Here is a 72089-nt window from a genome sequence, read left to right on the forward strand (position 1 = left end):
TATCGAAGTCACGTAGCATTCTAGACTTTAGTTGTGGAATAAGAATTTCAGTTCTGGTAGCTGAATCTGTCTGTGAAATGTCTCAACCTCTCAGTATTGAACTCTGTTCATGCACACTATCAGACCATGACAAAGGGATAATTTCCAAGATCTTTCCCTTCAAACATATCACCCCTAGAATCTCCTCTCAGGATTTTAAATATGAAGGAGATTACATCAAAGCAAGAGAAATATTAACTTGTACAATGGTTCATGTTTCAACATGTATTTTATTAGCAAAAATTTAAAACTACAAGTCCAGTGACGTAAACATAAAGGTATCATTTAGAACAATTCAAATCTGTAATACTTTGTATCAAACTGAAACACATATGTAAAAATTATATCATAATTGTTGAATGGTTACTAACAGCCACAGTAAGGAATAATAATTAGCAATTTGTTAAAACATATTTAAATGTGAGCATAAATTTTACTAATACTTGAAGACACTTGTTCAAGTTGAGTCCCTAAAATTATATGCCAGTAGAAAATGAATTCATACAAACAATACATTTTTATGTATCAATGAACACTACTCTACCAATTCTTATAAAATTCACAGACTAACCAAAACATATAAGATCTCCAAAAATCATAGGTTAACTTTTATCTTATTGGTAATTTTAATATGAGAATCTATTTTATTTTAGATTTTTCTATAAATTAAAAATTAACATAAGACCTTCCCATCAGGTTTCCATTCAGTTGGACTAAGACATATTAATTCTGCTGAGAACTTTTGAGGACAAATAGAAATGGTTCAATAATAAATAGATGTTATTTAAATAATGAAATAGATGCACCCCTTTCAATCATCTTGCAGATGGGAATCCACCTTCTCTGGATATAATTATCCCTTAGCCACAAGAGGCCTTTTTGTTCAGAATGAAAATATGACCATTAATCATATTTATTCAAGTGTGACAATCTACATTTTGCAATATTTTCATAAATCTCTTGCTCAAATACAGATTTGTGTTGGAAGAATATGTGATGTAGGACGTAAGAATACACATAGTTGACTTTTCATATGTAACTATGTTTATCCATCCAATTGAAATGTGCCTGCATTAACTGATGTTGAAGTTCCTATTAAGAACCAAGAAGGAAAAGTACTGCATTCTTCCATTCACATTTCCACCTTTTAGAGGAGAATGAGTCATAGCTGCCCTTGTGTGTTAGCTATGGTCAATTCGTTATTTCAAATAAATGAAATGATTGAAACTTAACTCCTCATAAAAAGAAAAGCTCTACTATAGGTTGGACTAACTTTGGATAGGCTGTAAATTAAATAATAGCACCAGAGAGTTTGAGATCATCCTCACTCTTGTAAGTATTTGTGATGTTTCACAACCCAGAGACAACCATTTTATCTCTGTATCTAGACAGCAGATTCCAGGTTACACAAGTTTCCTTAAAAATTGCTTCTCTTTGGAACTTTTCCTTTGTAGCACCCCTTGTGCAAATTGCATTCATTTGGCAATGTCATGCTGCACATGTGTACTGATAGTAAATAATCCTCTTATTGCTTGGCTAAGCTCCAAGTCTTGAATTTGTTTTGTTGAAGCATCCTTCATGAATCTGAGCAGATTTTTCTGTGGTCTCTTCATTTTATCTTGTTCATTTCTGAAACTCCTCAAGCTGTCGGCCAATGAAATGAAAAATAATTCCCGATATACATACAAAGGGAGTTCCAAAAGCAGCAAATATGAAAGACCATCCATATTTGACATCAATGAGGACATTTTCTGGGACACACTTATTGCTCCTTTCTATAGATATATATTTTGGAAAATCAACAGCATATTCCTTCCATAGTACAAACAGACTGAGAATCAGGCTAAACAGGGCCCCTGTAGAAAGAAAAGCAAATAAATAAATTTGTGGAGGAAAATGGCAGAATCTTAAACTCATTTCCCATACAATAAAGAAATTTGACAAATATTAACACATACATTTTTATTTTACGTTCAAGAAACATATATCCCATTATGATATCTATAATTTGAAATTTAAAAAACAGAGACTAAGGAAGTGTGCTTTTTAAACTCTGGACACCAGTGTTGTAGTACTCCATGACTGTTTCAAATTGAACTGTTTTCCATACCACTAAAATAGGCAACATATTTCTTATGTACTCTGATTGTCTTGCCAAGCTGCCAAATGCATGTAATGTATTCAGCGTATACTTTCTTCAGTTTTACTCTTTTGATTTTTTGAAATTAAAATATAATGACATTTGTCCCATTCTCCTTCAACCCTTTCTATGTCCCTCTCTTTCAAATTTATGACCTCTTTTTCTTTAATTATCATGTTACACATACATACATATGTACACATACATATATAAATACAACCTGCCTTTTCCATTTAGTGTTACTTGGTTCTGTATGATTTCAGGGTTGACCACATAGTACTGACTAACTAATTAGGGGGCTCATTCTTAGAAAATATTTTATCCTACTCTCAGCATTCCTTCATTACCTGTAGTTCTTTAAGTTTTAAATATTTTTATTATTTGAGATTATAATAAAATTACATCATTTTCTCCTACCCTTTTCTCTCTTCAAGTTATCTCATATACACTTTGATCATGTTTTAAAAATTCATGGCTCCTTTGTTCATTATTTGCTAACACACACACACACACACACATATATATATATATATATATATATATATATATATATATATATATAAAATCCTAAGTACATAAATAGAAACTGATAAGCCTATATAATGTTACTTGTGTGCATGTTTTCAGAATTGAACATTTAGTATGAAATAACCAATTGGTATGATATTCCCTGAGTTATATACAACATCTATTGTATTAATCTTCTAAGACAGAAGAGTAGAATCTTTTTAAAGAGTGAATCATGAAGAACTCCCTTTCCACATGCCATGCTGCTAGATGCTCTTTCTGTTAGGTAGCCCAGCCTTGAAAAACAGTTTCCCATGGCTGAGGAGATGATTTAGTGGATAAAGCATGTGCATATGGTGCAGTGTGAGGATTTGAGTTTAAATGCCCAGAAACCACATAGAACTAGAAACAGTAGCACGCACCTGTAATCCTATTGATCCTATAGCAAAATGGGAAGAGAAAAGCAGAAATTGACTTAAGTGAAACGTGTGGGGCAAATATCCGTGCATACACAGTAGCACAAGGAGACTATCACAAACAATGTGGAAGGTGCGGACCAGCCCTCAGGCTGTTCACTGACCTCTACACATATACTGCATTAAGTGTCCACCTGCACTCACAAACACACAAATACACACACACACACACACACACACACACACACACACATCATATACTCAAAGTAGAAAATTTCACCTCCCTTTCATTTCCCTTTTTTTATTTCTTGAGATTCTGTTATATCTACCTGATCAGGTTGACCAAGCTGCCATCCATCATTACTTGTTAGAATCTATTTCAAAACTTTCAAGGGTAACTTGTAGGTGTTTATTCCCAAAATCATACTTATTATAAATCATTGGGTTTGTTAGCATATTAGTGCTATTAATAATAGAATAAAAAATACTATCTAAACTCATGAGAGTTTAGAAAGCATTTTCAAAATTATATAAAATATAAAGAGATACTGTATGTTTAACTGCCTGGGATACCGTGTATACTAATCATTTCAGCAATGACACTTAATTTTGTCACAATTAAATATACACATTGCACAAAAAATGCAAGTACACATTTAATGAAATCAAGTGTACAATATAATATTACATCCTGTACTTCAGAAATGGTTTTGATACATACCTAAGAAACATTTGAAAAATGTACTACAATTCTACAATCTGATCAAATCCCTTGCCTTTTTAAAGATTGCATTACATATATATGATTGTTTTGCCTCATCACAGTTCTTTGGTAATATTTCCTTGATGATCTCACAGTAAAATTATAAAAGAAAATAATAAATTTAATTTCCTTTTAATATCAACTCATGTGCCCAATTTAGAATGAAGTTGATATTTTCCGGTTTATCCAAAATCTAAATCCATAAAAAGCAAGGGTCATTCTTCTCATTCAGTAACTAAAAATATTAGAAATAGCAGAGAGAGTTCAGTGGTTAAAAGCACATCCTGCTTCTGTAGAGGACTCACATTTAGTTCCCAACACCCACATTGGACAGCAGACAACTACATATTAACTCCAGTTTTAGAGGATCTGAAGCTCTGGAGATTTTTAGAAAACAAGAAAGAGTTTGGGGGGGATTAGATAGGGAAGGCTAAGTACCCGTGTTGCTAGAATGAGTATGATGAAAATATATTGTACGCATGAATGCAAAAAAGTATTATATACTAGGAATAATGTAACATATAATAACAATTTTACATAATTCTATCATATTAAATTTTACACTGCATCCTTAAAACTTAGAATAGATAGGGCAGAAATCATGATCTTGGTTATGCAATAAATGAAAATATTGTGAGTTATTATTAAATGAATTAAATATGTAAAAGTTTTATGACAGACCATTAGAAGTTCCTTGTTTCCTGAAACTTCTTACTCATCCCCAACATAAGAATTAAGAACCTCATATTTACCCCAAATCCTCTAATAAAAAAACTTCTGTTTTATTTTTTAGTTTATAGTCAGAAGAAAATATCTGCATATAAAACTGCAGAAACTAAAGTGTTAAATGCTATCTTCCTTAGAATACATATGTTAATTTTAGCATTGGCTGTTAGTTTAAATTAAATGCAACAAAAACAATTTACATTTATATATAGTTTTGTGCTTAAAGTACCAATTAATCGGCCATAAACAAATTGCTGCAGCCATAAATTAATAGTCACATATTCTTCAGAAAATACAATACAACCATAAGAATGTAATTAAACCTTTATTGCTCTTGTAACTTTAAATTAAATTAATTGGATGGCAGTGAACCTCATTAAACATCCTTCTGGCAATTAATTCATGTTTTATTAACATATAATACTAACCTGAATATACCTAAATGAAAGACTAGCCCTTTGGGGGACATGACAAATACATGGTATTAAAATGGTTTGGGAACTTAAGAAGAAACTCTGTATTTCTCCAGTTTTTAGACAGTATTTTAAGAAGAAATTCAATTATTGCATTATATATTCATTTATATGTTATGGAAATTGACAGCTCTTGGATGAATCTCAATGGTGTGGGAAGAAATCAAATGGTTTCCTCCATTGTTGGTGAGATCACAATTACTTATCAAATATGAGAAGAAAGGATGAATACATTTACTAACATGAGAGGTTTCTTCTCAACAATATCATTTTGTCATGTAATATTTTCTTCAAATGGTTATACATATATATACATATATACATATATATACATATATATATATATAGCAGAGAACATGTAGATCGAAAAAAGGTCAGGTGATTACTAAAGGAATATGATTACTAAAGGAATATGAGATTAATTTGCCCTTTTAAAAGGTCAAGAAAAAGTTCCCCAAACAAGCACACCAAAGAACAGTAAACAAAACTCCATATCACTCCCAGTTAACAACACAGTTTGTAGAATGATGTTCCTTCAACTCCATGAAGAAATACATACATTCTTACACCTTTAACAATACCCAGCTAAAATAGGTTGATTCTTAACACATTTAAATGTAATGCACTTTAATATGTTATGTATATCTTAATAGTTATATTTATGCTAATAAACTATGTGACATTTAAAACTATAAAATTAGCACACTATATATGCATATATAAAAACTATATGTGTTATGTGTTTTCTATTATACATTTATATAGTTTTATATATAGTGTGTTAATATATAATATATACTATATATAAAAAATATAGTATATAGTTAGGCATATCATGTGCAAATATTTTTTCCAATCTATTTGCTGCTTTTTCACTTAATTAACTGTTCTGCTTGTTATAAAGAACATAAATTAATAAGTTTTTAGATGGACAAAATGTCTGAAATTTTTCAGGTTTTCAGAAAAATATGCTTATTATAAAGCACACATATCAATAGGGTCAGCATCACTGATAATCAGGTTTGAATCACCAGCTGTGTAAATAAGAATACAAGATGTATACTTAGCTATAAAAAAACACACTTAAGTTGACAAAACAGATGGAAAAAGTAAGCATTTGTATACTGTTGGTTAGAATGAATATAAATGAAAACAACATAAATATAAGTAAACATATATTGTGAATATAAATGGATATTTGAAATGATATTTGCTGTGTAGTTTCTCAAAGTGCGTTCTACAAAATTAATTTCAAAATGTTAATATGAATTTGTGCAATAACAAATATTCACTTGAGAAATCCTTAGTAAAGAAAAATTGACTTGATGTGTTTAATTATGGGTTCTAAGGGTTTAATATACTGTGTTTGAGTTAACAAAGCATGCATTCTAAATGTATTTAACTCAATAACTTCTTTCAATTTTTTTCTGAAAAGTATGTCACTAGTCTAAAATCTTGCCTTACTGAAGCACTATTAATAAAAACTTAAAGACAGAAATTGGGGTTCATTTATATTCTGAAATAAATACAATCAACTTTTGTCCACGAGATAATTTTAAAGGATAATTATGTTACTAAATCATACATTTTACCTACATCTTCCATCACCATTTGTTACACAATATAAGCCAAGTTTTTGAGATGCATTTAATAATACTTTATGTGATATGTAATACAAAGCAATATTTAACCTAAACAATACACTACTCACCTTCATTTTAAAAGGATATCATAATTGCTTTTGGACATCTTATTATAAGTGAATTGTTTTGTAATAATGAGACTCTTTTCTCTCTCTCTGTTTTCATTCACTGGTATGATGGTAAGGAAAATTGTATTTTTAAATGTCTATAGATTTGATAGCTTGGACAATATATCTATCTATACAGAAAATATTTATTTAACATTTACCATATGCCACATACTTGTCTGAGTCCTCAGATTATATTACTAATATAGTAAGTATTCTTTCCTTTGCTGAAGCCTGCTCAAGCAACAGGAAGCAAATGATAAACAAGAACTGGGTCAGTAATAGAGTATTTTAGAAGTTTAAAGTGTCTGTGTTAAATTAAAAGAAAAGTACAACAAAGTATTGTGACCACTGGTGATGATGGAATATGCAGATTTTTCAATATTTTTACTGTCCATAATAGAATATGGAAAAAAAGATGAAATAATTGGTGACACAAACTATGAGGGTAAACATTCATGCAGAGACTGTAGCCAATGCAAAGAATCTGATATTTTATAAACAGCTATGACACCAAGATAGATAAATTTGAACAAAGGATACTTGTAGGAAGCAAGGTTAAAACTGTAAGAGTGGCAGCAGATCATACAGGGCATTGTAGCTTATGGTAAGGGCATTAGAGTTTCCTCTTTGTAAATTTGAAAAGCATGAAAGAGTATGCATACTCTTCCACCAATGGTTGTGTAGTGTTGTATGCTGGTAGTTTAATATCTAAGGGTATGTGTATGATCTTACCTCACTATATAATATTGAGAATCTTTAGTATATGGATTATTTGTAAATATATACAAAGGGTGAGATGATAAAGGGAGTAAAACTTGAAAAGAGATATAAGGATGACTGTTGACATATGCCAATAGAGGAAGTTTAGAAGACAAGGAGGAACTGTGAAATGGAAGGGATATTCATCTTTCCTGTTACATTTTAAGTGTAATAGTGCAGGGAAATCAGATTACAAAACATGTGCTTAGTCAGTTCTTCCATCAAATAATAAAAATATTACCCATGTGTAATTTGTGATACTGACTGTGTCACATTTCCTAAACTTTATTAAGTCTTAGTTTATCTTTTACGTAAAATGTGACTTCCCTGTTCAGATATTATTTTTAATGAAATGCAAAGCTATATAAATGAAATTCCATAAGGTAGGAATCAGTCCATGAAGCCTCCTTAAGTGATTAGTGATCCCCATGTATTTATAAAGCTCAATATCTGTGATGACATATTATTTGAAAGTAGAGTAAAATAATGACTTATACTCTATTTATAATGAAATCCACACATCAAAGTAGCACAAACAATGGGCTATGGTGTAGCTCATTGCAGTGCAGTCTCCTGGCATACTCAAAAAATTATATTATATCTCCAGAAAAGAAAATAGCATGTAAGTAGTTGATTTATGGAGACTCATTCTGGGCTTGACAACAGAAATAAAAAGCAACCTTCAAAAAAGTCTAGGCTAAACCAAACTCTCAATATAAAAATGGTTCAAACACTGACCTTAATCATGACAGTGTCATGAAATAAGTTGCTAACAAAAATATCAAATTCAACAAGGTAGATGCAGAACAAGGACTAAATACAGTAGAAAGGATCAAAAGAGAGAGGGGGAAAGAAAGGGTGGAGAGAGAGAAAGAACGGAAGGAAGGAAGGAAGGAAGGAAGGAAGGAAGGAAGGAAGGAAGGAAGGAAGGAAGGAAGGAAGGAAGGACAATTGTGAACTAAGACAAAAATTGATGTAAGCCTTGCTATCTAATAGACAATATATAAAAATGGATTTCATTAAACAAACTTAATGCTATATTAAAGCATCTCTACATTCCATTCCAGAACAAAAATTACCTAAGTCCATATATTCTGATAAATAATTGGCTTTCTAATTACTTGTTTATCTATTCATTAAGTCAGTTTTCCTCTTTGCCAATGTTATAAAGTTCCAATGAACTATTGTGTAAAATTATTTCTTTTTAAAACAGACTGTCATTCAGCCATCTGTCTTCACAAAATTGGTTTAAACTAATGAGATTTTAGTATAAATTCTACATAGCCTCTTTTCATATAATGTAGTTCCTCACCTTCTGAGGAAAGAAAATGTTGTAAGGAGCCACTTGCTGATTCCTGGCTGCTCAGCCCCGAAATAATCACATAGAAACTATATTATTTAAAACACTGCTTGGCCCATTAGCTCTAGCTTCTTATTGGCTAACTCTCACATCTTAATTTAAACCATTTCTAGTAATCTGTGTATCGCCACATCCTGTGGCTTTCCAAATAAGGTTCCCAGCATCTGTCTCTGTTGGGGCTACATAGCTTCTCTCTGACTCTGCCTCCTTTCTTCCAGCATTCAGTTTAGTTTTTCCCTGCCTACCTAAGTTCTGCCCTATCAACAGGCCAAGGCAGCTTCTTTATTCATCAATGGTATTCACAGCGTACAGAGGGGAATCCCACATCAAGAAAAGAACATAATTGTAAAATAGAATTGAAACTCTCTTTGGAAACTAAATTCATCTCACAGAATTTGCTAGTGATATGAATAACTATCATTGGCTATTAGATCGTCATCCTCCTTTGAAACATGTTTTCTAAGACAACACTAATGGAAGGCATCCTCTTACATATGACTCCTATGGCTCCTATGGCCAATTTTCTGCAAAGAAAGAACTTTTTTTCTAAAGATACTATAATTAAACAATGATAACTTCATACTGCATATAGAAGAGAAAGTTCAAAGTCAGTAAATGTGATTACCTCGCTTAGACTCATGGCCCTTTATTCTTCTGTACAATTTATTTTAAGAGAGACATAACCACCCACCAGTTATTATTTTATGAAATTGTTAGTAAAACATCATTGGAACTGTTCAGATAAGCCTGGGTTTCATTTACAGGTTAAGAACTGCAGAGTCATTAAACTACTCCTGTATTTATCTATAAATCTTTATCTGTCTGTCAATCTTTGTGACTTTAGTAACATGTTCAACTTATCAGTCAAACTGAAGGCATGAATATATCTAACTTATCTGAAGTATCAGTTACCTGATTTATCTGTTAGAAATTTTACTTCAAAGAAACTCAAAATGAGCTGGTGTCCTATAGTTATAAAGAATCTATAAGAAGAAGAATGGGACCTAATTACTTAAGACAGCATATTTCTTTAAATCAAAAGACCTAAATTCAAAATGGTAACATATTCCAGATACTTATCTGGCTACAATTTTGAACCAAATCAGCTAATTTTTAGAAAGGTTATTCACATGTCTCCAACTTAAATGAATAATGTTATATTAACTTAATGCCATTATTTTTCCCCCTTAAATAGTTGTTTATTGGCAGTGGGTTGGAAGGGATGACAGAATTAGCATTCGCAGACAACACCACACCAGTTATGAGGGCAGCAAGAGTGATGGGAAAGCCTGAAGGCCCCCTCTTCAAAAGCAAGTGGGTAGGCGGGGGCCTGGAGTGTTGATGGGGCAGTCTTAGATCACCTCAGCTTAGTAGGCATGGTTAGAGATGAAGAGAGATTCGCTGGCTGCGGCTCCAGACTGACCACTTGGGGTGTACTTCCCTTGACAAGCAAGGCTGTTGGCCAGGGCTCGCTTGATGTATTCCTCCTGAGCAGCCTTCAGGTTCTCCTTCTTCCCGCCCCAGGCCTTCAGAGCAGAGGCCTGCAGGGCTCGGCCATAAGAGAAAGTCAAGGCCCATGGCTTCAGCAGTGGGCACTTGTTGATGGCATTGAGGTTGATGGACGCCTCTTCCTCGCTCTGCCCTCCAGACAGGAAAATGACCCCAGTGACGGCAGGGGGCACTGTGCGACGCAGAGCTGTGACAGTTGCCATGGCAATCTCCTCATTGGAATATTTCTGGGTACAAGCATGGCCTGGGGTGACCATGTTGGGCTTCAGCAGTGTGCCTTCCAGATAGACATGGTGGTCACTCAGAGCCTTGTACACAGCAGCCAGTACCTTCTCAGTTACATACTGGCAGCGCTTTAAGTCATGGTCCCCATCAGGGAGGATTTCAGGCTCCACAATGGGTACAATGCCATTCTGCTGGCAGATGCTGGCATAACGGGCCAAAACATTGGCATTTTCCATGATGGCAAGGGCTGAAGGAGTATGCTCCCCAATCTTGAGCACACAGCGCCATTTGGCAAAGTCAGCTCCATCCTTCTTATACTGGGCACAGCGTTCTGACAGCCCATCCAGTCCTTGGGTGGTGGTCTCACCATTGGTTCCTGCCAGGGGTACCACACCTTTATCTACCTTAATGCCCACAACACCGCCCTTGGACTTGATAACTTGGGGGAAGGGACGACCATCATCCGCCTTCTGGTAGAGTGTTTCGTGGAAGAGGATCACCCCCCCAATGCAGGAGTTCACACGGTCATCAGCAGTTAGCAGCAGCTGGCGGTAGAAGCGCCTGTTCTCTTCAGTGTTCTCAGTGCCAATGGACTGCAGCCGCTTAGCAATGCTTCCAGTGGACTCATCTGCAGCCAGGATGCCCTTGCCCAGAGCCACAATTCGGTGAGCGATGTCAGACAGCTCCTTCTTCTGCTCCGGGGTTAGTGCTGGGTATGGGTAGGGCATGGTGCCAGTGGCAGCACGTTCCTGGCACAGGAGGGGGTGGATCTGCCGGGTACGGCGGTGGGAGAGCAAAAGACCGGAGGAGCGAACGCGGACAGAATCACCAGAACCCCGAACTGTGCGTTCCAAAAGAATGCAGCCTATTGAGCTGAGGGGGAAGGGGGTCAACTTAATGCCATTATTATACAATGATATCACACTGGGAATTTCAGTCGATAAAGAGTGACTTCTTCGACATGTATAGCTATTGTCCTTTTGGGAGTGGTGGGACAGAAATGAAAATAAGAAATAATGCTTACTCAAGAAAACAGCTTCTCTGTTGACTTAAAATGCACAAATATGTGTGGAAAAGTTAGAAGTAGAGAAAAAGAAACCTAAATTTCAACAGTACCATAAGGTAAGCATAGAACTAGATCTTGAGAACACTTTCACATGATTAACCAAGTATCTAAACAGTTATAGCACGAAGCTTGAGAATATATTGAATAGAATGAAGACAGTGCTTGCATAGAATCAATTGTTGCTGCAGCTGGACCTTAAGGTGTCCTGTTTACTGTCAACAGCAAATTACCTAAGTCATGATAACAACAGAAGATTAAACAATTACATATTAACATGAGAGTCGACATTTGAGATTCATAAGTCATGTGCCTGCCACTATAACTAAAATTGTACTTTTTCTACGTGTTGAAACTTTGACTCTGCTTGAAATTAAGATTCTGCTTTTGGAGTAGAGGAAAACAGACATGCCTAAAGAGAAAATCACATTTATTTAAAAATCAGGTTTCTTAAGCAAGCAAAATCTTGGTGCTCTGAGTTCTAAAATAGGCATTTCAACAAGATCAAATTAGGTTAAATTTTCACACCCAGTGGGTTCAGCTCAATCTATCTGTAGGAGAAAAGAAACTCCAGTTTCTCCATGCTTCCTGTAGTCATGCTTACCTTAGAGCCAGTCCCTGCCAAGGACTCTCTGCACCTGAGCTATTTCTACTTATACACTTCTTAGTTTGGATTTTGAGCTTTACAGCTGTCTATATCCTAGATTTTAAACTATTAAATTTCTCTCTCAAACTCCACCCAAATTCACTTCATTAGGTATGTGCTGGGTTCTTACTAATGCTTAACTAAATTTTTAGATATTTAACAGATAATACTTTCATTTATTTATTATTTTTAAAGTGATCATAATTTATTCCTCATTGAATACAAATACATATAACTATACTACAAACTAGACTGTAATGAGTACATTATTTTCAACCTCTTCTTACTTTTTATTTTGAATTTCCTTTTTAAAAATTTATTCCTTTAAAACGTCATAGATCTACACAATGCATCTTAATCATATTGCCCCCTCCTACCCTCCAACTCCCCCTGACTCCCCTCCCTAATATATCTCCTTTCCAGTTTCAAGTCCTTCTTTTGTGTAGTTGTTTTGTTTGAAAATCAACTGAGGCCAGGCCGTGGTGGTGCACGCCTTTAATCCCAGCACTTGGGAGGCAGAGGCAGAACCCTGCAAGTTCGAGGCCAGCCTGTTGTACAAGAGCTAGTTCCAGGACAACTAGGACTATTACACAGAGAAACCCTGTCTTGAAAACGAAAAGGAAAAAGAAAAAGAAAAAGAAAACCAATTGAGTTTAGTCAGTGCTGTTCCTATGTTCATGGCTGCAAGCTTCTCTAGGAGGGTGCTGGATTTCCTGTCCTAGCTTCCATCAGTGGCCAATAGTTCCTCAACTAATCATCTCCCAAAATGTTTCTACAAGCAGATTGACTCATTTCTTTGCTGTTTTCTGGTTTTGTAAACTTAAAAACCATGTTTCTATGAAATTCTCAAAGATTTCCACTGTTCTTCTAAAGTGACATATAAAATTACATATATTTATCATGTGTTAAATTGATTTGCAAAACAATGAAAAATAATGAGAAGGTATGTATTAAGTGGCTCAAATACAAAATGATAACCATGGATAAAAATAATGAATATATTACTTGACTAGATTTAGGTATTCCATAATAAATATATGAAAGTACATATTATATGAATATATACATATAGATTATACACCCACACGCATTACCTTAGCTTTTTTCATAACTTGTCTGCACTATTCACTGTCTGATCTGAGATAAATTGCATATTCGTTCTTTGGGTTGATTTTTTCATCTATACAATGGAAATGCTTTCATGTTGTAATCTTTCTATGTAGCCCAAGAACTATGTCATTTTCTTTAGGATACTATAATGGAATCCCTCAATAAAATACTATGGTTTTTGGTGAGGTTGGGAAAAACACAAACTCCTGATCACAAGCCAAGAAACAAACAAGGTTTTCTATGTCTTTGGCTGAAAACATTAACATTATTTTATAATATTCTCCCTACAGGTACCTATACAATTGTCATTCTGGGTACCTTTCAGTTTCTCAAATTTATAATCTAGTTATTACTTTAAAGTATTTCCAAATCTCTACCTTTTCTTCTATCTATCATATATTTAGAGAAGAAAAATCAACAATCAACATATTTGAAAATTCACATAAATTGTTAAATGTTATCTTTCTATAATACAACTAAGAACAAATTTTCCATTTATACAATAAGTAAACAAATGCTTATGAAAAGTTTATATTAGAGGAATATACTTAATTAACCATCACTAATTTACTCAAATTTCTTATCTGTTCAGGTTCTCTTCAAGCAAAAATTTATAGAAAAAATAAACTTATATACATGACTTTGTAGTTATAGTTTTTGTCCAAAAGTTAATGCAACAACTTACCTGAAATCATCAGAAAGCCACCTCCAACTTTATAACAGCCAGCACTGGCAAACGGAACCCCATACACCAGCAGAAATCCCCCTGACAGACTAGAAGCAGCACCTAATATAATGAAGATTGTCCAAAAGCCTCTGTACACTGGAAAGTGGGGAAAAATAATGGGTCAGAGTATAGTTTTAATTTCAGGTTTAGTAGTTATTCTCCATTTTCATCTAGCATTTCCTATTTATCTTTCCAAAGAAATATCAGATGACCTTTCTCACTAGTCATCTTTCCTTACTAATATAGTTTAGGTTAGAATCCCCTCTGATGAATCATCACTTTATTGTCTTTCAAAAATTCTATCATATTTGCCTTTCTTTACACATCAGCAATCCAAGATTATATTTTAATATTTTCAACTGTCAACAGAGTTTCCTGGCCCATACTACACCCCAAGAGAAATTTGCTGCATTAAATCATATGCATCCACTAAGTTTTAGTTCTAGAAGGATAAGCACAGGATTTTCCTATTTATAGCGTGTTCCTAGATCAGAACTCTCTGGGTACAACCATTCAAGACTCATAATATAAAGCAAAACTTTGGACTGAATAATTAAAATCCATCATTTCTGACTCATCATTTAAACATATCTTGTACCTCCTTTCCTTCCCCCACAAAATGAACTCAAATTTTTCAGTGTCTTGTTAGTAACACTGTGATGTTCTAACAAGTCACTCCTTTGTTGAAATTTGATTGTTCTGTCTCTTCTTCTAGACTTTCTGACTGGTTGAGTTCTTATGCAAGAGGGATGTATGAACACATGAAATTATTCCACAAGTATTTGTGGTGATATTTATGGTGATAAAATACAGTGATATTTTGTTTGTACATTAACAAATAAGGCCTTCTTGAAGACCAGAGTGTGGAGCTAGCCACACGAGTTAGCCATAGAGGCCAGACAGTGCCTGTATGTAATCCCAGCACTCAGGAGACAGAGGCAGACAGGTCTATGTGAGTTCAATTCACACTGGACTACACGAGATTGACTCAGGCCAGACTGGTTTACAAGAGCTAGTTCAAGGACAAGCTCCAAGGTTACAGAGAAACCCTGTCTCATATAACCAAAAGAGAGAGACACACACACATACATACACAGAGAGAGAGAGAGAGAGAGAGAGAGAGAGAGAGACAGAGACAGAGACAGAGACAGAGACAGAGACAGAGAGAAACAGAGCCAAGTGGTGGTGGCTCACACCTTTAATCCCAGTACTAGGGAGGTGGAGACAGGAAGTGATATGGCTGGACAGAGAGAAAAATATACTGCAGGAAGAGAAAGTAGCTCAGGATTCAGTCTAAAGTTTCATACAGACAGGATTTCCCATTTGGTCTGAGGATTCAGTAGAGGTAAGAACTAGTGGCTGGCTGCTCTGCTTCTCTGACCTTTCAGCATTTACCCCTATTTCTGACTCATGGTTTTTATAATTAAAACCAATTATAATTTGCACTACACATGTAAGTGGATTATAAAAATAAAAATAAACGTATATGATGCATCTTTGTTTAGGACCATGTTTTATAATCACACATTCTCTGCTGCTCCATATAAGCCTGCATGTACGATGGGCAAGAACTTCTTTAGGCATTTCTAAAACTCAATTATAAAGATGTGTATCACACATTTGATTTCATCAAAGATTAAATATGCTGCATCATTCATCCAGAAGGAACAAATAGAAAATGAAGTATGAAAGATCTGTCTTTTAATTTTCTGATATCACAAAACAAAGAACTGTGGAACTCAGAATTTCGTCTATCTTACTTTTTTGTGGGTTCCTCTATACACTCAAAGAGAAAAAAAAATCTTATTATGCAAAGTAAAGTAGACCTTTGAAGATGAGTATCTAAATTGTAAATTTAATTAAGCAGTTTGTTTCAATGGGTCTGTATCTTTCAGGAAATAAGAGACACGTGAAGCTTAATATCTCTAGATTATCATTCAGTGACTTAGCTAATTTTAGCTGCAATTTGAAATGGATATTTTTATTTTAGAAGTTTTTAAAAGATATAACGTTCTTATTAATTCTTTGAAAATGTCATATAATGTGTTTTGATCATATTAATCCTTCATTCTTTCTCCCAATTCTTAATTATATGCCTTAATTATCTGTTTGGGGTAGGTAGTATGTAAAAATTAGTGCATATGACAACAGATGCCAAGGCCATAGACAGAAGTGACAGGAGGTTGTGAGTTACCCTATGTGGGTACTGGGAACTAAACTCAGGTACTCTGCCAAGGAAGTATGTACTTTTAACCAGTGTCACCCCCTTGGCCCTTTTCTCTAGAACCCAAACAGTTTTCAGACACTATCATTGCTTCTTACAAGTACTGGTAATTGACAGGTGTGTGTGTGTGTGTGTATATATATAAACATATATATAAATGGAAAGAGTAAGACAGACAGAAACATAAAGACAGAGACCAAGACAGACAGACAGAGAACATATGTGAAGCACTGCCAGAGTAAGAGTACAGGAGGGAAGACGAAAAGTATGTGGTGACTTCAAATAATAATCACTCTATCTTAATGGACTGTGGACCGAAAATGATACTAGAAGATTTCTCCATATAATCCAGTTAAAAGGATCAGCACATGAAACAATCATGGCCTGTAAAATTGCTCAACAGGTGGAAGCATCTATTACCAAACCTAATGATGTGAATTCAAGCCCTGAAATCTACATCAAGGAAGGAGAACAGACTCCAAGCGGTTGACCTCTGACCTCCAGACATGTGCTGTGGCACATGTCCCCGCAAATAAATAAATGTAAATCTTTTAAAAGAATAGACTATTCAAAAGAAAGAAAGAAGACTCCCCTCACCCCAAAAATCACAAATACAGTGAAAGAACACCTGAAAAGTGTACATAAAGATGGGCATTACAAAAAAAAAAAAAGGAGTAAGCCAGTTCCAACATAGCTCCAGCCACAGAACTCCTTAGTGTGCGAGAAAGGCAAAACAAGTCTCATTCAAAATGTAAAGCCAGGCCACCCAGATGAAGAGAGATTGTCAGTCCTACACTCAGGACAAGCCATCATTCTCACATGGTCCGAAAGCAAATATTGAGGATTTGGAGGAAAGACAATTTCTCCTCAGGTAGACAGGTCAACAGGGGATGGGAATTTCAGTTTGTTAGTCTGTGTAAGTCAGAGAGCAGTAGACAGGTCAGGTAGACAGGTCAACAGGGGATGGGCCTTTCAGTTTGTTATTTGTGAAAGTCAGATTACAGTATCCTGGTCGGGACTCTGAGACAACACCGATTATTTAAAGTTGAGCTTTAAACACCTGGTGCTTAAGAATGGAAGAAACACAAGTCATGGAGCCTGACTTTAACTTGTGAAAGCTCTAGGGTTACAGATATCCCTAGGAAGCAGTTGTGTTGGGTGGGAGGGCCAGACACTGACAAGTTGGAATGTGTAGCTTGAGCAAGACTCGGGTCAGGGAATGGGGTACACAAGGAAAGTTCATAGAACAACCTCAGCATCCAGGGGTAGATCTCCGCAACAGAGAAATCACTGGAGTCCATAAGCCCTGAAGTAAGTGGGCCAACCCCTGCAGTTTCTCACCTATGTATATGCTTGCCATTCACAATAGAAACAAAGAACTCTAAAGTACATCCCTCCAGCAAGGTGATTAATATTTCAGAGATCTTAAAAATAGTAAGAACTGGCCTCCATCTCAACAGATCTCAGTGCTGTGACTGTTTCCCACATTCCCAGTGCAAAGACCTTCCCCTCAGAACATTAATCACCCCATGGGGTACCATCAACAGACTATGGGAGAGAGAGAATCTGAGCTGTGAAGCTGACTGTGGCCAGCAGAGGCCTCTGTCACGCAAAGAGAACCTAGTAAAGTGAAGTCACTTTTCCTACACAGACTCAACAGACCATAGAGAACAAACCAGAAAAAAACCAGGAGTCCATGACCTCAACTGAATTCTTTCTGCTATGTAAAACCTCAATGTTTTAAGCATCAAGAAAAAAAATTGTTCCACTATTTCATATTTTTCCTTGTTTTTTTTTTCTGCTGTGCGTCCCAGATTTTTCTGCTTTACTACATCTTTAGCAGCATGTTGCTTTACTGTAATTAATATTTTTAATTTATTAAACTTTACACATTCATAAAATTTTATTTATACATGTTTTTCTTTATTGGACAATTCTTTTTATTCTTTTCTCTTTATTTGTATCCCCACATATCCATGTTGTTTTTCTCTCTACTATATTTTTGGTCCTACTTTCAGTTTTTTTTAATTTTATGTTTTGGATTTACTAGTCCTTATAGTCACCTAATTTATATACCAAATTTTCTAATAATTGAGACTTTTACATTTTTCTTTCTTTTTTATTTTCCTAATTTCCTTCTCTATTCTATAAATTCTATAAATTCTGCTTCACTCCTCTTCTTGTTCCTTGCATTTATTTAATGTTGCTCTCATATTTTTCCTTCCTCTTGGTTTTCTTTTTTCCTAAGAATGTACAAATATCTCACTGACACTAAGCACTTTTAAAATTTCTATCGCATTCAGCATTTATTTGGCAATTTTTTATTTAATGGTCATTGGTAATATATTAATGGGATTATTAAATTTTTAGTATATTTATAAATCCTATCCAACTAGATATTGATTGCTATAACAACATTTTGTTTTCTCCTCTCTGAATGATATTGGAGGTTTGGGCCTTAATGGTCAGTTTTTCAGTAAAGATATCTCCAAATAAAGCCTGGAGAGAAATTTAAACTAAGAGACGAAAATTAACAGCACAAAAAATATAAGAACAAGAAAAATCAAGAAAAAGTGACTCTTCCAAAAACTTGATCAAATTATAAAACATGATTGCATGGAATGGGATCGCAGAGGAAATGCAAAGGGAAAAGCAAATGGGTCTATTTCCAGGTAGGAACCTCAGACAAACCCACAACACTATGCCCTACCTGACACCATGGACACAATTCCTTCAAAATGTAAGCAAAAACAAAACATCCCCCTTTACGCTTGCTCTCTTGGGTGCTTTGTCATAGTAATGGAAAAAGAAACTAACATACTCCTGAAATAGTGAATTCAAAGATACTGAAATGGATAAACCACTAGTTGAGGATAGCCAACCATTGCTTGTAAGGAAAAATGGTGATGCCATCGAGGATACAAATAAGTAAATAAATTCAAATTAGAATATAGAATATCAAAAACATAAAGAAAAGGTTAATCAAAATGAGTCTAAAATGTTTCAGCTGGGAAGAGAAAAAAAATAGTAACATGAGAAAGAAACCATATAAACATTTTTTTTAAAAAATAGAAACTTTGAAAATGAAAATAATTGATTAAAAACAGACAAAATAGCCAAAAGACTTAAGTAAGTAGAAAAAAGAATATAAGGAATGAAGGGTAAGTCAAAGAAATATTAAATTCAGATATCAATAAAGAATAAAAACATGCTTGATGACAACATCCAAGAATTCTGAAGTACAGTGAAGAGATAAGCCAAAGAATCTACAAGGTGTAGTACCAATAATAAAAGGGGTAAGGATCTATTCAATGAAAATATAGTGGAAAAATTCTCTAATCTAGAGAAAGAAATAAATATCCATAAACAAAAGGCACTCAGGACCTCAACAGAAAAAGTCACAGAATAAACTCTCTTATGCACAAAGTAACCAGTTTCTTTCATGGCTAGAAGCCATAAAAAGAAGTCCTGGGCATCTTAACAATACCATCCTTGTCAAAGGTTCATAAATAATTTCAAAATTACTTATTCAGAATGGGGCATATTGTAGTAACGGTAAAAGAACAAACGAAATCCATTCTTGTCATGAGAATAAGTTCTCTAGCCTGAGTAGAAACCTAAAGTTCCATTTAGACAGGATCAATCACCTAACCAAGGGATCAGCCCTAGGAAGGTGAATTCATCCAACGCCACACTAAAGATATAAGTAGAACAGCTAGTCCTTGAATGCAATACTGTACTTTACCTTCCCAGAACTCCCATTCTTAGTTCCTACAACCTAAATTGTCATGAGGTTCTGCTGACTCTTCCCACTTTAGCTCAAAAAAGCAGATTTTCCCTTTATATTTCTCTTGGATGCTGGCTAAAACCTAAGGGTTTTTTTCTAGTATTTTGAACTTTTTAATCTTTCCCTGAAGGCCCCCTCCCTGTCATTAAATAGCTTGCCTTTTATTGTCTTTCTCTCCTCAGCTCTTCGGTGGGAAGCTGTTGAGATTTGTAGCTTGCCTTTCCTGAGTTTGTTTTGTTTTGTTGTTTCTATATCTCATAAAAATTGTTCTTGAGTCAAAAAAAGAATGAAAATAAAATTCCCATGTCATATTATAGACAATATATAAAACAAAGAAATGAAACAATATTAGAAGCTGTGGGAAAGAATTGTCAACTCAGCTACAAATCAGAGTACAATTAGACTTTCATCAAAAAATCTTAAAATCCAAGAAAGCAAAGAAAATATATAACAAAACCAAAAAGTAAATAATTGCCAATCAAGGTGAAAATTTTTAGAAGAACCAGTTTTTCAATTTTGATGGAGTAATAAGGACATTTCAGGACAAGCTTAAACCACAAAGCCAGAACTAAAGAATGCCAAAAAATACTTAAAGGTCACTTTAAAGAAATCGGTACAAATCTGTCTTTTGGAATCCTAGTCTATTTGGAGGCATACATTCCTAAGCCTGGATGGAGGGGGAGGGCCTTGGACTTCCCACAGGGCAGGGTACCCTGCCCTCTCTTAGGACTGGAGAGGGAGGAGAGAGGGTGAGTGGGGAAGCAGGAGAGAAGTGGGAGGAGGGGAGGAAGTGGAAATTTTGATTCCTAGTATTGACTTTCTTCAGTGATGAACAACAATGCTGAAATCTGAGCCAAATAAGCCCTTTCCTCCCCAACATAATTTTTGGTCATGGTGTTTTATTGCAGCAATGGAAAACCTAACTAAGATAAGGTTTTTACTAAGAGAATGTTTGTTTATTCCTATATTTTCCATTTTTTAATGGTTTTGTTAGAATCTAGGTAATTTTTTGTATCTTATCAATTCATTGTGGAGTCAATATTAATAGAAACTACAAACATGCATGGAAACTGAATAAAAACACTTTCAAGTGATTAACAAACATAGAAGACATCTGGGAGGAAAATTCTAGAATCAAGACAAATAAAATACATAACTAACCAGAACCTTGGATATACATCTAAGGCAGCAGCACAAAGAAAGTCTGTAAGAGTGCTTCTATTAAAACAAAAATCAGATATTTATGATAAATAGCCTAATGTTGTGTCTCAATCCTTAGTTTAGTACTTCAAGGTTTAGCAAGAGCAGTAAGAAAAGGGGAAAGAGATATACAAATAAGAAATGAAAAAGTCAGTGTAACCTAATTTTTATACAAAATACTCACATACTTAAAATCCCGAAAACTTCCACCAGAAAAAGTTCAGATTTGATTTTTAGGGAAATTCAGTAAAGTGGCAGAATGCAAAAATGAGCACACAAAAATCAGTTTTCTATATATTAATACAAATTTTCTAATAAAAAACAATTAGAAAATGTCATTGATAATAGCTTCAAAGATAAAATCGCTAGAAATAAATGTAAATAGAGCCATTAAAGATCTCTATTATATAAAAATTAAGACCCTGATGAAAGAAATTAGTGAAAACTAGTCAAAATAAAAAGACATCCATGATCATGGATTGATGCGGGATTCCCCTCTATATGCTATGAATATGTTCTATTGTCATTGGCTAATACAGAAGCTGTTTCAGCTAATGGCTTAGCAGAGTAAAACAAGATGGGAAATCAGAACAGAGATAGAGAGATAGGCAGAGCCATGTAGGAGACGGTTGCCAGAACCTTTCTTGGTAAGCCACAGTTTTGTGGCAATACAGAGAATAATAGTAGTGGGTTATTTTAAGATATAAGAGCTAGCTAGGAATATGCCTGATGCATTGACCAAACAGTTTTGTAATTAATATAGTTTCTGTGTGATTATTCAGATCTAATCAGTTGGGAAATAAATAAGCAGTCTTCAGCTATAAATGACACCCAACATGTGGCAACTACATTCACATAAAACCTGAAAGAGTTTGGAAAGGCATTCTAGACCTAAAAATAACAGAGTTAAGCACAACTTCTTGGCAGCAGCATATTTTCAGATAGTTTGCTGGTGACAAGCAGGTGTGCAGCTCCTTTAAGAGGTTCTTGACTCAGCTTTAGAGGCAAAAACTACATGACTTCTTTAAGGGAAGACTTCCTGATTTATATTGGTAGCTTGAACTATGGTTCTTTTGGGTGATCCTGCACTTAAATGGGGTCTGTAAGCAGTGTGTTACCAATTGCTTAATGTTGACATAGACCCGCTGCATTCCTGGAGTTGGATAGGTGTGCATGGTTCATAGAGAGTAAACATACCTCCACCATGTTGGATGAAGTGGAACAAACAGGCAGGGCTGTGGAGTTGGTCCTAGCCATGCCTGCTTAGCATTTTTAAAAAAGTGCTCCTGATCAAAAAATCGTTATAGATACACAATAAAAACAGATTCAGATGAAAAAGACCTCTAAATGGGTCACAGTGTTGGATAGATGTATGTAGTTACAAAAAGAAATGGGTTTACAAAATAAAACAAAGTCTTTAAAGACACAGTAAAAGTAATATAAAAGAGTTCAGCTTGTCATAGATTAAAGAAGTAAAGAAAAGGGGCTGGAGAAATGGCACAGCGGTTAAGAGCATTGCCTGCTCTTCCAAAGGTCCTGAGTTCAATTCCCAGCAACCACATTGTGGCTTACAGTCATCTGTAATGAGATGTGGTGCCCTCTTCTGGCCTGCAGGCATACACATAGACAGAATATTGTATATATAATAAAATAAATAAATAAATAAATAACTAGATAAATCCTTGTTTAAAAAAAAGAAGTAAAGAAAAATAAGCCATGTAAAGATGGAATATACACAGAGTCTGAATTATGTATATTATATCATTTTGTTTTCTTTGAAGTTTTTGACTGCAGAGAGATACTTGATTCTGGAATCTGTTAAGCTAAACAAACATAAAGGTATCTTGACTTCAAAATTTGAGTCAAAGGAAAAAGAGGTTCTGCTTTTGTTTCCACAGGAAATGAGAGTCTGTGGATTCCTTCCAGGCTAATGTGGTTTGATGGAACAAGAGCCCCCCTGAAAGGTTTCTGTGGTCCCCAGAAAGGTCTCCATGAACCCTAAAAACCCTTTACCCAACATAAAGCAGGTAGCAATTTGGAGGAAACTATGCCCAAATTCCCAAAATGGTTGTTTATAAATGTTTATTTTCATTTTAAAAGGGTTGGTTATAAGTGATTAATGGTTACAATCAATTTATTAAAAAAATAAGGGGATATGAAATAGAAATAAATATATTACATTGATATGTATCTTGGTCTATTGATAGAAATTTAAGATCAATTTTGTTATGCTATGTGTATACGTATTTCTGCTCTTGTTTAAGGTATTGTGCTTGTGTAGCTCATTTAAAAATGTAATGTATATTTAAGAAATGCAGATTAATAGTCATCTATAACAATCAATTTTTCAATTATGTTAGTTAGGTTTTCTAGATATATAAAGATATATTTCAGTTAGATAGATACTCTTCAATACTCCACAGACCTATAAAATATGGCATTTTAAAGATTTTAAGAACTTAGACTTCTTTTAACAATGAGACATGTCTTCTTCTGGCAGCATCAATTACTTCAGAGAGATGTTGATGGGAATTGAAGAAACTTATAATGGAATTTGACATCAATGTGACAAAGTTAGCCATTTGGGCAAGAAACTGCTTTTGCCTGGACTGCTTTATGTATGCTGTATGAACTGGACATGCAGTAGAAAAGTGATAGCTGAGTTTTCCAAAAGAAGGGATGATCCTTCAGGATTCCTGTTTCACAGTAGAAACTGACAGACATTCTGTAGGACACAGAAGAAAGAAACTTACGAACTTAGCCATTACAAGGAAGAATAGGTCTTCAATTTTTCTGCTTCATGGATAAGTCTGCTGAATACTATGGGCCTGTAGGCTGAAGACCGATGCCCCAACACTACAGAAGAACTTTAGGTGACTGTCCAGGCAGCAAGATGTCTCTGCCAGTTCTTGAACTTTGGAAGTTGCTTACAATGTACTTCCAGTTTACTTAGGTAATATTATATCCTTCTGGGGTCTTTGAAGAGTTGAAGTGGATAGTTATAGTTTTCCTTAGTTATAATAAAAGATAAATTAGATATGAAATTTTATAGATACAAATGGACTAAATATTGTAACTATAATTATTGCGTAATAACATTTTTGTATTTGCAATTTTACTATGTTAAAGTTAAAACCTTCCTTTTTATTTAAACAGACAAGGGGAGATGATGTGAAATTTCCTTCTATATGCTGTGAATATGTTTTATTACCATTGGTTAATGAATAAAGTTGTTTCAGCCAATGGATTAGCAGAGAAAATTCAAATAGAGATAAAGAGAGAGAGAGAGAGAGAGAGCTGGCAGAGTCAAGAAGATTCCATTTAGCTGCCAAACAAGAAGAACATTTCGGAACCTTAGGAACCTTATTGATACACAGATTGATATTATGAGTTAATTTAAGATTTAAGAGCTAGCTAGGAGTATGTCTGAGTCATTGGTCAAACAGTTTTGCATTAATATAGTTTCTGTGTGATTATTTGGGTCTGAACAGTCAGAAAATGACCAAGCAGTCTCTGCCTACAGATAAACATTATGAAAATGGTCATATTACCAAAAACAATCTCCACATTCAACAATATTCAATATTCTTAATAGAACTGAAATAAAGAATCCTAAAAAATTTTATGGACATACAAAAAGAAACTTACTAGCCAAAGCAAACCTAAGCAGAAAGTACAAAGTTATTGTGTCATTAAGTCTGTTCTCAAATTATCCTATGAAGTCATAGTAATTGAAAAGGACTGGTAATGGCCCAAGCCACACATACATATCACAGGAATAGAAAAGAGCACAATGAAGTTAATGCTCACAGTGACAGCATACTATAAGAAAAAAAGACAGTATCTTCAACAGATGTTGTATGGATAGCAGGATACTCACAAGTGTAAGAATGAAATTAGATCTATGTGTTACCCTGCATGAAATCAACTCAAATAGATTCAGATATGATAATGTAAGACCTGAAACCTAGAATGTTCTCAGTGAGAACATAAATAAAACAATTCAATATATAGGCACTCCAATAGCACAATAATTAAGTGTAAGAAATAACAAATGATTTCTCCACTCCACTCCTTCAATCCAAGAAGCAGGTGGAAGCCATGCCTAGCATGGCCCAGAACCTTTACTTTGGACTAGTCCTTCCCACCATGCCTCCAGATCCTGACCCAAAAGAAAGCTACACCTCTATTGGTGATTAGACTCAATTACCTCATCTGTCCCTCTCCAGGACCATATCCAACAAGGAGAAATCCTCATGTTTTCTTCCTAAGCCAGTCCTAAAATCTGTACACCATGGTGTTATCACCCTCTACTCTACCCCTCAAGGGCAAGACACATATAGGATTATATTCAGAACTCTAACTATGCCCCTCTACTTTAGGCCCAGCCCAAGGCAGGAACCACATATGCATACTCTCATGACTACTTTGTACCAGGACCCTCACCCCATGATGCCCCTCCACTTCACCCCTCTAGGTTCATACACAAGTAAGCCTGTATCTATGTGTTCTCTCCCCATGTCTTATCTAGAAACCTCACTGCACACCTCCCATCTCATGCTGTTTCTCCAGGCCCCCAGGCAGGAATCCCTTCTGTGAGTTTTTTTGTATGGAATAGAGTAAAGATACACATACCCATGATCTCTTGCTAAGCCTGAGCCACCTTCCTGAACCTGTGCTACCCTCCAGGCATAGTCATAGCCAAAAATCATGTTTCTGTGTTTCTTCAGAGTTCTGGCTGTTTTCATCTAAAAGCTACATAAAGGGTGGGTTTCTTATACTTCACTCAATCCATATCAAAATCTCAAACTACCTTTAAGATCCCAAAATCAATAAGATCCATTTGAGGAGTAGTCTGAAAGCCTAATACAGTAGAAGTTTTGAGAATATAAGAAGGTGATTTGAGTAAAATCACCAAATAATAGGGGAGACAGAGCCCCAACTGGACATATCTTGTCACCATATGAAGCTTTATTGCCTGAAATTGGTTCCATCTAATTGAATTGTTGGTCAAAGGGTCTCTAATGGGAAACTTCAAATATCCAAACCTGTTGCCAAGGTTATAGGTTGCTCCCCACAAATGGATAGCAAGGCCCTATTACTTTGAAGACAACAACTACATAATTTGTTGAACATGGAGAAGTCAAAATGATGACTACATAGAGCCTTCTCCCCTATAGGCTTGCATTTTTGGTACAAAAATGTTGAATGCTACCAAAGGAGAAATTTAAACACCAACCCAACTATAAACCCTCTGATCTACAGTGATGTCCTGTCTGTAAGATATGCTAGTGTACTGATGGCACAAAATTTGTGGTAGGATCCAGGCAACATCTCATTTGACTTAAGGCCTACTCCACTAGATGGAACCTATACCTGACACTATTTGGGTGACCAAGAACTTAAGACTAGATAGCCCAGGGACCTAGGGTGAAACCAAATAATAATGGTCATTAAGGAAAAAAACACAAACAAACAAAGCAATAAAATGACTCCTGATGACCTTCTGCTATACTCATATGTCAATGCCTTGCTCAACCATTATCAGAGATGCTTCCTTCTTCAGCAGATGGGAACAAATACAGAGACCCACAGCCAGATGATATGCAGAGAATGAGAGACCTTGAAGCACTCATCCCTAAAGGGGTGTCTCCATCAAATTCCTTCCCTCAGAGTTCAGGGAGCCCAGGAGAAGAAGAAGCAGAAAGAATGTAAAAGCAAGAATAAATCGAGGGCATCAAGGAAACAAGACTTTCTAAGCATAACAGAACCATTGCCCATAATAACTCACAAATTCTGAGGCAGTATTACAGGACCTGCATAGCACAAGATGGGACTATCAGGATTTGAAAATAAAGTAAAGAAATTGAACAAGTCAATTATAGAAAACAGTAATCCTGGACCTCTGCTGGAGCAGATCCGAGCCAGGGAACTCTGCCAGAGCAGGTATAAGGGAGTGACTTCTGAGGGAGCAGGCCTGATTCAGTGACCTCTACATAACTGAACCCAAGCCAGTGGCCTCCTTTGGAGCAGGCCCAAGAGAGTGACCTATGCAGGAGCAGGCCCGAGCAACATCCTCAGGAGCAGGCCTGAGCCAGGGAAATCTGTGGGAGCAGGTCCGAATCAGGGACCTCTGCCAGAGAAGGTCCAAGCCAGCAACCTCCACTGTAACAGGCCTGAGCCAGCAATCTCTGCCAGAACAAGCTCAAGTCAGTGACCTCTATGGGAGCAGGCCCAAGCCAGTGACCTCCACAGGACCAGGCCCAAGCCAGTCACCTCCACAGGACCAGGCCCAAGCAAGAGACCTTTATGGGAGCAGGTTCAAGCAAGGAACCTCAATGGAAAAAAAGGCCTGAACGACCTCTGTGATTGCAGACCAACCTCTTGGAACACCAAGTGGCATCCAGGATGACTAAAATTGTGGCCTCAATTGCACCAAAAGGAGCAACCAAAAGTTGCACCAAAAGGAGCAACCTTGGATCCACTGGCACCTGGATGAGTGATAACCAGAGACACAGCCCAAACTACACCAATTAGAGGAAAAGATGGGTAGACAAGGTAAAAACACACTCAACACTACAAAGAACAACATGAAAACAACAAAAATCTAGTAACTCTACAAAAGCAAGTCCTGAATACCCCAATACAGATGAAGCAAAAGAAAATGACCTAAAATAACTTAAGGAGAATGTTTGAATGAAAGAAAAATTTCCTCAAAGAAATGGAGGGAAAGACAAACAAAAAATTGGAAGAAATTAACAAATCCCTTAAAGAAAACCAAGAAAAAGCAATCAAACAGGTGAAAGAAATGATTCAAGACTTGAAAACTGAAATAGAGACAATAAAGAAAACACTAAGAGAATTCTGGAAATGGAAAATATGAGAAAATTATCAGGAACCACAAATGCAAGCATAAACAGCAGAATACAAGAAATGGAAGAGGGAAACTAAAGCACTGAAGAAACGATAGAGGAAATAGACTTATTGGTCATAAAAAACATTAAATTTAACAAAAGCTTAACACAAATATCCTAGATTTATGGAACACCATGAAAAAGCCAAACCTAAAAATAATAGGGATAGAAGAAGGAGAAGTCCAACTCAAAAGCACAGAAAATATATTCAACAAAATCATAGAAGAAAACTTTCCCAACCTAAAGAAAGATATGCCTATGAAGATACAAGAAGCTTAAAGAACACCAAAAACAAAAACTGTACCAAAAACAAGAACTTTTATCTCTAAGACAGCCAACTGATATCTAATTGGACCTAAAGCCTGCTCAATTGGTACTATAAAACTAGCCAATAACCTGTGATTGAAGTGGTCATAGGCACTAGAGGACAGACTATTACAGCCATATTGCTGAACTTATACAATTGCCTTTTTTCTAAGGAAGGTTTTAACTTTATGTTATTTATTCATTATGTATGCAGTGTTCTGGCTGCATGTATACCTGCATACCGGAAAAGGTCACCAGATCTTATTATAGATGGTTGTAAGCCACCATGTGGTTGCCTAGAATTGAACTCAGAACCTCTGGAAGAGCAGCCAGTGCTCTTAACCTATGCCTTTCAAGTACATATCTTTTTACCCATAGATAAGTGTAGCTATTATATCTCACCTTCCCCCCCAAAAAACTTCCTTAAGCAGAGGAAGACTATTGGAAACATCTATAACCAGTCAAAATACAAAGAAAAAGTAAATGTCTGTGTATTGCCTGACCCCAAATGAAGCATCTATAATCCAGTCCTTATACATACTATTCAGGGAACATCACAGAAGTGGTCACAAGAAGATTGTGAGGGCTTGAGAACCAGGAAAACTGTTGCATGAACATTCCTTCTAGACAGGAATGGAATGTATCTCCCATGAATCTGAACAATTTGCCTGTCTGAAAATACCTTCAAAGATCACAACTGTTGACATGCCAACATGATGGAGGATAATTTCATAAGGCCCTTCCATGTGAAAGAGGAGGGAAGAGCTGTTGGCACTCAATCAGGCAATAGATGCCAAGGGAAGGAGAACCAGTTTTTTTGTTTGTTTGATTTAATTTCATTTTTGGCATATTGTTTTTGGCTGTTGTTTGTTTGCTTGTTTGTTTGTTTCAGGGATGATCACCTGCTACTAAATGGTTACCCCTAAATATATGCAAATAGATGTTATTTATTATACATTTTATTATTTATTATAGTTTATTATAATTTATTATAATACAATTTATTATAATTACAGTCTGTAAAATCCTGACTAACATAACTCATGTCCAGAAAATCAAATGCCATATATCCTACCTAATATTAGTCCTAGCATGAAGTCTTTTGTTTTTTAGTGTTTAACAGGGAGTACAAGTAGAAGCCATGAAAAACTAGAGGTGGGTAACTGAGGGAGGATATATGAGAAGAATTAGTAGAAAATGGGTGAGATGAAACTAGAAGAGAAAACACTGGGGAAGTGGTAAAAATGTTTATTCAGGGAAAGGTGTTGGAAAAATCAGGGAATTGCAAGGAAGACTAACCCAAAGATAATGTGTATAAAAAAGCCATGCTGAAGCTTATTTTCTTTCAACCCAACTAAATATTTTTTGGAATTATAGTAGAATACAGGCAATACGAAAAGCATGTGAATCAATTCTAGAGATAAAAGGATTAAGTGGAGATGTATGCTAGAGGATGAGTTAGAGGAGAGGGTTGTGGGTAGGCTATCCTAAACTATTGATATATGAAAAAATATACTAGTTAAGGAGCTGATTTAAAAATGTTAATTTAAACAAAAATATTTCAAACAAAGGGACCTTGCATGGGTAGACAATATCACTCCCAGAAAACATAATTTATTACACAAGAAGAGCAGTACAAGGCATGGGAAACTTTCCTGTATTCTATCGGTCAGGGAGGTCACACAAGTTTCCAAAATAACACAAGCTATTGAATTGCCCTTGCTTAAACACCATGATTAGATGGTACAGCCCTGTTTCCAAATATACCATGAACTTTGGCTATAGTTCATTGCTAAAGAAATCAATCTCAAACTGATTGGTAAACCTCTTCCCTGTTAGGTAACCTTCAGAGTGCTGGAAATGGACATGCCTGAAGCTGGAGGAGAAAAGACATCAATAGTCTTAACCATTACTAGAACTTTCATGCTGTTACACTGACCAGCCAGACAGGAGGTGCTCACTCATGTAATTTAGGTATGATAGTTAATGCCAGTAACCAATTATTTCTATTTGTTTTTAAGGCTTGCTCAATAGAAGGCAATTTGTGAGTGGTGCTATAACACTGATCAAAAGCCTATGGTTAGGGAGGTCGGTCAAAGAAGGTCCTTTTTATTTTCCTTCATTGGTCTATAACCAGTGAAGAGTTGCATAACTGTTGAGAGTTTGGAAACTAATAGACCCAGTTTTTATCCATACTGAGACATATTAATCCATTCACCACCAATGATCTGAGACCATCAAGGGAGAGGAGGCAGCGAGAAAGTAAGATCTGAAGGACAGAATGAAATGCTACAAAATGATGCCTCTGAGCATGACATGGTTACCACACTTACGAACTCACACAAACTGTGCTTCTCTATACAAGACTTACATAAGAACAAACCAGCCAAAATTCCAACATAGAAAGGAAAGGTGCTCTACAGGCCCCACCCTGCATTGAGGGGTTGTTGGCAGTTGGTAGCTGCTAGGGATTGGAGAATCATTCTTGTTTGAAGGTGTGAGTACTAGCAAGTTTCTCATGCTTCATTGGATGGCCCCATATTCATGCTCATAATGACTTCATTGAATAGATTTAGTGAGTTATTAAAAGAAATCAAGACTTGATGTTTAGGAGATGGGAGTATTAGATAAAGACAGAGGGAGAATCAGGATTGATATGATCATGTCTCATTGTATGCTTGCAGGAAAAAATCAAAGAGTAAAAGAACTTCAAATGTATTATATTGTAATATACATATTATTCAACCTGTATTTCAAACTAAGAGAATAGAAACATAATTTTGTTTTGAATATTGTAGGCACAAGTTTTCAAAGAAATATTCAGATTTCTTATTCATTCTATTTTCCATTATTATAGAAAATGAATGATAATCTATGTTTTAAAGTTTCTAAATCCTGAATACTATGGGCTCTACTATTTCCAAACTCTAAGCATAAGTTTCATAATCTATAAAATGAGACTAGTAATGTCTAATATGTTTATTTGATTCATTTGAGTAAAAAACTAAAAGATATTATTGGGCCTACCCTTCTTTTACTTTTAACTGAAAACCAATAACGCATACAGTGAGAAATGGCCAAATAAGAACTAATTTGTATCTTCACTGCATAAACAGATAAACCAATTTAACCTATCATCTAGCACATAAAATTTATTCAATTGATATTGAGAAAGCTCTCATTCAGTATACTTATCAATATATATGGCTATGTTTCAAAACTTACCAGAAGTTGCATCAAAGGATGGATGTGGAAAAGGCCCAACAGCAATTTGCATTGGAAAAAGATATCCAGGAATACAGCGCTTTGGGTGAGGCTGGTTCACTGAATATAAAGAAAAAGTAAGACATCTTATTTTTAATTCTAAGATCTTTGAAATTAAAATTTGAAATTCGGTACATCTAACAATCCTTAGGAATGTTTGATGGAATTAAAATAATTAATATGAAATACTTTTATTTGTAGATAATTTCACTAGAATACAGAGATGACTATAATGTGTATATGAAGGGTCATACACAAAAAGTAGAAATTTGGAGTTCAACTTTCTTAATTATTCAGTATCCCTTAGAACACTGTCTCCACAGATTGTTTTATAAATTTTCAATTTAAATCAAAATGGTTACTTGGCATCTGCCATGTATTTAAATAGTGTAAGGTGAAATACTATGGTGGTTATTAGCTTTCAGCTTTAAGAAACTACAATTTAATTGCAGATAGAAACACACAACCAAAAAGCTACAGTTAACTGGAATCTTTTGCAAGGGATGTAAAATGTATTGTGGATATTACTCAACCTAACTAAGATGAAATTTGAATTTCAAATGAGGAATTCTAAAGGCTATAAAATTTTATTTTGACCTGGAAAGAAAGAATAGGTTCATCTTCTCAGTATAGCAGGAAGAAGAATATTCTAGGTAGAGCTAGGGTGCAATAGTGGCAAGTGGTAGGAAAGTCTTAGAAAAGAACATAAAATCTAATAATAGGGAAGCAAAATGATTTCTGTTCTCAAAAAGTACATTGTTCAGGCAATGTACTTTTCCAGGCAAACATAAATGCTGTGAATTCATGAGCACTTTGGACCTTTCTACCTTTCTAAGTTGACTGCATCTCAGGGGTTGGCTCTACATTCATGAGTATATATATATATATGAGGTACAATTTGGACCTAGTGAATTATTAAAGAAACAAAGACTATACAAAGTAGGGAGGAGATGGAAAGGTGGGGAATGGATCTGGAATGAGTTAGGGGAAGAGTGAGGTTAAAAATGATCACAATATCGTGTTTGAAATTTTCAAGAAATTAATAAAATATTATATTTTAAAAGTAAATTATTGGTAAAAACATAATTCTAGTTTCAATAATACTTTATAATGATACCATTCTCATTTTGCTATCCAACTAAGAAATTTGTCAAATTAAAAGGAGTATGAGAATCCCTTAAAAACCATAACACTCAACAAGACACATGTCAAAGCCTGTTGAAATTATTTAACTGCTTGAATGTTCATTATGGTCCACAAACAAAGTGTCAGAATTAAGATGTGAAAAGATCACAAAATTTACTGAATGTAGCACAATGAATTTTAATATGGATTAATGCAAAGGTTTTTGCTTTATTTTAAAAATAGCCAGTTGTAAACAGAAAAAAAAAGCCCAAGAGAAGGAATAAGATTTAGAGACCCATTCTTTCACACACTTAGGAATACCCTAAAAGCACTAAATTGAAAGCCATACTATATATGCATAAGACTTGGTGCAGAACCTGTGTAGGCTCTGTTCATGCTCTGTTGGCCTTTATTTTTTTAAAAAAATTATCTTCAATGTACCAGTCCTTATTGGAATTCCCAAGGTTAAAAAAAAACATTTCACTAAAACAAGCACTTAAGTACTAAAACTGCCAGTTGTGCCACACAGAATCAGAAAAACACATGGATAAACACAATAACTGCATAGTAAAATAATTTATGGAACTGACCATGGACTACATAAATATCTTTGTTAAGTTAACCAAAGAATTAATGTCTTTTTAAGTTGTACAAATAGAAAAACGACACTATCAAACAAGTCAAGAATCATATATGGGATACTTTGGTATTTGATAAGTTTTAAGAATAGATATAAATTACAGTTCATCAAAAAGTCTCAATTAATAGCAAAATAAAATTAAGATATTTAAGAATTGAAATACATGGTAGTGGTCAGAATGAGAAGAGGTGAATCATAACACTGATTAGTTACATGATAATTAACTAACTTGTGTGGAACGGAAAAATAATGAGAGCTCACAGTCTGAAGTATCTGTAAGATTGTTATTTGTTCAGCAAAACTTCGGCAGCTATATTAACTGTCAAATATTATAATGAGATATGTGTGGTGAAAGAATCTAAGCTACCTTCAATGAAAGTATTGAAGAATAGACTTGATGACCACTTATCAACATATTATTGAGGAGAGTCATACATCAATCAAGTAGGAAGTTGCACTAGATAATATCTATCAGCTTCTCAAATAGTAATGCTCTCTAATTCTAGCAGTCCAAGAAAAATCATGGTAGTATAATGGAAGTATCATTATATCAGTGTTAATACTAATGTCTTGTCATGATTAATGACATACTGAAAATGTTAGATATGTTAATGGAGTGACCACTTATCTTAAAGTGTTTTCTAGTTAGCAGTAATACTTTATAATAAGTAGACATTTGTCTCCACTTAAATTACCAAAGAATTCCAATTGAATTGATTATTACTGCTTTGTGAATATCAAATTAATTTGCTACATCAAATGCTTTTAAATTTGCATCAAGGGAAGAATTAAGATTTATCTATGGTTTAAAAATGCATGTTGTTAAGAGCAAGAAGTTTCAGTGCCTGTCCTTTGACATGTCTGTTCCAAACCCATTTAGCATACATTTTCCTCATTAGGCTAAATTTATAGGCATCATATGTCAACTATATAAATCTATCTTACATATTAAAAGTTATAAAGCTCACAACCACTGATAAAATGTAGTCCACCCCACCATGAAAAATAAACATAAAAGAAACGAATTAGTGATTTTCAAATAGCTTTATATACATTTATAAGAATAAGTATGTACACAATATGATAACAAATAAAATATCTAATAAGAAATAGAAACCCCCCAAAAAATGAAACAATATTGGTTGTTAGCTGAAAATGGTAAATTTATGGGTTACTGCAGGTAATAGATAAATATGAAATGATGATGATGATAAATAGAAACATTGTACCTCAAAGACAAAACTATATAAAATTCCATACATTCTGAGAAACCCTCTTTCATGTTGATGGTCAGGGTTGGCCAGCAGAATACCAAACCACAACAGACTACTGTTATTGCCTTTGCTTGTCCTCCCCTGAGGTGGAAGCTAAGTCCATATTACTAAAAACACCATGCACTTTGGACACCAGGCCCAGGGGCCCCAACCCAAGAAAGCCTTCTCCTCCCTGAAGACTAAGCACCAGAACGTGCCTTTTATGACACCAGAAGTATCATGTAAGCTTCCAAAAGTGGGAAGCAGCAAGTAGTCCTACCCATGAACCACATGACAACTATGAACCACAACAATGACCAGAACGGCATATATCTCTTCAGGTGGAGTGGTGTTCATACATTGGTGATAACCAACAGCTCTCTCATTGGATTTAAGACGTGCTCAACTAGAGGGAAATCCTGCATGGTACTGGAAACTCAGCCAGCTTCCTATGGTTGGCTACCGACCTGACCCGTCTTGAAATATGGACCAAGGAGTCTAATACGTGTGAGTCAGGGTGCAATGAAGGTGAAGGAAGGGCCCATTCTGGGGACCCGAGGTGGGATCCCGAGGCCTCTCCAGTCCGCCAAGGGCGCACCATCATCCAGATTCAATGGGTTCTTTTAAATATAGGGTCAAATAATTTGACTTACTCATTTCTTGCTTTTAGCCTTTTCATATATTTCTCTTGTCTTATTTCTATAGTTAAAACTTTAATACTATACTAAGTAAGAGAGGTGAGAACAGTCACCTTTTTCTCGTTCCTGATTTTAAAGAAAATCTGTTTGTCTCCACATAGTAAAATGTTGGATTCTGATTTATCATATATAGCTTATTATTTTGAAATATGCTGCATCTACTTCTATTGTCTCCAGGACTTTAATAATAAAGGCATGTTGCACCTTGTCAAATGATTTTCTGCAGCTATAGAAATGATCATGTGATTTCTGCCCATAAGTTTATTTTTATGGTATACGATATTTATTGATTAGCATATAGTGAACCAACCTTGTATCTCTGAGATAAAGCCACTTGTGTGATGTATTGATGTTTTTTGCATCTGTTTTTACAAGGGAAATTCGTCTGTAGTTTTCTTTTCCTTTTTGTTGTTGTTGTGATTTTCTCAGTTGTAGTGATAGGATAATACTGACTTTGTACACTGCCACACCTTCCCTTTCTATTTTGTGGCACAAACTGAGAAGTATTTGTATAATATCATCCTTGGAGGCTTTATATAATTAAGAAGTAATAAATCCACCTGGTCCTGGACTTTTCTTTCTGTGGAGATTTTTGATTAAAGCATTGTTTGCCTAGCTTGTAATAGATATGTTTAAATTACTTGTGTCTTCTGGTTTTAGTTTTGGTAGATAATGTGCAATTATAAAATCAATTTTTAGAGGTTTTCTACCTTTTTGGAGGATGTTTTCAAACTATTCTCTAATGATGTTCTAAATTTTTTTGGAGTGTGTTAGAATGCCATCCTTTTCATCTCAATTTTGTTAATTTAGGTCTTTCCTCTCCTTTTTTGTAAATCTGATATTTCTACCTTTGTCTGTGAGTTAAGATTTTACTTTTTAATACTTATTTCAGTATTGTTTCTTTACTTTGTATTTTTGACATCTTGATTATTCATCAAAGAGAGTTTCTTGTCTGGTCATATCTATTTGAGATGTTAAATACCTCTTGTGTTTGAATGTATACTTCATTCTTTAGGTTTGAAAAGTTTTCTGCTACACTTTCGGTAAATTGTCTCTATTCCTTTTGATTTTATCTCTGCTCCATCGTTGGCAAAAATTTGCAAGTTTTACCTCTTGAATATATACCAAATTTCTTGGATATATGTTATTGTTCCTTATCATTTTCCACATACATATTTGTATCATTGTCTCCCCTTTGCCACACTGTAATGTTGATTGGCTTAATCTTGTACAAGTCTTGTGCAAGCAGCCACAGCTGCTATGAGTTCATCAGGACAACATCCCTTTCACCTCCAGAGAACGTTACTCCTTGACCTATAGCTCTTACACTCTTTCTGATCCATTTTGTGCAATGCTCTCTAACTCCTGGAAATAGAGAGTGATATAGATATTAGATGTTAGATGTCCTCTTTATCTTTAATCTCTGCAAATTGATTAGTTTTATATCTCATCTGCTGGCTGGATGATATAGAATTTCAATGCCATTTTAATTTGCATTTTATTTCAATGCTATTTTGATTTGCATTTCCATAATGGATAAAGATGTTGGACTTTTGTTCATTTATCATTGGTTTTCATTCTAAGTTAATTTTATTTGCCCACTTATTCACTGGATTATTATTTTCTTAGTGTTGAAGGTTCCTGAGTGTATCATATGCTCCAAATATGTTTCTTTTGTTTAAAATATAGCTATATAGTGGCTCTATAAAATAAACTTAATCCACTCCCACAGGTTACTCTTTGTGAGAGAAAGCTTGCTGGAGGGGAGAGAGATAGGGTGATTGGCAATTATGTTCAAAATTCATACTATGCTTGAAATAAAGCTTATCATGGAATCTATAACTTTGTAAATGAATATACAATACTAAATTTTAATCTGTATTGGCTGTTACAGTAACTTTCATGTATTAACACTCTAACTCAGGAGAAAAAAATATAATAAAGATACTTTTTTATTTTAGTTTTTCGAGACAAGGTTTCTGTGTGTAACAGCACTGGTAGTCTTGGAACTCTCTCTGTATATCAGTCTTGCCTGCAACTCAGAGATCCACCTGCCTCTGCCTCCTGAGTGCTAGGATTAAAGGTATGTGCCACTACCACTGAACTAAAAATATATTTTCACAAACATCGGAAATAATTTTTACTACTTCATTGTCTGGATTTGTGCTCCTAAATCTTTATCTATGAAATGGACTTCATTTGCCTTATTTTCTAAACAATAAAATACACCAAGGAGCAGTCTAATTGAAGTGTAAATCATGTGAAAGTATCTAAAAATACTGCTGAAAGCTCCTACTCTGCAGCTTTCTTTATATTGAATTACATTCTAGGCCATTGAGTAAATGATATCATTTTATATTGCCATTGCCCATATTTAAGTTTCTTCAATATCACAAATAAGGTTTATATCCTTCAGTGTTGTTGACACAAAATCAAGAAATGTCTAAAAACCCTATTTACACCAATTTTGTGCAAACAGAATTCATGGCATCCTGAGAAAATTATATTGAAGAAGATTTTTTATTATAATTACTAATATTCTTGCTTTGTCATGGAACTATAACCATTATCTCACCAAAAGTATTTACCAATACAAACTACAAGAGAAACTCCACAGGGAAGTAGGGGATGCAAGGCATGAATATGAATAGCTCTATCTATATTTGTATCTTTAGGTAGATAAATAGGCTGAAAGACAGACAGATAAATGTATTTGCTCAAAAAATAAAACAAAACTGTCAGACCAGAGCCAGGATACAAAATGAGTCTGCCATTTCTATCAAACAAAGCACTTGACCCAGAGCCTGGTTTTATTCATCAGTTATCTTGGTTGCTCACTGTGACATATCAAGTCTACTATTAAGTCTTGTAGTAATTTTTTTCATTTTAATTACTAAAAATTAACTCAGGAACTTTCATTCTAAAGGCAATTCATACCATTATTGGGATTTCTAATTTGATTTGATTCTTAATTTTTTTAAGAATGATTATGTTTGGAAGTGTTGATTCATTTCATTATCTCATATTTAGATGATTTGAGTATGTTGTATTTGTTTACTATCTGGGCATAGTCAAGTCAGTTTTTTGTTTGTTTTTTGAGACAGGGTTTTTCTTTGTCGCTTTTGAGCTTGTCATGGAGCTTCATTTTTAGAGCAAGATGGCCTTGAACTTGCAGAGGTCCTCTGACTCCTGAGTGCTGGTATTAAAGGTGTGCACCACCACGGCCTGACTCCAGTCAGTTTTTATTGTTTCCTTTTTCATCTGTAAATGGGTTGTAGTTTCTTGCTGCTTTGTATATTGTTATTTTATTGGGAATAAATCATTTTAGATTCTTTTAAAATTATTATTCGACTACTGTATCAGCTCATCATAGGGATTTCTTATTTTTTTATTTGGCTGAACTCATCCCATGAGTATATTCCCACAGCATAGACCATAGGCTGAAGAATCTGTTTTGTTTCTATCTGCTTCTTTTTTTCTTTCACTCAACTTGACTACTTATGGATCTGCCTTGTGCCAGCATAAACTATCTGAGTTCAAAGTTCAGATTAAATTACTTATTGTCCAATTAGATGTCAATATCTAATTTATGCATAAATGTTGCTTAAAGACTGTTACAAGACTTTCAGAAGATAACATATTTCAACTGCACACCCACATAGACACGAGCAGTTTGGTGAATCCTTCTTGGATCACTTCTTATGCAGTGGTCAAAGGAATGGTCACAGTATTTTAGAAACTCTGCTATTATTGCACTTTTTCACACTTCAATTCCTAGGAGTTAACCTTAAGCCAGATAAGATTATTATCATTATTTAGTCAAAGATTGTACTTACCCCCCATTTACCAATGATATTTCATCTCTGTGTTGATGAGTCTGTATGCAATGAGAAATGATTTCAAGTCTGTGCTGCATCTTGCTCCAATTGCTTCTGAGTTGTTAAGTGTAACATATATGTAAAGTTCTCCTGGTCTACAAATTTAACTGTACTTACACGAGAACTCTTCCTCGCATTCTTTCTTAAACTTATTTATTATTTTGCTTATCCTGGGATATTATCAGCCTCTTTCAAATTGGTTTGCAAAAATATCTTTATGGTTTAGAACACTCTTTTCTATGACATTCTCCAATATCTATTTCAAGTATTTCCTTTACACACAGCTCTTTAAATTTACTGTGTGTGTCTCTTACTTAACTCTGTTCTTGGACAGGAAATCTGAGCTGTTGCACAAGATCATGGACCAGAGGATTGAATGCCACCCTCCTTCTACTAATGGGTTTTAATGATAGGTGACAACCCCAGGTCCATACTCTGATCATTCATGGGTACAAGCAGTAGAATCAAGTTATCATATTATGTTCTTATTACAAATTCCACTCCCTAAGAATTGGCCCAGCAGTTCTCTTGTCTTCATATCCCACAACACTGAAGTTATATGTATGTATGACCACATCCAGCTTTTAACATGTGAAGATTTGAAGTCAGGTCTTCAAGTTGGAAAACAAGTTCTCTTATACACTGAGCTATATTTACAGGCACTATTATACATGTTATTTCTCTCCTTCTTTACAGAGATATCCAAAACAATTAATGCCTTCAATGATAGCTGTATAGGACAATATAGGACAATAAAATAGTCTTATACTAGCTCAGAATGGAGTATAATAAAGGGTTCTTTACTTAGGGGTAAACTCACAGATTAATGGTCCTCTGCACGAGTGTGGAACAGGAACCAAATCCAGCAGCCAAGAGAGACCATACAAGCTTTATGTCTACATTTATAGTACAAGAGACCACATCCAAGTGTGCTGGTTTCTTAAGGGCAATTAGTTAAAGGAGTTTCCACAGCACCTCCCCCTTTGGGAAATAGATGGATGCTGCCAGGAGCAGTTGTATCTCACATCAGCAGAACCCTAATGTATTTAAATGTCATATTCTACAGTTCTTTGAAGCAGTTGATGATTACCTATCTATGCAGAATACAATCTCTATGTATCTAAAGAACCTAATTAGTCTAACTATAAGTATGACAAACATGGATGACTATTGACCTATAATTTTTAATACCAATATACCTTAAAGAATAAGGCCTCATATTAGAATATTAAATAATCTTTAAACAACTGTGCAGAAAATGATGACAACGACCTCAAAATGAAAACAATGTATAAGCATCTTGATCAGAGGTAGAAATATATAGTGTAATATGATAAATATATTCTAAAATTATATCAATATACAAAATGTCTTAAGTAGAAATATGCATGCATACAATATGACTAAATAACTTTGTATATGTTTAAAAATATTGTAAATAGAAATAGGAGCATATTTAATGTGACAAATATAATTTGAATTTGTATCAATATATAAGAATCTATACTAATATAAATTGTCTATAAATAATAACTCACAAGTATTCATTATATTACTCACTATTATTATCAGTGTGAGTAAGCTCACACTATTCTACCTATTATCTCATCCAATTACCCCTTTTAAATATATATAAAAATATATATTTATGTAATATATATTTACATATTAGTATATATAATATATATTATATTACATATAATATATATAAAATCACTGTAAAGCATCTCCTTCAATTTCTATGTAAGAGATTATTTCTGAAGCTAAATTGAGGCCATATTTTAATACACATATCATGTAATATTTCATACTCACTAAACCAGTATCTCCAAACTGAAGTTTGTGGATCATCTCCAAAAAACCAGCACCTCCAAAAAAAACCTTCATGATGGTAAATCACTGACATTTCTTCATAGTCTCTCACATCTTCATCATACTATGAAAAAAAATATTTAAAATTTAAATTACAACATTATATATGACTTGGTTTATCATGAATTCTACAATAGACAAGAGTACTACTTATGACAGGTTAGGAAATGCATTTTAGAATATGCTTTCCAGCATTTTTTTGGTACCACTGTGTAAAACTAATGCTCTTGCTGACATGAATATTCTAATTCATTTATCTTAGTGGGTCTTAATTTTCTTTTCATTTTGAATGAAGTTTATAAACAATATCTTCCCTGGTAGTTGGTAGATTCTGATTTGAATAGTAAGGACTTAAATTTCCTTAATGAGAAAATAGAAAAAGATTAATATTTTTAAAGTTTTGTGATATGTTGATGAATGATTGTTATCATATCTCTCAAACATTATGTTTGAGATTTTCAAAATATCAAATGATGGAGGTTTATGTGAGAAGTGTGATTGGTGGGGAGGGAGGGAAAGGGATAGAGGAGGGATAAACAACACTAAGAGTGTTTGAAAAACCATGTGTAAAGAATTATTGTATAAACATCATATATCCATTCACACACACATGTTCACACCCAAACACATGCACACAGAGAGACATATATACATAAGTATGAATTGTGTTATCCTACATGTTGGATAATGCTCCTCTCCAAGAAGCCAGAGGTTGCTAAATAAAAGCCCAGTCATGTGCTTTTGCTTACCCTATCATCACTTGATGATAAGATTTTAATTGCTAAAGCCATCAAACACTTTTGTCACAGAACTTGAAAAAATCATGCTGGAACTGACCTGGAAGCTCCCTCCCTGTCAACTAGCTTTCTTGGAACCAGAAAGTGACACATAAGATACATGGGGGTGGAGAAAGGCCATTAACAGTCTTAACCAGCTCTGTATATTGTAAGTGATCATAACAACTGGCCTTGAAAGATATTTTCATAGGTACAGCAGTGGCATTAATATTGTGCAGATAGCCAATTGCTCTCAGATTTAAGGCCTACTCTCCAGAAGGAAACTCACACCTGATGCTATAAACGTGGCCAAGTACACAAGGTTAGGAATCTCATACACTTTAGGAATGAACTTACAACAATTATTTAGCTAAACAGACATAGCATGAAACTTCTCTCTAAATAATACTCTATCTCCTTATTAATAGATTAGTGCAATTCTCAGTTCTTGTCAGAAAGATGTTTTTGCACACTGGATGGTGACTAACAAGTAGGCTCATAACTGGTCCAAGTGCAGAGAATAAGTGTTTTGGAATAACTGTAAATGAGACAACTATATCATATGCTACCCCAGAAGATTCAGGGAACATTGCAAAAGGCTGTAAAAGCGAGCCTTAAATAAAGGAGGATTGAGGTGAAGTATTAAAAACAGCCACATCAAACCTCATAGAAGAGAAAGTGGGAAGTACACTTGAACACACTGGCACAGGAGGCCACTTCCTAAATATAAACCCAGCAGCACGGACACTGTGAGAAACAATTAATAAATGGGACCTCCTGAAACTGAGAAGTTTCTGTAAAGCAAAGGACATAGTCAAGAAGACAAACAGCAGCCTACAAAATGGGAAAAGATCATTACCAACTCCACTTTGAACAGAGGGATGATCTCCAAAATATACAAAGAATTCAAGAACTTGTTCACCAAAAGAACAAATAATCCAATTTTAAAATGGGGTACAGACCTAAACAGAGAACTCTCAACAGAAGAATCTCAAATTGCTGAAGAACACTTAAGTAAATACTCAACATCCTTAGTCATCAGAGAAATGCAAATCAAAACAACTCTGAGATTCTATCTTACACCTGTAAGAACGGCCAAGATCAAAAACACTGATGACAGCTTATGTTGGAAAGGTTCTGGGGAAAGGGAACACTTCTGCATTGCTGGTGGGAATGCAAGCTGGTATAGCCCCTTTGGATGCCAGTGGCAATTTCTTAGAAAATTAGGAAACACCCTACTTCAAGACCCAGAAATATCGCTTTCGGTATATACCAAAGGATGCTCAATCATACCACAAGAACATGTGTTCAACTATGTTCATAGTAGCATTATTTGTCATAGCCAGAACCTGGAAACAACCTAAATGCCCCTCAACTGAAGAATGAATAAAGAAGATGTGGTACATTTACACAATGGACTCCTACACAGCAGAAAAAAAATAATGACATCTTGAAATTTGTGGGCAAATGGATAGATTTAGAAAATATATTGATTGAGGTAATCCAGATCCAGAAAGACAAATATCATATGTACTAACTCATAAGTGGCTTTTAGACATAAAGCAAAGAAAAATCAGCCTACAATTCACAATCCCAGAGAACCTAGAAGACAAAGAGGATCCTAACAGAGATATACATGGATGTAATCTACATGTTAAGTAGAAAAAGACAGGTTCTCCTGAGTAAATTGAGAGCGTGGGGATCATGGGAGCGGATAAAAAGGGAGGGGGAAGGATAGGAGGGGAGCAGAGAAAAAATATATAGCTCAATAAAAACCATTTTAAAAATAAATTCATTGTACCATAATTTGGGTTTATAAATTATAGAATAAGATTGTCCATGCTAACAATCAGTGAATTGTGATCAGGAACTGGCATAATTCCTGTTTCACAATTTAATTACTCAGACCAGAAAAGCTTTCTACAGAACTGAAATGCACTGAAAAAGAATGAAACTCAAGTGTCTGCACTCTGACTTTTTCAAGGTAGTGTAATTAGGCAGGTGAATGCTGAACTGTCAAGCTTTATTTAGAGTATAAATCATCTTATACTCTATCTTATGTGGATGAGATAAAATATATACAATATCATAATTTTCATTTTGTTTCTTGCTTGTTCCATAAAAGTAGAACACAAATTCCCCATCCTATGCAATTCCTTATTAGATAACATAAGCAAATCCACTAAGCTCTAATAATTTCTTATTTTTAATTCATTGCTTTCATCAATTTTTTATTTGTAGGAAGTGCTATTATAAATATTATGCTCAACAACTAAACATTACAGAGAAGGTCCAGAATAATAATTAACAGCATCATCCATAATGGTTTTTTTCTTTATTTATTTAAACACAAGCTTACTAATATACTAATTAAAACCCTTGATGATGACTAAACCTCAGTATTCATTAGAAATTATTTCATGAATTTAAAAGAGTAATGCTGCAAAGAGTATGTCTAGAAAATACAAACTCATTTTCTTTCTAATTATTAAGCACATATACTTTCAATGACTTACAAATACAATATTATAAAGATAGGAGGAACATTAAACAATTAACAAACTCAATAGTAATTAGTTCTCATTTATGAGTCATTCAGTCCAGATCTGATTTTTGCTTTGTTAGTACACACAGACAATACTAAGTATATCCTGAAGTAATATAACAATCAAGAAATGATGGCTCAAACACCAGACAATGAAATAAATTCTAAGCTTAGGTTGTTTCTCAGTATCAAGTTCTGTTAGTTCAGGTACATCCCTTGTCCTCTGAAAACTGGTAACACCCATTCAGTAGCAAATACTCATATCCAGTAACATTTTAGTCCATGTACTAGATATTGTACATACCAAAAAAAATTGCGTAAAACATACAATTATCTTACTGTGATTTAAAAAAAACAGATATGGAGTGAGATAACTGATATTTATTACTAGTTAGGCTAGTTGATTTCAAATATAATCAGTTCTAACATTCTTTTGGGTATCTGCAAGTTGTTCATAGCTGCCAATTATTCTTTCCTGGTGAGTACAATTATTGTCTAATCACAGTTTAAACGCAGTAGGTGGCAGCCTTGGTGATATTCTATCAGAGAAACTGAAGGGATGCCCCCCAAACTGTTTCTCCAGTTAAATAATTCATCTTTGATAAGGAATCCATCATTATAAATGTATTCCCTTAGAGTCATAGAAGTGTACACTTGCACTCTCAGTACTCAGGAGGTAGAGGCAAGAGAATCACCAGCTTGATCGTATTCTGAGGTGTACTGTAATACTATATTTCATGAAACAAGAAGTAAGCAAGTAATAGTAAATGTATTCCAGGATTTTTGGAAAGAAAATACCCTTAGAAGCAGTTTCAACTTAAAACTAATGCACATTGATGAATCAATAAGTATGCTATAGCTTTATCCTGTAAACCTTTAATAATTGTAGATGGGGCTGTGATGGGTATATACTAGTTAGAAGTCACAGAAATGGAAGATTTTTGGAATGGAAAAATCATACAAAAGCAAAGAAATGACAGCAATGGAGATCAAACAATTTTCTGAAAACTGGGACCGGAATTAACACATTCCTTGCCCACCCCAATTCATAGTAAATCATACTCAAATTTCTTTTTTGCTTTTGTTTACTTGTTGTTTTTCCTAAGAATAACAATAACTTTTCTTCTTTATTGGAGAATCACTTCAAAGGGTAAGCACATTTTTCTTATGAAGATTTTGCAAAGACAAAAAGCACTGTTTAACAGCGAGTGATGAATATTGTTTTATAATATGACTGCATTTGAATTTCCTGAAATTGAAGTTGGAGAAAAGTTATTGGTTACTAAGTAAATTTTTCATAAAATAACTTTTCATGTTGGACTACAGTTACAACACAGTAGTAAAAATGACTTTTGGCTGTCCTGAAATGAAAACAATTTTTACTTCTTAGACCTCCTCTGGAGAAACATCTTTCAAATCTACTTACTAACTGAGCCAAATTTTTGGTTTGCTTTCTTTCTCAAATCTCTACATTATTTTAAATAGCAAAATGATTTGAAAATCCAAGAAGGACACTTTACAACTTAAGCATCTGAATTAACATGTTTTAGTGTGAGAATAAAACCACAACAATACCCATACATAACCTGGATTCTTTACTTCTCAGTTTACCGAGTTCCCTATCTCTAATCTCTGAATCAACTCAAAACAAAAAGTATTAAATTTAAAACTAAATTTTAAGAAAAGTAAGACCCAAGGAATCATTCCAGTATCATGTAGATTTTTTGAAAATATGATTTTCCTTTAATGGGAAACTATTAAAAGTCCCACAGTTTTTTAAAGAATACATTAGATTTCTGATTACCTCTTCTTCAACATCCAAAAGTCCATTGTTAGAGTCAAAACTTCCACAGGTCTCTGTTGCAAGTAACCAATATTCAGTTCCGAATGCTACCAAAAATAGGATAATGCCAACAGCACTAATAATTCCTGCCACAAGTGCAGCAATTCCAATCTTCATGATAGAAGGACTATATTCTTTGCTAAAATTGCATGCAGAAGAAGCACTGAAAGGACCAGTTGCTAAAGCAGTCTGTGGGTCTCAACAGAAGTCACTATTTTAAGACCAGGATTAACATCTTTTTGTAGCTGGTCTAGGTTTCACCAGGCTATGGGAGAAGAGCTATTAAAAGCAGATGACCTGATTGAATTAAGCCAATGATCTAACACAAACCTGCTTCAGAATCAATGAAAATCCCCCCCTCTCTTCCTTCCTCCCTCTTTCTATCTACACACACTCATCCAAGCATAAGCACATACAAAGACAGATCAGCTCCACAAAATAATTAACAAGATAGGTAAAGGAAATGTAAGATAGCAACTTCTGTCTTTGGTGTAAGTGAAATTAGTGTTGTCTATAAATAAGGTAAGTAGGTACACAAAGGAACGATTATAGATTGTGGTGATTATCTGGGAAATTCTAATAAATATCACTTAGCTATAAATGTGTAATTATATTACTACATAATATATAATATAATCTCAGCACTTACATATTGGCTTTGAAGATTCAGCAGTACAGCTATGAGCACAACTCAGTACTAATGAAAGGAACAGTAAATTTTCCTGTTAAAAAGGAATTGACCATTTCTCCTGTCAGAGCTATCATTTTCTAACTATAATTTGGTGCAAGAACTAAACAAGACATTAAGAAAGATATACAAATCAAAATATTAATTATTTGTTCAGAAAACAGACAGTTGACAGAAAATCCTTGTGATCAGAGGTGTCCTCTGTTAACAGGAAGAGGCCAGTATGATCTCATATTAGAAGAATGATCTTTATACTTACCTTGGGTTTGAGTCTCACTTATTCCACTTACTAGATTACAGGCTTTGAACAAGCCTTTAAACTTCATTCTCTGTGTATTAAATTGATGATAACAGTAATGCCTAATTTAAATTTGTGACTAAAATATGAATCAAATAATACCTGACACATGATAAGCAAATGATACATCTTTTTTTAGTGACTTTAAGGAAAAATTTCTAGGTGAGAATGTTATTATAAAAGGAAGCAGAAGATAGTGCATGTCCTTATGGCATCTATTATTGACTAGAAAAACAAGTGGATACATATGCATCAGATTAAATGTTATAGAACATATTATAAAGTGTTAATAATTATTAGCTAGAAGAAAACAGAACATTGAATTACATCTCTTTGCTGGGTGCCACTAGTAACACTTAATATTTGAAATGGGGTTAGAGGCACAGAAATATGATATAGAGGTTCAAAGAATGTTGTAGCAGCTCAGGGAACCAAGGACTGTGAAGGATATGGACAGGTGGCAGAATAGTGGGGTAGGGCTCCTGCAGCTGTCGCAGGAAGACAGGCATTGTCCAAATGCCCCAGCGAGCTTACTCTCCAACTTCAATTCCTCATATCAAATAACAAATGCAAATTTTTCCTAAAATTTCTGGCTGGCCATCTGAAAACATGTTCTTTAAGTAAAAAAGCAGTTAGGAATGCATGTAGGCAAAGAAGAAAATTCAAATCATCTTTAATTAGGAATAATGATGCTATTTTTAAGCCAAGAGAGGTTCTTAGTGTCACTAAAGTAAAAACTTTTTACATGTAGTGTTATGAAAAGTTATGAATCTCTAATGAAGATTATAATTATTATTTCTGATGATATACTCCAGTTTGAAAGGCCCCTGGTCAAAGCTAGAACAGAAGATTCATAAAGCAGTTTTGGACTAGAACACGTGTAAATGAGGAAGCGCTGCCACATGGAAGTTACCACCTTTTATAAAAGAAATGTGGTTTACCCAGTCATGACCTTGACCCCCATTGCTGGGAGCTCAGGACTCTAAACTGACAGCTAGGGAACCTGAATGGGACCCAACTAGGTCCTTTGCATGTGGAAGACAGTTGTGTGGCTTGATCTGTTGGAGTGGGGGAGGGGGTCTGGCAGTGCGATCAGGAAATATCCTAGGTACATGGACCACTTTTTTGGAGCCTATTCCCTGTGGTAGGATACCATGCTCAGACTTGATACTGGGGAAAGGAGCTTAATCCGCAGCACTTTGATATGCCAGACTTTGTTGACTCCCCACAGGAGGCCTTATCCTCTCTGAGGACTGGATGGGGCCTGGGATGGAAGGAGGTGGGAGGGGATAGGAGAAGGGGAGGGAGGGGGAACTATGTAAAATGAAAAAACAAATAAAAAAGTGTAAGGTTTTACATTTTATTTTTTTCTGTGAACTATTTGTTTTCTATATGTGATTAAAAGTCGAATAAATAGTTTTTATTTTGTTAAAAATCAGTTATAAAAATAAAAACAGATAATAAAAATAAGACAAAAATAACTGGCAGTACGCAAGGGGTTGTCTGTTAAGATTTGATGATTCTTGGTTTTAGAAACAAGGACTGGATTTAGCATTAAAATTAAAAAAGAAATAGTTTGATTGTTGAAAAATAAAATGATCCAGCTGTCGAAACTGTGGATTCAATGATCTGGTTGCCATGCAGAGCTTTCCTTTTATCAAAATTCATCTTTTACATAATCGCTTCTCTCAATAATATTATCGTCATGAGATGGAGTTCAGCAATTCAGATCATTTGTTGCTCTTGCAGAGAATCAGATGCTCTTTTCTGAACTCTCTGGAACCCAGACACGTATGTGATGCACATGTTGGCGAAATAGTCACACACAAAAAAATAAATTTAAATAATTATCTTTAAAACTGGTAATAATGACTGGAATCACTCACAAGAGGGAAAAAAAGTATATCATCAGTTTATAAAAAACACAGAGCAGGGGCAGTAATGGCACTTGGTGTATACTAGTACTTGAGCACTGGTTTGATGACCTGAGTTTGAATTGCATTCTTATACCACATGGACCAGTTCCCCAGAGAGTGAGAGACCAGGCACAGTGGGATGGGCCCTTCCGTGTCAATCATTATTCAGGAAAATGTCCCACAGACTTGCCTACAGGGAAATTTGATCAAGGCAATTCCTCAGTTGAAGTTTCCTCTTCCAAAAACTACCAGAGTACTTCTGATATACTTTTGCTAAATAATGATTTATGACTATGACTTTGTTATACTTTGATATCACATAATACAAATTGTCATTCATTATTTATATTATTTTATAAATAAGAAAAATAATAATATATACAAAATGTAAAGTTTACTCCATGTGAATTGTATATAGTTTCTAAAATCAAACTAATTTTTTCCATTATTATATTAAGACTAATTTGATAACTATTCTTCATGTGAGTTTGAGTTCATTTTACAAAACTATAATGCATAATTTTTATAACAAAATCTAAATACCAAATTCACGTTTAGCAGAAATGAATGCTGCTTAACTTGACTTAAGCTGATTATTTTTGGAATATAAATCAGCTCAGTCAATATTTTAGAACATTTTAATTATTTTTAAACTGAGGCTCAGTAATTTTGAAAACTCTTTTGGGTTCTCCCATGAAGTTTCACTATCTCCAGAAGTAACACAGGATCTATGTAAAGATAAAATGCTAAAGATGACACTAACCAGCTACAACAGGGATCTCCAATAAATGGCAGTTTGCGAACATGTGGGCCAGTGAATGAGAGAGGCACAAGAAAGAAAAGAATAAAAATAGTTAAAGATTTCCAAATGAACAATAATGAAAGTATGAGATGATTGTGGGAGCTCATCCTCCTGCTGTATGACTTCACTGAAGCAAAAGCACATTCATTTTGCATTTCACATTCTGTTATGTCACGAGGAGCCAACTAACATTACCTAAAACACCTAAGTTCATATCTGAGACCATTTTATGTTATGAATTACATGTAGTTATTGAATATAAATGTTTTGTCTCATAAAAACACAATGGTTAACTTAAAGACAATGAAAAGTTTTATATACACACATATATACGCACATACATATACATTGAACATATACACATGTGTGTACAAATGTATATGCACAAATATGATATGAATATAGACACATACATATACACACACATATATACAAGGATGACATATGCATACACATGTACATACATTATGCATACATATATAGATGCACATGTATGTTCATACACACAGTTATATGTCTGTGTGAATATGTGTGCATGCGTATATGTGTTAGCGCATAAAGAAACATATGTGTGCATAAATATATACATGTGTTGCATATATGCATTTATAAAGACATGTACAAACATATGCATGCATATATGCATACACATACACATATGGATGTATAGAGAGATAGATATTTCTACTACCATTCCTTAGTCTCTAAGTATCAAATCTTTGGATTCTACTGTGTTATAAAGTTCGACTTCAAAAATTGCAATATAAATTGCTAATATTTCTTTTAATTTTGACAGTACAGGTGATTGAAAACAGAGCTCCAAATATGCTAGGCAACTGGCTCTGCCACTGAGCTATATAGCTTTTTGTTTGTATTCATGCATCTGTACTGGCCTGACCTTGGAGTTTTGACAAGCTATGACCTCAGCTGCAGCCTCTAAGAGCACCTGCTGTGCACATTCACCACATTCCCTTTTAAAGGGGTCCTGCCCACCATTCATGTCTTTCTTTTTCTCTGTCTCTGTCTTTCTGTTCCTTTCTCTCTCTCTCTCTCTGTCTCTCTCTGTCTCTCTGTCTCTGTCTCTGTCTGTCTCTCTCTCTCTCTTTCTCTGCTTCTCTGCCTGTCTCACTCTCTCTCTTTCTGTCTCTCTCTTCTCTTCTGCCTCTCCTGTACCCAGAGGCCAGTCTCCTCTCTTCCCTTCCCCCTTTTCCTATTCACTTTCCTCCAATTAAAAAAAAAAACTGTCACATGGAGTCTTTCTCTTCTCTCTCTCGCTGTTTTTTAAATTACAAGAGCTTTAATGATGAATTTCATTAAAAATAGATTGATTAATTTTGGGTTGGAATTAAGAAAGATTTTTCAAAATTTACTGCAATGACCCTAAACTTATTTCTGCCATTTTATACTATGTATTTATGCAAGTTGATATTCTTAGTTTTAAAGATTATAGAATCAAAATAACCAACTATAGAAACTGACAGTCATTAAGTCCTTTAGTTATTAAATATTTATTCATGATTTATTTCTTCAAGTAAAAATAAACAAACATGTCTCTCATTAGTATGCAAATGTGTATTTATGTATAGTAAATACTAAAATCATATATGTATATGTAATTTAAAAAAGATTTTATGTCCATAACATTTATTTTTAATGTTTTAACTTACCATCCTTGGCAATGCCCTATGCTAAAATATTAGAAAATCTAACAAACATTATCATGAATATTAAAAACTTTTAATTATAAGGAACTGTAAACAAACATCTATTTTGTTCAAAATCCTACTTTGGGCTTAGGATGGGGTTACTGAATATTTTAGTAATATTTTGCTCAGGGAAAATACAAAGAAGTGAAAAAATAATTTTATTTTTTATTGCCTTGGTGTGAGAGATGTAGGTCATCTCATGTGGAGAGAGAAAATGATTCTTTTTAAAATAAAATTGCTATATTAAGAGTTAGAACATTCTCTATTTTTATTAATTATGGCCTAACAATCAGTCTCTTAGGTTAAATTTTCAATGCTTTAACACAGTTGAACAATATTGGGATTTAGTTCCTGATGTTTGTATTGGCAATATATAGTACCATATTTTAAGAATATCAATTCTTGCATTTTATTAAAAAATAAAAATCAAAGAGGACAAAATATTAAAGACATTATTTTGATGTTTTTAATTCATAAAAACAATATATGGTGAGTTTTCTAATTTTTTTGTATTTTCTACTATTTGGTAGCCTTTAATCTAACTTTAGACTTTGTCGTACACTAAGTAGCTAGTCTGAGCTTTCAAGAATATTCATGGACATTTTAGGTTTTTTTTTTTACCTGAATGAGGATATTTTGAATTCTCTTTTGAAAGACATCTGATTATTAAATAACTTCATATTTATGTTTTAACTAAAAATTTTTATAAATCATAGCAGATAGTCCTAAAAGTACAACTTAGATGTCTACAAGCTGTGGGCTAAGTGTTTTTGTTTTCCCTTCGATAGCCCAGAACTTTTGTTAGTAATGTAAAGAAATATCAACGGCAATGTTGCTTTTGTTTTCTTTTTAAACTTTAGTGATATATTTTAAGTGTTGTCTGAGTTTGGTGCTAGAACTTGCTATCTGCCTTTTGTTCTGTTCACAGCTTAGATGTCCTCCTGAGGACAAAACTGTCCGCTCAAAGCTGGCATGGCACATACTCTTTCAAAAACAGTTTAAATGAATATCTTTTTTATATTTGTTCTCAGTACGGCCAAGGTGTTATGGTAAGTTAAAACTGCAAAAGTAGAAAAAATAAATTATAAAAAGTAAAAATAAAAATAGTTATTAAAAATAGTTTATCATAACCTGCCATGATAAATTCAGCTCCCAATCCCTCCATGAAAAGACTCACCAATAGTCCTGAAGAAGGTTCTCTAGTGTAATATTTTCCATTCAAGACTCTGAGTGTTTCTGAAACTGGGAATAGAAGCAATACCATAAAAAGACAATATACTACAAACTTGTAACCAATATTATACAAATTGGGGAAAAATCAGAATCTTCTACTATAATCAAAAAAAAGAGAACATACCCACTTTCTCTATACTTATTCTAGAAGTCTTAGCTGAATAAATAAGATGAGCAAATAAAAAGTGATCAAAAAAATTCTGGAAACTTTTGGTCACACCAGTCAGAGAAGCAGGCAGGCTAATTGCACATCATCACAACTCTCTCTTCTCCAAATCTAACACCACATTCTTACCTAGCTCTGTAGCAGCCCTCCTATTGTGGCTTCACCTTCCTTTCTGCTCCCATCTCCAATTTCTCATACAGATATTACCCTCCAAGTTTTTACCACCCACTCCACTCATTGCTTTATCTCAGATACCCAGCTCTAGCAGGCATTCCCTGGTAACCCACAGGCCAGGGAAGTAGGTAGGCTGACTGTGGATTTTGACCTCCTCTCTTTTCCTCCAAATCCAATCTCCCCGTCTTATCCCTATCTCTGTAGCAGACCACACACTGTGGCCTCTGCTTGAGCCAGGCTAGCACTACGGGTCTCTCTCCCTTCCTTCCTTCCTTTCTTCCTTCCTTCCTTCCTTCCTTCCTTCCTTCCTTCCTTCCTTCCTTCCTTCCTTCCTTCCTGCTTCCCTCCATCCCTCCCTCTCTCTCTCTCTCTGTCCCCATATCCTGTGTATCATACAAATCATTCCCTCCTCCTGCAACCTTCTGTCCATTCATCCCTTTGTCTCAGATGCAAGCTCCAGCGCGCAATCCCTGGAAACCTTGCCACACAGGCCAGGGAAGCAGGTAGCCTACCAAAAGGACACTTGCTTAACCATGTTCCATTGGTCCTCTATTCATAAAAACTAGAAATTAGAAACAACCTAGATGCCCCTCAACAAATGAATAGAGAAAGAAAATATGGTACATTTACATAATGAAGTCAAGTCTTTAAAAGATGAAATAATGAAATTTGCACATAAATGGATGGAACTAGAAGAAATCATCCTGGAAGAGTAACCCGGACCCAGAAAGACAAATATGGAATGTAATTGTTTATATGTGGATATTAGCTGTTAAGTAAATGATAAGCACACTGCAGTCTATAGAATCACAGATATTAGGTACAAAGTAATGGAATAGGTAGAACAAATAGCTCTCCCTAGAAAAGGGAAATAGAATAGATAGCTATGAATGGACAAGAGGGGGACTGAAATGAAGGATCAAGCAAGGAGGATGAGGGAATAGAGGGTCAAAGGAGAGACTATGGGTAATGACAGCGTTTCCTATAATATATACTGCTACAATCCACAAGATTATGCAGTGAGGTTTCAGCTGATAAAGCATATGGTCAATCCACCCAAATAAACACAATCTGAAGGAGGCAGGCACGGGCATTAGATATTGGGGGTACTGTCTTTTCAATAATGGCTGTTCTTACAGTAAATCTCTTATGATGCCATAGCACTCTCTTTCTCTAAGTGGGACTTGTCTCAAAAGATTCAGCAGTATATAAATTATGGAACACAATTTTCAACATGTGCTGGTATACCAAATTACTTTTTCCCACTCTGTGGGACCTCCAGTGAAAATTTTAGTCACCTAGTCAAAAACCATAGTTCCCACTGTCTAATCTCCACTCTGTTCCTCAAGATAAACTTAGAAATCATTTCCCTGCAATTATATTTCATTTGGCAGGACATTTGGTCAAGAAAGGAGTCTTTAAAATTTGGGGCCTTCAAAGATAGGGGTTGGCATGTCCAAACTTGTGTGATTATTAGTCCTTCCTGATGAAAAGATTAGGTGTCCGAAGTTCACACACAGCCGACTTGCAAAAGTACTAACCTCAGTTGACCCTCGCTCTAACCCTAAACAAACTATTTGCTTCCTATACCTATTCTCTCTTTGGTTTATTGATACAGGAGTTTAATCTAGGAAATTTACTGTCTATGTCTTAACCCTGAAAGATAACAATTGTTTATTTCGCCAGTTCTGGAGAAAAGTAATCCCTTTCACACAGATGGAGTGAGGACAACACAGCCATTTGGCAGGGGCAGCAGAAAATTATCAGGCCATGGATTTTTTGTACTATTCATCCATAAATCTCCCCTGTTCTAACTGCTTATGGTGATAGATGTAATTTGTAGATCTGAGAAGTCTCTTGTAGCTAGCCATGCTGGAGTAAACACTAATGCGGACCAGATTCCACATGTCTTCTTCTGCAGTTATGTTGGAAGCCATAGCAACCCTGACGCTGATCACAGATGTCCCAGTCAGCTGGCAGAGAGAGTGTCGACTTCTGTGTCCCTCCCCACTTTGTTTTACATTTATCAATCGCAAACCTCTAGTTTAATTAATCACACCTAAGAATGTAGTATCATGCACAAACTCCCCCTTTTCCCTCTTAGAATTTAAAGCTCCCTAAATCAACTTTTTATGCCTCTTAGTGCTTTCCAGGCATCTTTCTAGCCGTGCCTCCCTGGGGCCAATGAAGATGCTGATAGTGTCACTTTGGACAGCTCTTGTCTGTTTTATGACCCTGAGAGGGCATTGGAGTTGGCCTCCAAAAATCTCTCTTTAATATACATATGTAATGGATGAGAAAGAGCTCTAACTAGTTATCTCTTCTCACCAAATGAAGCTTCCACCCCAGGAATTGGTTATATATCATTGTGCTGTTGGGGTTAGCACACCAGGCCCTAAGCTATGCTTTTCTTCCCTTTCACAAGTTGGAAGTTTAGCTGGGTGGGATCTTGCCATTAGGTCACCACCTTCTTTATTCCTTTAAACACCAGGCTTTTTTTTTAAATCTGTTCATCTCCTTGAACACAGAATTTAGCTTCATTCTACTTCCTGTACCCATTTTCTTTCTAAACTGTACTTTTTATATTTCCCCTTGCTCAGCTTTCTCCTTTCACTGAAGAACTTCTGAAGAGTGAACACTAATAACCACATAACAGTTTCAATATTAGGCTGCTTTGAAATTTCCTTTGCCAGCACAGCTAATCCAAAACTCTTCAATTTAGCCTCAGGCAGACTTTTTGGACACTGACAAAAACAGTCACGTTCTTCGCCATAATATCGCAAGACCAGTCTATAGGCCACATATTAAAATTCTTCTCTGAAACCTCTTGAGCCAGGTCCCCACAGTTCAAATCACCTTAAAACCACTCTCTTCCATGTTTCCACTAGTATGGCCCATTGAGGCCCACTTATGGTATTCAACAACTTTTCTTTCTTTTAATTACATTTTAAATTTTATTTTACATATCAACTACAGTTTCTCCTTTCTCATCTCCTCCCATTCCCTAACTTCATCTTCTTTCTGCCCTGCCTCATCCACTCTTCCTCTGTCTCCATTCAGAAAGGGTAAGGCCTCCCATGGGAGCCAACAAAGCATGACATAACAAGTTGAGGCAGGACCAAATTCTTCTCTCTTTCTTCAAGGCTGAGTAAGGTCTCCCCCATATGGAATAGGCTCCAAAAAGACAGCTTGATATAGGATTCCCCTCTGTATGCTATAAATATGTTTTATTATCATTGGTTAATAAAGAAGCTGCTTTGTGCCTGTGGCAGGGCAGAATAGAGCAAGGCAGGAAAATTAAACTGAATGCTGGGAGAAAAAAGGTGGAGTCAGAGCCATGTAGCTGCTGAAGGAGACAGATACCCAGGAACCTCACTAATAAACCACAAGCCTCATGGTAAAATACAAAATAATAGACATGGGTTAATTTAAGATGAGAGAGATAGTTAATAAAAAGCCCAAGCTAACAAGCTGAGCAGTGTTTTAATTATTGCAGTTTATGTGTGGTTATTTTGGGTCTAGGTGGCCAGAAAATTACAAACAGCCTCTGCCTACACCAACTCATACATCAGGAACAGGTCCTGGTCCCAGTGCTAGAGGCCTGCACAAACAGACCAAGCTCCACACCTGTCACCCAGATGCAGAGGGCCTAGGTCAGTCCCATGCTGGCTTTCTAGCTGTCCATCCAGAGTTCATGAACTCTTACATGTTTAAACAAGCTGTCTCTATGGGTTTTTTAGCCATGATCTTGACCCCCTCCTTGCTCAAATGAACCCTCCACACTCTCTTCAAGTGGGCTTCATGAGCTCAGCCCAGTGCTTGGCTGTGAATCTCTGAATCTCTTCTATCAGGTACTGGATGAAGGCTCTATGATGACAATTAGGATAGTGACCAATCTAATTACATGGAAAGGCCAGTTCAGTCACTTTCTCCACTATTTCTAGGAGTCTTAGGTCATGCTTGAGGGTTTCTGGGAGTCCCTGGTATCAGGTTTCTCCCTAACCCTATAATGGCCTCCTCTATCAAGATATCCAAGATATCTCTTTCATTGCTCTCGCTCGCTCTCTCTCTCTCTCTCTCTCTCTCTCTCTCTCTCTCTCTCTCTCCCTACCCAACTGGAACATACTGATCCCTCATGTTCCCTTCCCTATCCCTCACTCACCTCTACCCCCACTGCAGCTTAACCTGGGAAATTTCATCTATTTCCCCTTCCCAGGATGATCCATGCATGCCCCTTTGGGTCCTCCTTGTTACCTCACTTCTCTGCAGCTGTGGATTGGAGCCTGGTTATCTTTGTTTTACAGCTAATATCTAATATCCACTTATCAGTGAGTACATACTGTGGTTCTTTGAGAAAATCAACAAAATCAACAAAATCTTATCCAAACTAACCGAGAGAGAGAGAGAGAGAGAGAGAGAGAGAGAGAGAGAGAGAGATTATCCAAACTAACAAAATCAGAAATGAAAACGGGGCCATAACAACAGACACTGAGGAAATCCAAAGAATCATTAGGTCATACTTCAAAATCCCGTACTCCACAAAATTGGAAAATCTAAAAGAAATTGGCAATTTTCTGGATAGGATCCACATACCAAAATTAAATCAAGACCAGGCAAACAATTTAAATTGTCCTATAGCCCTTAAGGAAATAGAAGCAATCATTAAAAGTCTCCCCCCACCAAATAAAACCCCAGGAACAGATGGTTTCTGCGTAGATTTCAACAGAATTTCAAAGAAAAGCCAATACCAATACTCCTCAAATTGTTCCATGCAATAGAAACACAAGTAACACTGCCAAACCCTTTCAATAATAAGGCTATAATTACCCTGATACCCAACCCACACAAAGATACAACAAAGAAAGAGAATTACAAACTAATCTCTCTCATGAACATTGATGCAAAAATATTCAATAAAATACTGGCAAACCAAATCCAAAATAATTTTTTTAAAAAAAATCATACACCATAATCAAATAGGCTTCATCCCAATCAAAATACAAAACTTCATCAATGAAATCACCAGATAAACAAACCAAAAGGAAAAAAAGCATAGCTATCTTACTAGATGCTAAAGAATAACTTAAAGTTTAATGACTTTTCTAATTCAAAATCCACATTTCTCCAAACAAAAGCATGGTCAATCTTATCAAAATACCACAGTCCCTGCTACCTACTTCTTTCTTAGTGTTTCTATTGTTGTGAAGGGATACCATGACCATAACAACTCTTATAAAGGAAAATACTTGATTGGGGCTGGTTTACAGCTCAAAGATTTACTCCATTGTCATCATGGTGGGAAACATGGCAACATAAAGGTGTACATGGTACTGGAGAGGTAGCTTGTGGGTACCCATGTTTCTTCCCCTTTAATTCGTGGCGATTTGCAGGGCCATTTGACCTCTGGCTCCCTGGCTTTTCTGCACTTGCACTGGCAAGAGAGTTTAGCTTAGAAAGAACTTGACCCTCTTTGTTATGGTAATTCCACCTGTAAACAAGGTTCCAGCCTCGGGGCCCTATACGCCTGCCACACCTGCCTCCCGCAGCTGCTTCTGGCCTTGGGCACCTGTCATCCTCTTCCACTGCTCCTGATGGGAGGGGGCTTTGCCCTTTTGCCCCCTTGCCCCCTAGTATATATACCTGACTTGAGTTTAATAAAGTTGCCATTTACTCTTTGGTGAATGAGCAAGGTTTCTTTGTGTCTGTGTGATTCAACCCTTAGGATATTCATCCATTCTCGTGGGCTTGGTTCAGGAAAGCGTGCACCTGTTCCGAGGTCTGGGTATTCACAGAAAAGTGCAGGCAACAGTAGCTGAGAGTTCTACACCTGGATCCAAAGGCATCAGGAAGACACTGTGAAATACACTGGGCCTAGCTTGAGCATATAAAGGTTCAGAGTCCACCCCGGTGACACACTTCTTTCATCCTTGTCACACCTACTTCAGCAATGCCTGCTACTATGCACATTCACAGAAATAAAAAAAAAATCTTAAAATTAATATGAAATCATAAAGGACCACAGTTGGTCCAAACAATTCTGAGAAAAAGAGCAACCCCTAGAGTGGTTACCATAGTAATATAAACAATGTGGTACTGGCATAAAAATAGACCTGTAGTTTAGTGGAAGTAAATTAAAGACCCAAACATTAGTATGTACAACTAAAGTCATCTAATATTCAACAATGAAGCCAAAGTCATGTACTGGAGAAAATACATCATCTTGAACAAACGGTTCTGGGAAAAGTAGATACATATATGTAGAAGAATGCAATTAGGCTCATATCTATCACATTGTATAAAAGCTAAATCTATAATGGATCAAAGACCTAAATGTGAAACCTGACACTGCTAGAAGAGATCTTAAGCAGTACACCACAGGACATAGATATAGGAAAGACTTTCTAAATAGGCCCCATTTCCCCAGGAATAGAAACCAACAATCGACAAAGAGACCTTATAATACTTAAAAGCTTCCGTAAAGCTGAAGAAGCAATGAATTGAGTGAAGAGGATGCCCAAATAGAAAAGCATATTTGACAGCTGTACATATGACAGAGGATGGATATTCAGAATATATCTTTAAAAAACTCATAAAACAGAATCAAAAAATATAAATGACTCACCCAAAACTGGGCCTAGGGCAAGAACTGAGCATTCATAAAAGAATAAATAAAAAATGACTAATAAATCTCTCAAAATTGTTAACTACTCCTAATCATTAGTGAAATGCCAATTAAAATGATGCTGATACATCATCTGACCCAGTCAAAATGGCAAAGATCAATAAACATTTGACCAAAAATCTAGAGAGGATGTGAGGAAAAGAGAAACCCTATGCACTGTTTTATATGTGCAAACTGGCCCAGATACTCTGGAAACCAGTGAACAAAATACCCAAAAATCTAAAAATAAATCTACTGTATGATACATTACATATGCTCAAAGGACTGAACATAGATACTTTCTCAATCATGTTCCTACTTTATTCAAAATAGCTAGGGAATGCAAACAACCTGAATGTCCTCCAAGTGAGGAGTGGATAATTAAAATGTGTTAAATATCCCTATGGACAACAGTATTCAGTTGTAAGCAAAAATAAAATAAAATTTGCAGATAAATGGATGGCACTTACAATGATAATATTGAGTGAGGTGCCTCAGACCAAGAGAGACACTTCATATTCTCTCTAACTGGAGTTCCTAACTCCAAGTCTTCAGATAGAAATATATAACCTGGAATAACTGCAAAAATCAGGAAAGTAAAACGGGACCATAGAAGGGTAAACAACAGAGAGGGCAAAGAAAAGGAAGGAAATGGACGCAGAGAGAAGGAGGAGGATAAAATAACAGTAAGAATGTCTGAAAGGGCATAAGGCATCATATTATATTCTACTTAAAATCACATAAAATATGTGTAATTTTGTGTATGCACACATAACTTAAATGAACTTAGCATATCTGCACTTCTCTCCAAGGGTCAAAGACTGACTATCAACAATAACTCCAAAACCATGAATGAAAAGTTCCCTTTTTTGAGTTGTTGGTCAGGGTTATCCAAGATATTCCCAAAACATTACAGGATAGTGTTATTACTCTTGGCTGCCCACCAGTGGTAGAAGACAAATCACGGCTGCTGGAAACACCATGTACTTCAGACACAGGACCTAGAGAACCTGAATCTGACCTGAAAGCCTACTCTGTGATGATTAGCTCTTTCATGGTAACAGAAGACACCATTCAAGTTTCCAAGGGAAGGGAACAACCAACAGTCCTGCCCAACTAAGATGCCTATGAACCACAACAATGACCAGCGTGACACCATAACCCTAAGGATGAAATAGCAGTGTGTATACCTTGGCCCCAGTGGTAACATAAACCAAGGACATCACCACAAAACCCAGTTGTACTAAGGCCATGGACTCAGATATGGCCCTAGGCCACAGCTCAGGCCCAGATGCCACCATGGTCCTGAGAGGCAGAGCAGGCCAGTCAGATTTGCACGGTTCTAGCAACAGTGTGGCCCTTGAACACCAGTGTGGTTCTAGGTGATAGCCAAGATCTGGATATCCACAGCTTTTAGTGGTAACACAGACTCCAAATACAGTTAGGCCATGGACTCAGACATGGTCCTTGACTGCAGCTCAAGCCCTGATGTCACCATGGCCTTGTGTGAAAGCTCAGGACACTCAGATTAGTATGGACTCCTAGAGGCAGCATGGTTCTTGAACACTGTGGTGTTTTGAAAGAAAATGGTCCCCAAAGGCAGCCTTGGGAGATGGGACCTTATTGGAGTATATATGGCCTTGTGTCACGGTGGAGGCAGGCTTTGAGGTCTCGTAAATACTCAAGCCACACACAACTTCCTGTTGCCTGTGAGACAAGATGTAAGAACTCATAACTCCTCTAGCACCATATCTTCCTGTAGGCTGCTATGTCTTGCTGTGGGATGATACTCTTGTACACTGTAAAGATTTGTTACTCATATTAGTTTAATAAAATGTTGATTGGCCAGTAGCCAGGCAGGAAGTATAAGTGGAATGACAAAACTAAGAGAATTCTGGGAAGAAGAAAGACAGAGTCAACCACAAGCTAGACACAGAGGAAGCAAGATGAGAATGCCTTACTGAGAAAAGGTACCAAGCCACATGGCTAAACATAGGCAAGAATTATGGATTAATTTAAGTAGTAAGAACTAGTTAATAATAAGCCTGAGACAATAGGCCAAACAGTTTATAATTTATATAAGATTCTGTGTGTTTCTTTGGGACTGAATGACTGTGGGACCAGGTAGGGCAGAATATTCCATCTACAATGCTCCTCTTCATGATCTGAACTATAAGCAAGACATGTCATGTTTTCATTTATAAGATTTACCATTGTCATGGCGTCTCTTCACAGCAATAGAAACCCTAAGACAGACATCACCATGGCTTCAGTTGGTGGTAGAGGCTTCTTTTGTAGCAGACAAAAACAATTACAGAAAGTCAAAGCTGGTCAAAATGCAGAGAACATGGACTGGTACTCAACCACACTACGGTACAACCACTACACATAAGACTTAGGAAACACCTTGAAAAAGAGGTGGAAAGATTATAAAAATCCAAGACACCAGAACATCTACTGTCAGACTGTTTCTTCCAGAACACTAAAAGGATTAAAATGCACACACACACACACACACACACACACACGCACACGCACACGCACACACACACGCACACACATGGAAGCATGCATACACACATGTGCACACATACACACACATTAGAGAAAGGGATGGCAAGAGTTTGACAAGGAGTGGAGCAGGAGTATTGGAAAGAAGAGAAATATGTAAATGTAAAAGTAAAGTGATGTAAAATACAGGACTAATGAATGAATGTCAAAGCTAACTAAAAGGTAAAAGGAGAATATGGCACCTACATACAATGGAATTTTATTTAGCTGTAAAGAAAAGTAAAATTCTGAAATATGCAGGGAAATACATGGGGCTGATATACAATAGCCAATAAATATAGCATGCTGAGTGAGACAACCCAGACCCAGAAAGATGCATGTTGTGTGTTCTCATTCACATTTGGGTTTCAGTGTTCAGTCTTTAGTTTAATTTAGACTACTCAAAGAATCCAGAAAAGTAGAAATGGGAGAGGGAGAAAGCTCTTAACATAGGGGACATAATAGAGCACTGGTGATATGAAGGGGAAGATAATTGGGAGGAAGGTTTAAGAAGGGAGAGGGATGAAGTACACAAGCACATGCAGAAGAAAGAAAAAATGGGAATGCTTTGAATCTTATTTTAGGAATCCAGCAGGAGATTTGTATGAAATTGTGGTGAACATTGGTAAACTACATTATAGGCAAATGTCTTCTGTAAAACTAAAGATACAAATCATAATTTATATATTTCTTTCAATAAATAGAAAAAAATAATTCTATACAAGTCCAAAACAATCATATTCTAAAGGAAAATCTTGAAAAGAAAAGGGAGACTTTGTTATCTAATAATAGGTAACACAATAGTTAATACTGGTATATCAAAAGCTCTCTCACTAAGATTTTAAAGGTGTGCACAAAGATGGACTAGGTCTGTAGCAGAGTGATAGGCTATTTATCCAACATTTGCTAGGACATGAGTTTAATCTCCAGAATGAAAGGAGGTGAAAGGAAAGAATAAGAAGGGAAAAAGAAGAAGAAATATACCATCACTATTAATTTTCTGCAATATTGTATTGAAGACCCTATCAAGTAAAATAGGATAAGAAAAAGAAACAAATGCAGTTAAAACAAAACTTCATTATTACATTTGTATTTGGGATTCTGTTTTCATGGTTATTTTGTGACAGAGTCTAATGGTATAACTTTTGCTGGCCTGAAGAAAGGTCACTGTTTATGCCAGGTTGGCCTCAAATGTGGGGCAACCTTAATGCCTCTGCCTCCTAGGTGTTGGGACCATAAGCTTGCACCAGGTAAACATTTCATTTGCAGATACTATGTATATGCAGAACAGAGCAAGGTAGGTATGTAGCTGTACCCCTGTAGTTCACATGCTAAAGAGTCTGAAGAGGGAAGAGCACTAAATTCCAGGTTAGTAAAACTAACTTGAGAAACAAAGTAAAGTCTTCATTAAAAACAAATGTAGCCAAGGGTGGTGGTGCATGCTTTTAAGCCCAGCTCTTGGGAGGCAGAGGCAGGCAGATCTCTGTGAGTTCGAGGCCATCCTAGTCTACAAGAGCTGGTTCCAGCACAGGCTCCAAATCTACAGTGATTCCCTGTCTCGAAAAACAAAACAAAAAAATAAAACCTAAAAAAGTATGTACTATTAAGATTAATGCATTATATGAGTCTAATTGTTATATAAAAGTTTAGCTTAGAAGAATAGTTTTATTTTATGAATATTCTAGCTATATAATTTTTATTTTATTTTTATTCTTTATTGAATATTTTCAAAAGTTCATTTCTTGCAGGCTTTTTCATAAACTTTTTTAAAGCACCCACTACTTCTGTGAAAATCCACTTGGTTAGCATAGGTCCTTATTTAATCCTGTTAACTAAAACTAGAAATGGAAAGCAATTACAAGTATATCATAAATATTCCATTCAACATAAAGGATTCAAACTGTATCCTTTACTATTAAATAGCCTTGCTATGTGTTATGACACAAATCATATATGTCATAAGGTGATATATTGTTCTGTATTTTCTTACCTTTAATTCCATATAAAATTGTATTAATTTTTGGTGACAAAAAATTTGCTGTATCCTAGCCATAGCATCATGGAAATCTTTGAGCAGATACATGAAAGACTTAGGCATATGCAATTTTGATCATAACCGATTTTCCTATTATATTTACAACAATCTTCTTAAAGTGACCAAGAAATGATGCATCTATCTTCACAGTAGCATTTCTATTCTTTCATTTTCATTTCATTTTCATTTGCTGTATCTTTAAGTTGGGCACAGTCAATGAATATTCAACTAATTGTCATTTTGTCCAACCCCAGTCTTCACCACTGGCAATAGAAAGCAGATGAAATAAATGCATTTTGTTAGCACCACCTTGTCAGCCAGATTATCATCAATTTATTTCATCATGGCAAGATAAAAATTGATATCATGTGTTCTTTTCTTTCATCCTATAGAAATTTAATAAAATCAAAATGAAATTAAACACAATAGTTTTCTTCTCTAAATCTAAGTTTTACATTCAAACCTAAATAGTAGCAATATTTTTTTCTAACTTAAAGGACTTAAGATAACTTAAATGCATTCCTTGGAAATCTTCCTTAACTACATTTCTCCGACAATTTCATAAATATGAATAATAGGTAAGTGGATTCTGATTGCTATGTAAAGCTAAAGGCTAAATCCAGGCTTAATGTCCTTTTGATAAGGCAACTGCATCAAATGATAAAGGTTATTCATATATATAAGCTTGATAAAACTTGAGCACTCACTGGAACTGGTGATTTGAGCCTTTTATCAAAGATTTTTAATGCAAGTAGTATGAAATGCATAAAGTGAGGTAGACTAAATTGGAATCATGAAACCTCCTCAAATTTTAATATTTTCAGGTTCCTCTATACTGTCATTTTTCTATTAATTTTAATAATTTCCATTTCTTCTGATTCTTTTGCTTCCTTTCCTACTAGGTCTTGCATTCCAGACCATCTTTGCTTAAATACACATATTTTCCTACTGCCGTATATTTATTCATATTGTTCATTAAAAATGGTTGAACATTATCTTCTTAGGCCTCTCAAATTACATTTACTGTGAAGCTTTATAATTCAGTTTATATTTCTGTCTCTCCCACTAAAAGATAAACTCATTAAAGTATTTAAATTCTGATAAAGGGGTAAAAGGCTGATTCTTTGCTGAGAGGTTAAATGAATAAATGGCACGCAAAGCTAATACATACAATAATGTGCACTCGGGTCTACATTAGAAAGGAAAACTTCAACATTTCTGATTACCCAGTTCAAAATAAAATTAGTAAATAAATCCATGAAAATCATTTTTAAATGAGGAGGCACAAAGGCTATTTAATTAAAATAAAATTTTCTGAAGTAAGTTGTCAGTGTTTTATTTCCTGTTGGAAAGGATCTCATTTCCTTTAGGTTTCAAGCACTCCATGCAGAGAAATTCACAGTGTCCCCTGAACAAATTATCAGAAGTTCTATATATTTACATAGAGTAGCATATGCACAAGGAAATCTACTACAATTTAAATGTGCTCAGTTTCTTAATTATTTATATTTTCTTTCAAAATTATATGAGATCATAGTAGCCCCCTTCTGGAAATCATACAGCCTTATATCCAAAGCATTTTGGAATTCCTTTAAAAAAATGACCATCTAGTGGAGAATTATTGAACAAACATAAATAACATAAAATTTTTGTGACAGAGACATTGTAATTAGAATTTTCAACAGCAACATTAACCTTCAAATGCCTCAAACCAAAGTTTTCACAGTTCTCATATTTTCTTACATTCTTGTATTTTTTCTCTTATTTATCTTTTCTATAATTTGTAATTGACATAACTTCCTATAGCTGTTACTTCATGACCAATGGAGGGCCATCACTGGAGCAAACATATTATGAGTACTGAATTTTCAAATTTACACTAAAATGGCTTGATAGCGAGAAAACAACCCCATTGTCCTCAATATGCTCTGTAAAAAAAAAAAATTCAAGCTTCCTACAAGTATATTGTTTCTGGAAGCACTGTGTCAAATTCCCCTGGGAAAGCAGTGCACATACCTCCACAAGGGCCATGTTATAGTGCCTTGTTCCTCCCATATTTTTTTAATCGCACGGTAGAATTGTTTACACATGGTTCTTCTGCAATACATTTTTACTACGATTAGAAAGCATGAAAAATTAGAAGTTCTCAAACTTAATACTACACAGTAAGTATTTATTTATAATCTTCTTTGAAGATTTCGCAGTGTGGTATGATAATTTATCATCCATAGTAATGAAGCAACAGCTTCAATTCTCTGGGAAATACTGCATTTAATTTTTTTTGAGAAAGGATTTCTTCCATCTTCCATTGGTACTTAACCAGAATTATTTTTTTGCCAGTAAAATAATTTCCATTGCCTCGTGCAAGATTTCTTCAATATGGTCTGAGTTATGTGACACAAGGAGCTCCTTCATGATGCATCAAAAGCATAAAGCTGGAAAATGTATACTTTAAGTGCTTCAGTATCTGTTTATCTTTCTCTAGCTTCAGTTCACAAAGGTTTTAGGTTTCTTTCTACACCTCTTCAACAATTATCTTTTTATGTTTCTTTTCATAGAAAAACTTAGTTGTTGTAAAAAATTACCACTATGCTCAAAATAATGTACCTTGTATATGTCTAAGCTTATATTCTAACATTGAGTTATATTCAACAAAAGTATGCCTGGCATTTTATTGGATCTTTTAGAAGCAACAACCTTTAAAGTTTTTATTGTGAGATTTGTATCCAAATCTTGCCATAGTTTAAGTTATTCACAACTCACAACTGATACCCCATCCACCCCTAAAAAGACTGGATTGGTCTTATAAAAGGATATTTAAATATGCAAAGGTTAAAATGAGAAGAGAAAGACAAATATGAGAAAGGGGGAGAAGAAACAGTGCATTAAATCAGACAGGAGAGTCTTTGTGGGGTAAACTTTGTGAACTACTTACCAGAATAAAACTATTAAAATATATTTCCATAAAACCATGCAATGTACAATGACAGCATGAAAGTGTGTTTCAAATATTTTTAAAGGACTGGAACTCTGCAAAGAATTCATTATCCACGCTTAAGCCCAAGCGCTTAAGAGTTTTCCACTCAGCCATAGAGTTTCGACCACCAACAATGGATTTTAACAAAAACAAATGAATAAGTAGAGTTAAAAATGTTACTTGGAATTGTATTAAAACCAGAAAGCAACTGGAAAATGTTTTGTGATATTAGTCAAGATGTAGTACTTTGCAACAACAACAATGAAAATCTTTATTTTCTATCATCCATAACAATTGGGAAGTTAGATATATGAAGAAAAACATTAGAAAATTAGGTAAAAAAAATAATCTGTTTTCAAAGTTTGGCATTAGTACTTTTTGGATATTGTGAGTAGGTGTGGGTGTGTTTGTGTGTGTCAAGTAACAGTTGTATGAAAAGCAATGTCACATTTTGAAGTAAAAATATGTAGAAAACTTTACATATTAATATATTCCAATACTAAAAAGTAGCAAAGCATATAAATATCAATAAGAGGAAACACTGTAAGTTTTAGTTAATGATCTCTCAATTTTCCTTAATACTTAATAAAATTCTGAAAGCCCCAATTGATTTTAACATCACCTTGAAACTAATTTAAAGGAGATATGACTTAAAATTTAAATGCAGGAAAGGGTCTCATATATTCTTTAATATAATTCATGAATTTCTTATTAGACTTAAATTTTGTAGTGTATTTTCACTTATGCACTGATATTGATCTAAAAATGGGATAAAATATAGATCAAGGAGATAAAGTAACTTAATCAATAGTGGGGACTAGGAGAATCAAGATTAATGAAATATGATTATAAATACGCATGCACACATGCACAAAACATTTAGTTGCATCACCATGACGTTGAATGTGAAGCTGCTCATCTCTTAGAGACTTTGGCAAATCTAATTCTAATTCCCATAACAAAAATACTAAAAAACCTATTGCCTCTTAAAAGCTTGCTCTTTTCTGAAGGGAAATAAATTGGGAATGGAATGGGGGGCGTGGGAGGGAGGAGCTTAGAGAACTGGAAGGAAGAAGAAATTGACTGGATGTATTTACAATAAAAATCTTTTTTAAAAAACCTAGAAGTGATCATTTCTACTGGTGTTTGTTTTGTCTATATGCATGTTTCTAATTTAGTAATAGTTCTTAGAGAATTTTATTTAGTGTACTTTGATCATATTCATCCCCTCTCTCTTTTCCTCCCAGATCAAACAAACTCACTTCCTTACTCACTCAATTTGATGTCCCCTTTTCTATCCTCCTTCACCTGTTTTACTGCTCTAGCTATGAAGTTAATCACTATGCTAAGCAGGAGTGGAAAGAGTGCAAAATCTTGTCTTGCTGCAGTAAAGAATTACTTAATGATAACCAGGATACAAACATCTTACAATGGTTATCAGATGTCTTTACATTTGTATTCCACCTATTATTAATTAATTTACATTCAAAAAATAAAATGATGGGCTGAAAGATGACTTGATGCTTAGGAACAGTTGTTACTTTTGAAGAGGACCTGAGTTCCATGCTCAGCACCCACATGGTGGCTCACAACTTCTCTGTAACTTTAGTTATATGGGGAGCTGATACCCTCTTCTGGTCTTCATGGACACCACACATGCACATGTTGCACATATGCATACATACATGCAAATAAACATTTACATAAAATGAAAATAAGTACATATTTAAAAGTAATAGGAAACCCACTTGTAAACCTAAAGTCATGATTTTCAAATTTGGATCACTTTAAAAACATCATCATCACCACTGTCATTAATTACCTTGTTGTTACATATCAGATATTTAGAAGGGATTTCAGTATATAATAGGTTAACTGAAATACTTATTTAATGAGAATTAATTAATGAATCCAATAACTGAACGTTCCAATAAATAGCATCAAATTATTAAATTTACTCCAATAATTTTTGATTTTGCTTTGTTTCATCTTCATTGACCTATCCTGCATGGCTTTTGTTATTAGAAGTAATATAACTGTCTTGTAGCAACTTTATTTCATACCAGAAGAAATAGAATTATCTGCTGGAAAGTAGAGACAAGAAAAGAAAAGAAAAATAAAAGACAATCAAAATTAGTTACACTAACTGTAATTAGAAGAAAATAACGGATGCAGAGTTTTTGGATCTATTTGATTAGGGACATATTTGATTCACTCATTTTCTTTATGTCCTTGTGAATTTGAATTTGGTCAGGGATATAAATAATGGAGGAATTATTTTCTTTGAAATCACATCTCAAAGAAAAGCCTGTACTGACTCTTTCTGTCAGTATAAAATTGCCCCCCTGCACTCAAAGGTACACTTCTTAAAAGCTCATCTACACTTCTTCCTCTTTTCTAGAATGGTGCTGGTAGAAATAATGTTTGGAATGTAATTTAGGTTCAAAGAAAACTATCACATTTATCATGAAATGAAATTCAAAACGGCTCTTAAGGAAGCTTTTTAAATAGCCAGTCAGTAACAATCCAGGGGAAAAATGGTGTAGCTGAGCTTTTTAACACCAGTCCTTTTGTAAAAACTGAACTGCATTATTCTTCAGAAATTGCTAATTGCTGTGCTGATACTCCCTGGCAAACAACGGAGGCTGCATGTTAGAAAACCATCATCTCCCATACTGTGGATGCTCATTGATTCTTTCTTTGACAACATAATGTGATGTAGATAATAAGCTATTGTAGAAAGAAGGGCCTGGCTGCAGGAGTGAGATTATAACTCCTCCCCTTAAGGATATAAAGGAAACAAAGAATACACCCTTAATATGCCACACATTCCATCTCCGTTTATTTCTCCAGGGACTATAAATTATTTACAGCACAGAAGTTCAGATGGAAATCTTGTCATTCTGTGCACAAAACTTCTAGACTTTTATTTGAACTACTACTGTAAGTGGGGAGCTCCTGCAAAGCAGTAAAACACCTTATTCCACATTTTTGCACTGTAGGTGTCCTCCTAAATCTTCAGATAATTATCAGGATAGAATCCTCTTCAGGTAATGTGCCAAATGGTAGAAAAAAGGAAAATCTCAGCTGACAAAGAGATGGAAGGTCCTGAGCCTCCTTACGAGGAGTGTGAAAATCACAAAATGATGTGTCACTATTTGCTTTTTTTTAATCTCTTAATTATTGGTTATTTAAAACAGAACTGCAAGTGGTGAATATTATATTTATCTTCAATTACCTCCATAAGTCAGAAGTTTCTAACATGAAAAAGAACAGCAGATCAGATAGCATAAAGCAAGAAAGGATACTTTTTGAGAGAATATACTAAAGATAACATAATCCTAAGAGGCAATTCTGATGGAGCAACCAGCAATGTCTACTGTCTTCATGACTCTGTCATGCTTTTCATTTTGTGAATAAGTGATATAACTCAAAGCAAGAAAAAATGAGATAAAAGATTATCCAGAATTATTTCCAAATATCACAATATTAGAGTGTGTCTCAGATTTCTGTCAAACATAAAAGAAATGACATTCTCCTTACTCCCTTAAATTGATGACTGCAAGACAAAAAGGAAGACTTTAAGTTTATTCCCAAATTCTTCAAATTAATAAGTATGGAATCACATAATACCTCAACTCTTACATTTGATGAGTTCTGTTTTATTAGCTACCAGACATCAAAAATGAATATAAATACAAAACTACTGAAAATATGTCTTTAGCCAGACAAAATAAAGATTTTTGCACATTTACAATTGAGACACAAATGCTTTTGTTAATGTAGTGTGTTTTCTTTCACCCATGTTCATAAAATATACATTCCATTGTCTCCTTTATTTACAAAAGCACTCTAGTGAAACATCTTGACATTCAAAATGTCTTGCCCAATTAATTTCCCACATGACAAATGATGCACAGCAATAGGCATAGTTATAAGAATGGAAATCTACCAATTAAATATGGGCACACTTTACCCCTTATTTGAAAGTTACTTTGAAGTAAGACAGCTGACCATAATGTAAGATGTAAAGTTTAATAAAACAGTGACAGTGAAAGTAACAGGCACACATCACACAGGCCTATGACCTAACTGATAAAACTACACTAATAAGTCAATAAATCCATTAGATGTATGCACATTTCTCAGCTGAAGTGAGAATATGCCAGGGTACACAGTACAAAAATATACTAAGCAAAAAAGAAAGAGAGTAAAATTACACACACACACACACACACACACACACACACACATATATGTGACTAAAATTCATCAAACATCACTAAAGCAGCAGAACTTTAATGAATTTTACTTGAGAAGAAAGCACCTTGAGATTACCACT

General features: G+C 35.0%; 2 protein-coding genes across 2 annotated transcripts; both read right to left on the reverse strand.

The window, feature by feature from the left end:
- Positions 1 to 369: 369 nt before the first annotated feature.
- LOC146889164 (transmembrane protein 182-like) lies at positions 370 to 46658 on the reverse strand. The gene is made up of 5 exons (XM_085684677.2): positions 46503 to 46658; positions 41321 to 41441; positions 31873 to 31971; positions 14175 to 14312; positions 370 to 1895 (listed from the first exon to the last, which is right to left on the reverse strand). Exons 1-5 carry the CDS (start codon positions 46656 to 46658, stop codon positions 1663 to 1665), a joined length of 747 nt encoding a protein of 248 aa, XP_085540803.1. The 3' UTR covers positions 370 to 1662.
- Positions 10187 to 11518, reverse strand: LOC125391200 (fructose-bisphosphate aldolase A). The gene has a single exon (XM_048420531.3). It carries the CDS (start codon positions 11396 to 11398, stop codon positions 10304 to 10306), a length of 1095 nt encoding a protein of 364 aa, XP_048276488.2. The 5' UTR covers positions 11399 to 11518; the 3' UTR covers positions 10187 to 10303.
- Positions 46659 to 72089: the final 25431 nt, after the last annotated feature.

This window comes from Myodes glareolus, chromosome X (assembly GCF_982192425.1).
Source record: "Myodes glareolus chromosome X, mMyoGla1.1, whole genome shotgun sequence".
In the NCBI taxonomy this organism is placed as follows: Eukaryota; Metazoa; Chordata; class Mammalia; order Rodentia; family Cricetidae; genus Myodes; species Myodes glareolus.

Bases quoted from the DNA above. Each gene is read 5' to 3' on its own strand.
- LOC125391200 (XM_048420531.3), bottom strand. From the start codon at position 11,398: ATGCCCTACCCATACCCAGCACTAACCCCGGAGCAGAAGAAGGAGCTG.
- LOC146889164 (XM_085684677.2), bottom strand. From the start codon at position 46,658: ATGAAGATTGGAATTGCTGCACTTGTGGCAGGAATTATTAGTGCTGTT. The intron at 31,972-41,320 runs GTGAGTATGAAA...CTTTATATTCAG, and splicing joins AGTTTGGAGATACTGGTTTA to TGAACCAGCCTCACCCAAAG. The intron at 1,896-14,174 runs GTAAGTTGTTGC...TTCTTTCTACAG, and splicing joins TGGCTTTCTGATGATTTCAG to GGGCCCTGTTTAGCCTGATT.